Raw genomic sequence first — 72089 nt, 5'->3', positions numbered from 1 at the left:
ACCCTTGTGTTGGTGCTGCTGTTTGGGGATGTATTTCAGCCATCTCCTCATCATCTTCATCATGTGACAAAGAGTTTTTAACATTCACTGTTTTCTCTATGCTTCCATCCCAAGCTTCCTCCTCAATGAACTGTGATTTTGTTGTCTTCACTTTCTCCATGCCTTGATAGGCTATCTTGAGAGTTTGCCATGCTTCTTTGGATGTCTTGGATAATGCTATCCTTTCAAACACACTCTCATCCACTGCTCGATACAAGAAGTGGAGGGATTTACAATCCTTCTTCTTATTGCTCTTCAACAGTTCTTTCTCTGCATGAGTCAAGTTATTAAACTCATCTTCATCTGTTGGTTCTTCAAAACCATACTCAACAAATTCCCATAAGTCTTGTGAGGCAAGCAAAGCTCTCATAGCTATTGCCCAATAGTCATAGTTTTTCCCATTAAATTGTGGGAACTAAATATTAAAAATACCCATGCTAGTGCTGGCTCCAGCTATTCTTGCACTCTTAACTATGCTTCAAAATAATTGACTGTGTATTTAAACTGACTGTCCTCAACAGTAACACAAAAAACTAGCTTGAGAAATACCTTGGATTCTTTCTTGACTGAGTCTTCACTCTGCTGGAGAAGCTGCTGCAGCAAGAAATCCTTCCTTCAGCTTCTTTGACACCTTCAAAGAGCCTGGACAAGCATTGATACCACTGTTGGGAATTTTCTGCTAAATTCCAAAACAAAATAATGAACAGAGAATGATACTCTATTTTTAACACACATGATCTTAGCACAGGGAAGCTAAAAAAAATTGTTTTGCTGAGGACAGAGTTTCAGCAACTGAGTTTCAGCAACGATGTTTCTGCAATGCTGAAACTGGTGTTTCAACAACACTCTGTTTTGACGCCGAGAAACTATTTTCTGAATACGGTGTTTCAACAACACAAAAAAAACTTGTATTCATTAACATGACTGCTGTTACAAAATGAGACTTCCTCTCACAGAGGGATTACAACATGCCTGCTTCAGAGGCAGCTCCAAAAATATTACTCTGTCTCTGCTTGTAAATTGACAGTGTTGTGTCTGCACTTCTGCGCATTACAAAAAGCAAAATACTCTGTCTCTATTTTGAAATTTTATACTGCTGTGTGTAAAAAATCTCTTTATTCACGCTGCTCTTCACAATGGCGCTCAGGCTGTAATATCTCTGCACTGCTGTGCATTACAGACTCTGTCTTCTTCTGAAAAACATTACACTGTTGTGTGTAAAACTTTCAATACATGTGCGTTGTTACGTCTCACATCACCTCTCTATCACTGCACTTCTGTGCATAAAATAGCTTCTTACATTACTCTCGCGCTACTGCGTATTACATTTCATGTTCTCTCAAAAAAACAAAATTACCCTTGCGCTGCTGCGCATTACTTTCACATTCAACAACAAAAAACGAACTTCACGCTGCTGCGTGCTTTCCTTACATATGCAATTCTACATTGTTGCGTGCTTTCCTTACATATGCAATTCTACGCTGTTGTGTATTCTTTGCATTACATCCACACTGCTATGTGTATTACATTCAACCTGCTGGAAGAATTCTCCTTACATTTGTTGCGGCGAGTTTCTCTTTTCATTACATTCACGAAAACTAGACATTCACGCTCTACTGCATTTTGCCCTCTTTTTCATTTGTGCTGAGGTGCGCTTCACTTACATTTCTCAACGAACAACAACAAACATTATATTCAATAACACAACAGAAAAGTACTTAAAATTTTTATGACAAGACTAGCAATTAAAACAAGGTATGGAGGAGCAGACAGATAAGTTTAATTCCTGAAATTTCTAGATGTTGCAGTACATTCCCCATGTCCGCAATAAAACTTGGTGTTTACTATTTTTACCAACATTTACCAATCACATTAAATTCATTAATGTTTCATTGACAAAACCAGCGGTCAAAATCAAAACTTTCACTTCACATCAAGTTCATTTGCTGCAGGCCTGTACACAACCGTTGATCTTATCAGACGGTTGACAAACCATATCGCACGGTTCTATCTGCTGAAGTTACGCTCTGGGAAAAAAAACTGCTTTGGCAAAATTGTTGTCTACGTGTCTGCTGCTGGATGTTATCGCTGTTATTTGAGGAAAAAACCATCTTTCAGCAAAAGCGTTGCGGGGAGGGTGTATTGGCGGTTTTGCAGCTACACGGCAGTTGAAATTAATATTCCAACAATAGTGTGAGCAACCGCCACGAGCACAAGTGAAATCCGAACGTAACCACTTTGCCATCTATCATCAACTAGTGTTGTCTATCACTAATGTTATTCTTTAGTCCATACATACAATTTTCCACCTCCTCCTAATATGGGTGGGCAACAGTGTGAGCAACCGCCACTAGCACAAGTGAAACCCAAACATAACCACTCTGCCATCTATCATCAACCAGCTTTGTCCATCACTAATGTTATTCTTTGGTCCATACATATAATTTTCCACCTCCTCCTAATATGGGTGGGCAACAGTGTGAGCAACCGCCACATACCAGCAGTGATTTCTGATGCTGGCACAAGAGTAATGGCGAAATCACCCTTAATCACCTGTCGTCAGTGAGCATCAACTAATAACCAACTAATAAACGGCTAGTTTTGGACAATTCGTTGTAGTCAGTGCTTCAGATGGACTCCGCGGATACCATCTATTTTTCAACAGCAACAATCGTCACACACTTGCAACCGCTGTGATACACACTGTGTCAAGCCCAGGAGAATTTCTTTTCGAATAACTTGCTAATTTTCCGGTAATTCTATGGGTAGGGACTACCGATACCTACAGATCTTGTTCCTGTAGAGTTACAATAAAGGATTTAAAATTGTTCCCTGGTTGTTGGTGCCAACCGACTAGACCAAGGGGACTATTCTGGTCAATAGTGTCTTAGAAACTATAACAGATTAGCAATATCTTAGTTTAAAACCGGAGCTGACACTTTCCTCCACGTGGAAATTCATATAGGCCATTGTTCTTACGCTTAATATAGAAGAAGAAGAAATTATTTTAACGTCCACAAGGCTAAAGATAGCATATGGGATAGATTGCTTCTTCATCTGCTTTATGTATTCAGCGTTTTTTCTGTGAAGCTTCAAAATAAATGTCCACAAGGCTAAAGATAGCATATGGGATAGATTGCTTCTTCATCTGCTTTAGGTATTCAGCGTTTTTTATGTGAAGCTTCAAAATAAATGCTCCCAACTTCTCGGCAAACTCCTAGCTAAATAGATTATCCTAGCCCTTTTTCTGTGAAGCTTCAAAATAAATATTCTCAACTTCTCAACAAACTACTAGCTAAATAGATTATCCCAAAAGCTAACTACGAATTTAGAGCATATTAAATATGTATGTATCTTAAACATAACTGTTCTAGATAACCTACTTTAGTTTTCTAAATAAAACTAACTTGTGTTCACCACAATCTCGTACCAAATATACTTTACTAATTAAATTATTCACAATGCAGTATTATATAGTATTATATGTATTTACTACTTAAATTATTCACAAGGTAGTATTATATAATATTATATGTATTTCATTTACATCTACAATCGCTCTGACCAGCTGTGGTTTTTCTTTACCTAAAATTACTCCACTTCATTCAACGTTCCAAATAATAACACATACCAATCTTTACAGAAAGTAGTTATGCTTCTATAATTACAGGAAAATAATTAGCAGTCCATTCATTAACTCACATCATTATATTTACAGAATATACTCATCCCATAGTCAATAGAGAAGCAGTTAACTCACATTATATATTTACGGAATATAGTCATCCATAGTGAATACAGAAGCAATAAAAGTTCTGAAAAAATACAAAGAATCACAAAGGAGAATGACCAGCACTCCTGACCAACGAGAATGGTAGCCATTACCATTTCTCCTTTATGTCTGTTTCCACTTTTATAAATTTTACCCGGTTTTTCTTTAGACTCCAAGTAGATAAAGGATTCCACTGACTAACCAGCCTAAAAATACGTTATTGGCAGCTTCCTACCTTCCTCAACAACATTTTGTTTGAAGAAATAAAAATATTCTTTTATTCTCTTTTTCTGAAATGCTTTAGGTTTTTCCTCATACCCTCTTGGCCTTTTTTGCCCAACTGCTCACAATTTACTGAGTTACCATAACCAAATTTTAAATAAAACTTTAAACATTACATTTTCCTCACAATTTACTGAGTTACTATAACCAAATTTTAAATAAAGCTTTAAAAATTACAATTTACTGAGTTACTAGTAAAAGTAAAATATTTACAATGGGCGTTACATTATTAATTTTATGCTTTCTATTTTATTTTTATTTTTATGTAATTTCATAATGTTTTATTGATAATTAGAATTATAAATATGTTTATTAATTTTATGTTTATTATATTATATTATCTTTTTATGGTTATGTAATTTGAATGAGTCAAAATGTTTAACAAGACATTATCTTACAACATCTCTATTATAATTACAGCATCTCTATTATAATAAGGTGCAAAAAAACATAAAAACGTAACCAAATTATAATTTTATTTTAAATTATTATTAGTATTATTATTTATTATAAAAAGAACTAATACATGTTTTCATCATATATACATTTAAAAAAATATGTAACAAGATTCTTAACCATGGAGATTCACCTCCATTTTATCCTGGGTATATTGTAAACAGACTTTGTTACAATACCATGTCTTATCAACACAACATTCCCAAAAAAATATATTTATAAACAACCATTGTTATGATAGCATGGGCCAGTGCCATGACTTATTAATACTACATGCCAAAAAAAAACATAACTCATTTCATATGAACAAAAAAAATAACTCATTTCATATGACACTTGTTCATATGACATTTTCTTTAATTAATTAAAAGGCATAACTACTTTGGAGATAAATATCAAAATTTGTTTCTTACTATAAAAAAATATTCTAGAATATTCTATGAAGGTTAAATCTTACCATCCACCTAATAATCATTGATAATTAAACTAAAAATATAGAAGTCATATTTCAAAATAGACATGCTTAATACTTGCATTAAAAAATATTAGTAAAAAAAAATAAAATTAATGTGGTTCTTAACTAAAATATTTCAATACGGAGGGTTAATAATCATGTGTATTTAAAAACATATAATATATTTTAATTCCCAAAGAAAATTTCTCAATTTAACTAATAGAAGGAATAGCTCTTTTCTAGGCACTTTTTCTTGTCAATTTTTCCTAAAATTTAGTAGAGATTTTTAAGATTCATAAGTTATAGAAGGAATAGCTCTTTTCTAGGCACTTTTTCCTTGTCAATTTTTCCCAAAATCTAATAGAGATTTTTAAGATTCATAAGTTTAATTTGTTTAATTAGTAAAGAGGGTTTTTAGGTTGTTGAACTCATTTATGCATTTAAAAAAACAAGGAATCACAACCTTAATATGAATTGCAGGATTTCTGGACAAAAAAAAAAAAAAAAGAAAAGAAAAGAGTAATTGAAAATGAAAAATTTAACTACTGCTTGATAATAGTAATAAGAGAAAGATATGTAATTCATTTAATTCTTAGAATAAAATTAGTATGCGACTTCTCTTTTCTCTGAATAATAGTATGCGATTTTTCCAAAAGAAAAAAAAATAGTATGGAGCATTTAAAAAATATGACAATAACAAAAAAAAATCAATGTAGGTAATAAATAAATATTTCAATACGCAAGGTTAATTGATGATGTGTATTTAAAAAGATATTAATAACCAAAAAAGGGTGGGCAATGTTATCTATAAAAAAAAATGAGGTAAAATATTTCAATATCAACTTTGTATATCCTATATAAAGCACTTGCAAAAAAATATAGTTATAGTTAAAATATTTCAATTAGTCTTACTATTTTACAGTTTGGTTTGTTAGAATTGCAAATTGTGTTTGACCATTTTCAAGGCATTGAATTCATTTATGTACTTATAAATGCAATTGAAACAATGAAAAAAAGACAGATCTATCAAGCATCAAGAAAAATCATGTTTTTCTAGATGCAAATGTTTTTTTTCAAATTTTACATTCTACTTTATGAGATTTGATCCCTATAAAAACAAATTTATATATTACAATATCATTAAAACTATTCACAATTCATTATATCACGAGAGCTCATATAATGTCCATTGATAAGAAATGTTTTTAACCATTTTGAAATATTTTTAATACTTAAATGTGTTAGGCCAATTTTCTAATCTATTAGGGAAGTTTTACACGCCTATCATATTTCCTAGTGTTGTTAGCTATGACTAGAATTGTCCAATAACATGTTAGAAACGACAATTGAAGAATATTATTGCACACATAAGTTTTATGAACTTCAATCCCTTTCTTTCTCAAAAATGGATGCTACTTAAAAGCACTAGTTTGTTGTCCCAAATTTACGACCACTGAAGGATATTATTTCACACATAACTCTTATGAACTTCAACCCCTTTGTTGTACTAAGATTATGACCATTGAAAGATATTATTACACACAACTCGAGTTATGAACTTCAACCCCTTTTTTTCTTAAAAAAAAAAACGAAAAATGGATGTACTTAGAGGCACTAGTTTGTTGTCCCAAGATTAAGACATTATTTTATCTAAAATGAAGGCATTATTTTATCCATGGACTTCTTGTATTAAGAGAACTTAATTGTTAATTAGTTCATATTTATCTATCTATGTATAAGATATTTTTCTTTTTATTTATGTTAACTTTCATACTAGTGCATCTCTTTGGACGTGCATCTCTTTGGACATTTTCTTTGGCATGCAAAAATTGATATATACAACAATATGGAAAATCTCAATTTAAGCATGACATACACAACAATATGGAAAATCTCCATTTAAGCACGAGGATGCTTGAGGTCTACCTCTCCACTACTTGGTAATTAATTTTGACATACATAACAATATGGAAAATCTCCATTTAAGCACGAGGATGCTTGAGGTCTACCTCTCCACTACTTGGTAATTAATTTTGTCCTCATCCCTTTAATTCTCTCTAGTAAAATTATCATTAACACCTAATTATTTCCATGAACTAAATTAATTAATTTTGTTTTCATCCTGTGTATCTCTGGGCAAGAGCTAACGAGCCTGCCATAGGGCATTAAATGTCCGCTTAGCTGCAAGCTTGATAGCCATATAACTTTCGGTGGAGACCGAGTGTTCGGAAAATCACCGCGAGTGTGTGTAAGCTTGATAGCCATATAACTTTCGGTGGAGACCGAGTGTTCGGAAAATCACCGCGAGTGTGTGTTATATGGCTAACGAGCTTGCAACTAAGCCGGCATTTAATGCCCATGGCACGTTGGTTAGCTCTTGCCCTACCTCTCAACTACTTGGTAATTAATTTTATCCTCATCCCCTTAATTCCCGCTCGTAAAATTATCATTAATACCTAATTATTTTCATGAACTAAATTAATTAATTTTGTCTTCACCCCTTAATTCCCCTTAATAAAATTATCATTAATACTTAGTGATTTCCATAAACTATCATGTCCAAAAGAGATGATAGTCCAAAAGAGTAAGCATCTCACAGATCCCTCTAGTTCATCATTAGAGAATGATAAGCATCTCACAGATCCCTCTAGTTCATCATTAGAGAATGATAATTCTAGTTCATCATTAGAGAATGATAATCCAAAAGAGTGAACATCTCACAAATCCCTCCAATAAAAAAATCCACGGTAGTACATGACCTTTTCTAGCATATAGTTTTTGTTTTTTTTTTAAGTTACTTTATCTATCTACAATTATGTTAATTCACATGCATATTTAATTGTGGGAATATTTTAATATTTTATTTAATACTGAAATGTAAGAATATTTTATGTTTTTATTTAATATTTAATTGTGAGAATATTTTAATAATATTTTATGTTTTTATTTAATATTTAATTGTGAGAATATTTTATGTTTATTTTAAAAAGGTCAAACTCAACTAGATTCATCACTTAAGAAATTACACATTTACACATCTGTTTATTTATTATTTGTACATCTCCTTCATCACTTAAGAAATTATATTTTATGTTTTTATTTAATATTTAATTGTGAGAATATTTTAATAATATTTTATGTTTTTATTTAATATTTAATTGTGAGAATATTTTAATATTTTATTTTGTATTGAAATGTAAGAACATTTTATGTTTTTATTTAATATTTAATTGTGAGAATATTTAATATTTAATTGTGAGAATATTTTATGTTTATTTTAAAAAGGTCAAACTCAACTAGATTCATCACTTAAGAAATTACACATTTACACATCTGTTTATTTATTATTTGCACATCTCCTTCATCACTTAAGAAATTACACATTTACACATTTACACATCTGTTTATTTATTATTTGCACATCTCCTTATTTATTATTTATTATTTGCACATCTCTTTATTTATTATTTATTATTTATTATTTGTACATCTCTTTATTTATTATTTATTATTTATTATTTACATATTTGTTTATTTATTATTTACACGTCTACTTATTTATTATTTACACATCTACTTATTTATTATTTACACATTTGTTTATTTATTATTTACACACCTTCTTAATACTATGTTGTACTAATATATATTTATTATTTACACATTTGTTTATTTATTATTTACACACCTTCTTAATACTATGTTGTACTAATATATTATTTACACATCTTTTGAATACTATGTTGTACTATGTTGTAGAATGAGCTTCTCCTCACAATATTATATTATTTACACATTTTCATCTTCATTCCTAATACTATGTTGTACTATTATATTATTTACACATTATCATCTTGCTAATACTATGTTGTACTATTATATTATTTACACATTTTCTTGATACTATGTTGTAAAATGAGCTTCTCCCAACAATAAAATGCATTTACACTATACATAATATGAACGTTATTCTTCTTCTTTCAAATACTATAACTAGAATGAGCTTCTCCTCATAATGCACTTACACTATACAATAATAAAATATACAATAATAAAATGCACTTACAATATATATAATATGAATGTCAATGCACTTGTAATAAATATAATATGAATGTCAATATTCTTTGAATATTGGAAAAAGGTCTCCCTCCCTAATACAATACAATATTTTCCTCCCTAATACAATACAATATTTTTTAGTAGTGAAAAAAAATCTCCTCCCTAATACAATATTGTAGAATGAGCTTCTCCTGAGAATAAAATGTACTTACACTATAGAATGAGCTTCTCCTAAGAATAAAATGTACTTACACTATACATAATCTAAACCTGAATCTTTCAATATAATCCTCATATTAAAGAAAATATCTAAACTTTAATCTTTAGTATAATCCCCACATTAAATAAAATATCTAAACATGAATCTTTGAGGTATAATCCCCATATTAAATAGAATATAATCCACATTCATTAAATAAAATATAATCCACATTAAATAAAATTATAATCCACATTCATTAAATAGAATATAATCCACATTAAATAAAACAGTAAGATATCTTTCATAGAGATGAAAGACCAAAAAGGGGGAGAATCCAATACTCGACCAAATCTACACCATAACCCTAGAGAAAAAAATGATAATATAAATATTAATGTAATCCCACATTAAAGAAAAAAATAGTTAAATATAACTATTAAGTGTATAATACCACATTAAAGAAAAAAAAAAACAAATAACATATATAGTTAAATATAACTATTAAGTGTATAATAGCACATTAAAGAAAAAAAAATAACAAATAACATATAACTATTGATACTATTAAGTTTATAGAGATAAAAAAACCAAAAAAATGAGAATCCCCAAAAATAAGATATAACTATTAAGTATTAAGTTTATAGAGATAAAAAAACCAAAAAAATGAGAATCCCCAAAAATAAGATATAACTATTAAGTATTAAGTTTATAGAGATGAAAAACCATAACTTCACATTAAAGAAAAGAAAATGGTAAAATATAACTATTATTAAATTTATAGAGATGAAAGACCATAAACCCATAAAGATAAGAAAATGGTAAAATATAACTATTAAACTTCACATTAAAGAAAAGAAAATGGTAAAATATAACTATTAAATTTATAGAGATGAAAGACCATAAACCCCCATAAAGATAAGAAAATATTTTACTATTAAATTTATAGAGATGAAAGACCATAAACCCCATAAAAATAAAAAAATGGTAAAATATAACTATTAAATTTATAGAGATGAAAAACCATAAACCCCCATAAAAATAGTCGATGAAAGACTATTACCCCAATAACCCATTAAAGACCCCATTTAAAGATATTCGATGAAAGACTATAACCCATTACCCCAATAGTCAATGAAACCCTGTAAGACTATAACCCGAGTAGTCTATTACCCCAATAACCCATTAAAGACCCCATTTAAAGATATTCGATGAAAGACTATAACCCATTACCCCAATAGTCAATGAAACCCTGTAAGACTATAACCCGAGTAGTCGATGAAAGAAAGACTGATAAGATAAGACTATAACCCCTACCCCCAATAGGGGAACCCTGTAAGACTATAACCAGAGTAGTCGATGAAACCCCTACCCCCAATAGGGGAACCCTGTAAGACTATAACCAGAGTAGTCGATGAAAGAAAGACTGATAAGATATAACTATTAATCGACTATAACGCCCATAACCCCATTAAAGATAGTCGATGAAAGACTATAACCCCTACCCCAATAGTCAATGAAATAAGACTAAGAGTAAAGAAAGACGGATAAGATATAACTATTAAAACTAAGAGTGAAGAAAGACTGATAAGATATAACTATTAAATTTATAGAGATGAAAGACCATAAAGATACTCGATGAAAGACTCTAACCTCAATCACCCCAATAAAAAATAAAAGATAGTCGATGAAATACTATAACCCCTACCCCAATAGTCGATGAAAAAAGACTATAACCCCAATAACTCCAATTAAAGATAGTCGATGAAAGACTATAACCCCTACCCCAATAGTCCACTGGAGAGCGGGCCCATCGGGAGGAGGGAATTGCCCAACGAATCCTATTTTTACGACCCAGGCCCCCGACCAATTCATGAATAACAAGCAGCAGGGGAGGGGTCGACATTTTAAGGTACCCGCCTGGAGTAGGTTTAACCCCTTGTGCATTCTAGTATACCTGATGTAATCACTTTATTTTCAATTACCCCAATAGTCGATGAAAGAAAGACTATAAGATAACCCCAATAGTCGATGAAAGAAAGACTATAAGGCAAGAAAATAGTAAGATATAACTATTAAGTTGTTTATATAGATAAAAAGACCAAAAAAGAGAATCCCCACATTAAAGAACATTAAAGAACTTTATAAAGATGAGACACAAAAACATTAAAGAATTTATCAAAATAAGAGAAAAAAATAATAATAATAATAATAAAATATAACTATTAAGTTGTTTATATAGATAAAAAGACCAAAAAAGAGAATCCCCTCTATAAAGATGAGAGAAAAAAGAAAAAAGGAAAAAGAATCCAATCGTGCACCAAATCTACATCAGCTTACTAGTAATCAGGGTAAGCCCAAAATAACCTAGTTATGTAATTATAAAAAAATGATATATAAAAGGTTACATAGAATCTCAAAAGCATTCAGTAATAAAATACCCTCAGAATACTTTCACAAATAAGGAATAACCAACAATACCATACTACATTCTTTCCTAGTACCATACTACATTCTTTCCTAGTTGAATGATGGAGAAAAATATCTAAATATAACATTTAATACAATAAAAACTAACAAAAGAAAAGGTTTCTAACCATGCTCACAGATTTCAAAACAGAAAATATCTAAAAATAACATTCAATACAATAATAAAGAACACAAATATCTAAACATAGCATTCAATACAATAAAAACGAACGAAAGAAACGGTTTCTAACCATGCTCACATATTTCAAAACAAAAACCAAAGACAACATATCTGTAATGAATGCGCAAGCAATCTAACCATAATATTTTTCAAAAATCTATTTTTAACCTAATCTGTGTAACGACCGTGCATAATTACAGAGAGATTTGTATGTTCTTTTATTCAATGCACAGCTTGGCTTATTTTCCAACTATATTATGAGATTAACATTTGCCTGTTTTGAGATAGCTAACGCAAACAATCTTTAAAAGAAATAAATAAATAATTGTTAACCTCTAAAGCTTGAACATTGAAATTAATCCTGGTTCAAGTCTCTTATATTTAAGAAATGGACAAATCCATGATCATAATTATGGATATATATACCTGGTTTTAGTTTCAAAAATGTCACGTCATAGAGTTCATACAATCAATCTTGAAACGTCTCTTTCTTTCATTCAGGAACAGAAAAATACCTTAACCTCGCCATGCATGACAATCAAAGAGGTGGTGTTCTCCCATGAGTGGCCTCACGGAATGAAGGGAATGAACGACTACTAGGGCACGCTATATTGCCGTTGCCTTCTTCCCCATTGCCAGAAATGGGGCGAACTCTGTGAAAAGATGGATCAACGCATGACCCAACAACAATGGTAACGGGACCAGCTGCTCGAAGAACCCCGTCAACTAACCCTGCGATCACGCTTCCTTCAGAGTCAAGAACGGAAAGAGAGAGAGAGTTGCAATGTGGGAGAAACGTGCCACACAGTGAAAGTATCTGACACATGCCACGCAAGAATCTCACTTGCCCAGCCATGCAGATGGCCACATCCACCACCCTCCCTAGAGCGCTCATCACATAGAGACCCCCTACTTGAAGCCTTCGGTAAAATCCACGTAGGCACTGAACTATATCAGCTCCAGGTTGAAGTTGTACAACATGAGGCATGATTGCATCAACGCTGTCTTCGTATAGCACAGAACTTTCTTTCTGTTTGTTTCTGGAAGCAGACGGACGGCCCCTTCTGACTAACTGCTGGGTACTGTTGTTAATATTCTGTTCACCATCTGTGTTCTCTTCTTTGACTGTTGGAAAGTTGCAATGCTGTTGGAATGGATCCAGCGACCCAATAGCAGCTGAAAAAAGCTTTGATTCCATCTCTAACAACAGATTCGCTGAAGCAACAAAAATAATGAAAACAAAAGCCAAAGGATATCCACAGGAAAATTATGGCAGAGCTAAACAAAATCAAAGATATATACTATGCTAGGACCTTTATCATAAGGAAAAAACAAATGCCCTTTGCCTATTATCTGCCGGCCCCAAGTTATTTTCACTGCAACATAACAATTGTGCCAACCCCTATTCCTGTAAATTGAAAAATTGAATGGAGTTTCCCACAGAAGAATTTTGACAAACAAATATATCAACAGGAAAAACGGTTGAAGAAACCTACATCTGCAGACAATTAGCTATCCGAATAAAACCAAGAGCAGAAAATGCGTTTCTTCGATCTATTAGTGATCCTCTCTCCTTCAAGATCACCGATTATAGAGTAAATTAAGGCACAATCTTCCGTAAATAGTCTCCACGTTTCAAGCAATTTATCATGGTAACTCCACGTAGCTTTTAAAAAAATATGCTAACTCGTATAATGCGAACTCCATGAATCCTTTAAAAATGACAAAATAATTCTACGAGAACCTTAAAAAATAATAAGTTATGTAAATGGGCGACTCCATCCGACCTTTGGAAATAATAAATAAATACAAGAAGCAATTATTAAATTGTTATGGAGAGATTTATAAAAATAATAAATAAAGGCGTGGGTAAAATTATTACACTTAAGGTTCATGAGGGTGATAGTGTGTTCTGTCGACACATTTTGTGAATGTTATAAATTCGAAATTTAGTGGTGAAATTTTTATTCATGTTAAAAGTTAGTGTAGGACTTAATGTGGTTTAAGTTGGCTGAGATTTTATGGTGTGGTTTAGGTTGGGTTAGGTTGGGTGAGAATTTTAGTTGATTTGACATCTAAGTCTCTGCTACTCAAGTCTAGGTATGCTAATCATATGAGGATTTCATGAATAAGATGCCCTTAGGTCTTTACTACGCAAGTTACAGGTTAGGCATGCCTGTGATATGAGGACTCACATAAGCTAGCAAACAAAAAAAATATTACATTTAAATTAAAAAAAGTTTCAATTTTGCTAGCAACCAAAAAAAATATTACATTTAAATTAAAAAATAATTAAGTTTCAATTTTGATTTGATATTTGAGTGTCCTCATGCAACCAAAAAAAATATTACATTTAAATTAAAAAATAATTAAGTTTCAATTTTGATTTGATATTTGAGTAATTTTGATTTGATATTTGAGTGTCCTCATGATGAGTCACACTTGCTCACTAGAAACTTCTAAAATTCTAATGTCATGGATCAAGAAATATCAAATCAAAATTGTTCTTCTCACATAAACCTTAACTCTATAATTTCAATTTGTTATATATTACCATAGGGTCATATTACTTCTTGATTTATCAAACTCAGATTTTTTATTTACCAAGTGCAAAAAGCATCAAATCTCTCATAATGCAATCTTCTTTTTAGTGCAAAATTAAAAAAAATAAAGTTAACACCAAGACAAATTTGATTCCCCTAGACTCTTGATAGATCTAGAATTAATATCCATGATAACCCCAATTCTATCAAGCACTAGAACATGTAACATCAAATATATATATATATATATAATTTCCAATAGAGAGTGGAATTTTAAAATTTTCAATTTATATTATTTTATTTTTCTATATATAAAGTTAATAATTAATAATAAATATTTTTTTTTGTTATTAATATATTTTTGTTTTAAATGTTACATGTCAACTAAACATAACATTACACATAATGTAGTATTAATAATATTATTTTTTATGTCATTTGTTAATTCCATATGTCAACTAAGCATAACATATATTACAGATGGATTACACATAATGTAGTATTATATGTCAACTAAGCATAACATATATTACAAATGGATTACACATAATGTAATATTAGATGGACTACACATAATGTAGTATCGATAATATTATTTTTTATGTCATTTGTCAACTCCATTAGATGGATTACACATAATGTAGTATCGATAATATTATTTTTTATGTCATTTGTCAACTCCATATTAAATAATGAAGTACTCCATATTAAGTAGTGAAGGAATTACATATCTCCCTTATAATCCCTTATAATCCATATTAAGTAGTGAAGTACTCCATATTACTGAAAAAATTATATATCTCCCTTACACTCCATATTAAGTAGTGAAGTACTCCATATTAAATAGTGAAGAAATTACATATCTCCCTTATACTCCACAATATTAAATAGTGAAGGAATTACATATCTCCCTTATACTCCATAATATTAAATAGTGAAGGAATTACATATCTCCCTTATACTCCATAATATTAAATAGTGAAGGAATTTCATATCTCCCTTATACTCCATATCTTACTACTTTCTTTATGAAAATGAAAAAATTACATATCTCCCTTACACTCCATATTAAGTAGTGAAGTACTCCATATTAAGTAGTGAAGAAATTACATATCTCCCTTATACTCCATAATATTAAATAGTGAAGGAATTACATATCTCCCTTATACTCCATAATATTAAATAGTGAAGGAATTACATATCTCCCTTATACTCTATATCTATTACTCTATATCTATTAAATAGTGAAGGAATTACATATCTCCCTTATATTCCATATCTTACTACTTTCTTTATGAAAATGCCTTATACTCCATATCTTACTACTTTCTTTATGAAAATGAAAATTACTTGAAAATTGAAGTAATGGAGTTTACATTGAAGTTTACTTTTACAATTAAAATTGAAGTTTAAGATGAAAATTGAAATTGAAGTTTAATTGTAAAATTGAAATTGAAGTTTACTTTTACAATTAAAGAAGTTTACTTTTACAATTAAAATTGAAGTTTAAGATGAAAATTGAAATTGAAGTTTAATTGTAAAATTGAAATTGAAGTTTACTTTTACAATTAAAGATACTTTCTTTAAGATGAAAACTGAAGGGTTTTTTTACTTTTAATGTGCACAATTGATTTTTTCTTTTCCTTTTGATTTTTTGGTTATAAGATAAGTATTATTTTTTCTTTTCCTTTTGATTTTTTCTTTTCCTTTTGATTTTTTGGTTATAAGATAAGTATTATTTTTTTTATTTTTTGGTTATAAGATAAGTATTATTTTTTTAATTTTATAATTGGTTAAGATAAGTATTATTTTATTATTCTTAAATATTAATTAATATTTAGTGATAACATCTCCTTGTCCTCCTCCTCAACTGTAGATCGCCTTTTCACACAAAGAAAAGCAAATTGTAAATCGCCCCTTGACACAAAGAAACTAACAAAAGTAAAGATTTCGCTCACAGATTTCAAAACACAAAATATCGAAATATAGCATTCAATACAATAAAAAAGAACGCAAATATCTAAACATAGCATTCAATACAATAAAAACGAACGAAAGAAACGGTTTAACCAAACAAGACAACATATCACATATTTCAAAACAAACACCAGACGAGACAACATATCTATAATGAATGCCCAAGCAATCGAACCATAATCTTTATCAAAAAATCTATTTTTAGGAGAACCTAATCTGTGTAATGACCGTGCATAATTACAAAGACAGCTTATTTTCTGAGCTATATGATGAGTTTAACATTTATCTGTTTTGAGATAGCTAAAGCCAACAATCTTTAAAAGAAATAAATAAATAATGGTTAACCTCTAAAGGTTGAAAATTGAAATTAATCCTGGTTCAAGTCTTTTATATTTAAGAAATGGACAAATCCATGATCATAATTATGGATATATACCTGGTTTTAGTTTCAAAAATGTCACGTCATAGAGTTCAGACAATCAATCTTGAAACGTCTCTTTCTCTCATTCAAGAACAGAAAAATACCTTAACCGCGCCATGCATGACAATCAAAGAGGTGGTGTTCTCCCATGAGTGGCCTCACGGAATGAAGGGAATGCTCACGGAATGAAGGGAATGAACGACTACTAGGGCACGCTGTATTTCCATTGCCTTCTTCCCCATTGCCAGAAATGGGGCGAACTCTGTGAAAAGATGGATCAACGCATGACCCAACAACAATGGTAACGGGACCAGCTGCTCGAAGAACGCCGTCAACTAACCCTGCGATCACGCTTCCTTCAGAGTCAAGAACGGAAAGAGACAGAGAGTTGCAATGTGGGAGAAATGTGCCACACAGTGAAAGTATCTGACACGTGCCACGCAAGAATCTCACTTGCCCAGCCATGCAGATGGCCACATCCACCACCCTCCCTAGAGCGCTCATCACATAGAGACCCCCTACTTGAAGCCTTCGGTGAAATCCACGTAGGCACTGAACTATATCAGCTCCAGGTTGAAGTTGTACAACATGAGGCATGATTGCATCAACGCTGTCTTCGTATAGCACAGAACTTTCTTTCTGTTTGTTTCTGGAACCAGACGGACGGCCCCTTCTGACTAACTGCTGGGTACTGTTGTTAATATTCTGTTCACCATCTGTGATCTCTTCTTTGACTGTTGGAAAGTTGCAATGCTGTTGGAATGGATCCAGCGACCCATTAGCAGCTGAAAAAAGCTTTGATTCCATCTCTGACAACAGATTCGCTGAAGCAACAAAAATAATGAAAACGAAAGCCAAAGGATATCCACAGGAAAATTATGGCAGAGCTAAACAAAATCGAAGATATATACATGCTAGGACCTTTATCATAAGGAAAAAACAAATGCCCTTTGCCTATTATCTGCCGGCCCCAAGTTATTTTCACTGCAACATAACAATTGTGCCAACCCCTATTCCTGTAAATTGAAAAATTGAATGGAGTTTCCCACAGAAGAATTTTGACAAACAAATATATCAACAGGAAAAACGGTTAAAGAAACCTACATCTGCATACAATTAGCCATCCGAATAAAACCAAGAGCAGAAAATGCGTTTCTTCGATCGATTAGTGATCCTCTCTCCTTCAATAACACCGATTATAGAGTAAATTAAGGCACAATCTTCCGTAAATAGTCTCCACGTTTCAAGCAATTTATCATGGTAACTCCACGTAGCTTTTAAAAAAATATGCTAACTCGTATAATGCGAACTCCATGAATCCTTTAAAAATGACAAAATAATTCTACGAGAACCTTAAAAAATAATAAGTTATGTAAATGGGCGACTCCATCCGACCTTTGGAAATAATAAATAAATACAAGAAGCAATTATTAAATTGTTATAGAGAGATTTATAAAAATAATAAATAAAGGCGTGGGTTAAATTATTACACTTAAGGTTCATGAGGGTGATAGTGTGTTTTGTCGACACATTTTGTGAATGTTATAAATTCGAAATTTAGTGGTGAAATTTTTATTCATGTTAAAAGTTAGTGTAGGAGTTAATGTGGTTTAAGTTGGCTGAGATTTTATGGTGTGGTTTAGGTTGGGTGAGAATTTTAGTTGATTTGACATCTAAGTCTCTGCTACTCAAGTCTAGGTATGCTAATCATATGAGGATTTCATGAATAAGATGCCCCTAGGTTTTTACTACGCAAGTTACAGGTTAGGCATGCCTGTGATATGAGGACTCACATAAGCTAGCAAACAAAAAAAATATTACATTTAAATTAAAAAAAGTTTCAATTTTGCTAGCAACCAAAAAAAATATTACATTTAAATTAAAAAATAATTAAGTTTCAATTTTGATTTGATATTTGAGTGTCCTCATGCAACCAAAAAAAATATTACATTTAAATTAAAAAATAATTAAGTTTCAATTTTGATTTGATATTTGAGTGTCCTCATGATGAGTCACACTTGCTCACTAGAAACTTCTAAAAATTCTAATGTGATGGATCGAGAAATATCAAATCAAAATTGTTCTTCTCACATAAACCTTAACTCTATAATTTCAATTTGTTATATATTAACATAGGGTCATATTACTTCTTGATTTATCAAACTCAGATTTTTTATTTACCAAGTGCAAAAAGGCATCAAATCTCTCATAATGCAATCTTCTTTTTAGTGCAAAATTAAAAAAAATAAAGTTAACACCAAGACAAATTTGATTCCCCTAGACTCTTGATAGATCTAGAATTAAGATCCATGATAACCCCAATTCTATCAAGCACTAGAACATGTAACATCAAAAATATATATATAATTTCCAATAGAGAGTGGAATTTTAAAATTTTCAATTTATATTATTTTATTTTTCTATATATAAAGTTAATAATTGATAATAAATATTTTTTTTTGTTATTAATATATTTTTGTTTTAAATGTTACATGTCAACTAAACATAACATATATTACACATGGATTACACATAATGTAGTATTAATAATATTATTTTTTATGTCATTTGTTAATTCCATATGTCAACTAAGCATAACATATATTACAGATGGATTACACATAATGTAGTATTATATGTCAACTAAGCATAACATATATTACAAATGGATTACACATAATGTAATATTAGATGGACTACACATAATGTAGTATCGATAATATTATTTTTTATGTCATTTGTCAACTCCATTAGATGGATTACACATAATGTAGTATCGATAATATTATTTTTTATGTCATTTGTCAACTCCATATTAAATAATGAAGTACTCCATATTAAGTAGTGAAGGAATTACATATCTCCCTTATAATCCCTTATAATCCATATTAAGTAGTGAAGTACTCCATATTACTGAAAAAAATTATATATCTCCCTTACACTCCATATTAAGTAGTGAAGTACTCCATATTAAATAGTGAAGAAATTACATATCTCCCTTATACTCCACAATATTAAATAGTGAAGGAATTACATATCTCCCTTATACTCCATAATATTAAATAGTGAAGGAATTACATATCTCCCTTATACTCCATAATATTAAATAGTGAAGGAATTTCATATCTCCCTTATACTCCATATCTTACTACTTTCTTTATGAAAATGAAAAAATTACATATCTCCCTTACACTCCATATTAAGTAGTGAAGTACTCCATATTAAGTAGTGAAGAAATTACATATCTCCCTTATACTCCATAATATTAAATAGTGAAGGAATTACATATCTCCCTTATACTCCATAATATTAAATAGTGAAGGAATTACATATCTCCCTTATACTCTATATCTATTACTCTATATCTATTAAATAGTGAAGGAATTACATATCTCCCTTATACTCCATATCTTACTACTTTCTTTATGAAAATGCCTTATACTCCATATCTTACTACTTTCTTTATGAAAATGAAAATTGAAGTAATGGAGTTTACATTGAAGTTTACTTTTACAATTAAAATTGAAGTTTACTTTTACAATGAAAATTGAAGTTTAAGATGAAAATTGAAATTGAAGTTTAATTGTAAAATTGAAATTGAAGTTTACTTTTACAATTAAAGAAGTTTACTTTTACAATTAAAATTGAAGTTTAAGATGAAAATTGAAATTGAAGTTTAATTTTAAAATTGAAATTGAAGTTTACTTTTACAATTAAAGATACTTTCTTTAAGATGAAAATTGAAGGGTTTTTTTACTTTTAATGTGCACACAATTGATTTTTTCTTTTCCTTTTGATTTTTTGGTTATAAGATAAGTATTATTTTTTCTTTTCCTTTTGATTTTTTGGTTATAAGATAAGTATTATTTTTTTTTATTTTTTGGTTATAAGTTAAGTATTATTTTTTTGATTTCTTGGTTATAAGATAAGTATTATTTTTTTAATTTTATAATTGGTTAAGATAAGTATTATTTTATTATTCTTAATTAATATTTAGTGATAACATCTCCTCGTCCTCCTCAACTGTAGATCGCCTTTTCACACAAAGAAACGCAAATTGTAATCGCCTCTTGACACAAAGAAACTAACAAAAGTAAAGATTTCGCTCACAGATTTCAAAACACAAAATATCGAAATATAGCATTCAATACAATAAAAAAGAACGCAAATATCTAAACATAGCATTCAATACAATAAAAACGAACGAAAGAAACGGTTTAACCAAACAAGACAACATATCACATATTTCAAAACAAAAACCAGACGAGACAACATATCTATAATGAATGCCCAAGCAATCGAACCATAATCTCTATCAAAAAATCTATTTTTAGGAGAACCTAATCTGTGTAAAGACCGTTTATTTTTAGGAGAACCTAATCTGTGTAATGACCGTGCATAATTACAGAGAGATTTGTCTCTCCTTTTATTCAAAGGACAGCTTATTTTCTGAGCTATATGATGAGTTTAACATTTGTCTGTTTTGAGATAGCTAAAGCCAACAATCTTTAAAAGAAATAAATAAATAATGGTTAACCTCTAAAGGTTGAAAATTGAAATTAATCCTGGTACAAGTCTTTTATATTTAAGAAAGGGACAAATCCATGATCATAATTATGAATATATATATCTGGTTTTAGTTTCAAAAATGTCACGTCATAGGGTTCAGACCATCAATCTTGAAACGTCTCTTTCTCTCATTCAAGAACAGAAAAATATTTTAACCTTGCCATGCATGGCAATCAAAGAGGTGGTGTTCTCCCATGAGTGGCCTCACGGAATGAAGGGAATGAACGACTACTAGGGCACGCTGTATTTCCATTGCCTTCTTCCCCATTGCCAGAAATGGGGCGAACTCTGTGAAAAGATGGATCAACGCATGACCCAACAACAATGGTAACGGAACCAGCTGCTCGAAGAATCCCGTCAACTAACCCTGCGATCACACTTCCTTCAGAGTCAAGAACGGAAATCGAGAGAGAGTTGCAATGTGGGAGAAAAGTGCCACACAGTGAAAGTATCTGACACGTGCCACGTAAGAATCTCACTTGCCAAGCCATGCAGATGGTCACATCCACCACCCTCCCTAGAGCGCTCATCACATAAAGACCCCCTACCTGAAGCCTTCGGTAAAATCCACGTAGGCACTGAACTATATCAGCTCCAGGTTGAAGTTGTACAACATGAGGCATGATTGCATCATCGCTGTCTTCGTATAGCACAGAACTTTCTTTCTGTTTGCTTCTGGAACCAGACTGACGGCCCCTTCTGACTAACTGCTGGGTACTGTTGTTAATATTCTGTTCACCATCTGTGCTCTCTTCTTTGACTGTTGGAAAGTTGCAATGCTGTTGGAATGGACCCAGCGACCCAATCACAGCTTCATTATTCTGGGGCATAGCAGCTGAAAAAAGCTTTGATTCCATCTCTGACAACAGATTCGCTGAAGCAACAAAAATAATGAAAACAAAAGCCAAAGGATATCCACAGGAAAATTATGGCAGAGCTAAACAAAATCGAAGATATATACTATGCTAGGACCTTTATCATAAGGAAAAAACAAATGCCCTTTGCCTATTATCGGCCGGCCCCAAGTTATTTTCACTGCAACATAACAATTGTGCCAACCCTTATTCCTGTAAATTGAAAAATTGAATGGAGTTTTCCACAGTAGAATTTTCACAAACAAATATATCAACAGGAAAAACGGTTAAAGAAACCTACATCTGCAGACAGTCAGCTATCCGAATAAAACCAAGAGCAGAAAATGCGTTTCTTCGATTTATTAGTGATCCCCTCTCCTTCAATATCACCGATTATAGAGTAAATTAAGGCACAATCTTCCATAAATAGTCCCACGTTTCTAGCAATTTATGATGGTAACTACACGTAGCGTTTAAAAAAAATATGCTAACTCCATGTATTATGGTAACTCCATGTATCCCTTTAAATAATAAAATAACTCCATGAGAACATGAGAAAATAATAAGTTATGTAAATGGTGACTCCATCCAAACTTTGGAAATAATAAATAAATAAAAGTAATTAATAAATCAATAAATAAAAGTGATTATTAAATGGTTATAATGAAATTCAAAAAAAAAGTTTTGTATTAAATTATTACATTTAAATTGCTCGTGTTTTGTTAAGGCATTCCCGGGAAGGTTATAGATTAGAAATTTAGTGGTCAAAATTTTATCTATGTTAAGGGTTAGTATGGTCAAGATTGAGTGAAATTTTTGGGTAATGGTGTGGTTCAGGTTGAGTGAAATTTTTGGGTAATGGTGTGGTCCAGGTCGGGTGAGATGGCTCGCTACTTGATTTTGACGACTTAGATGCCCCTAGGTCTCTACTACTCAAGCCTACCTGATTTTGACGACTTAGATGCCCCTAGGTCTCTACTACTCAAGTCATAGGTTAGGCATGCCAATCATATGAGGATTTCATGAGTAAGATGCCCCTAGGTCTCTACCACTCAAGCCATAGGTTAGGCATGTCACTCATATAAGGACACAAATTTCAGGGTGATGGTTGATTTTTAAGTTTTCGTTACAATGTGTCAAGTTGTCTTAAGCTAAATTGGAAAAGAACTATATTTTGAACATTTGATATAAAGACTTTTTTATTTATGTATTTATTTTTAAGGTTTAATTTAGTCATGAGATTTGATCTCAAAATATGTTGAAAATCTAAGGTTTGTTATAGCCATGATATTTGTTTTTTATTCCATGGTTAAAAAATGTTGACATTTTAAGGTTTTTTTTGAGTCGTTATCTTCAATGTATTGTTGAAAACTATTGGAATTTTAATGATTTTTGGAAGCATGGTATTTTATTTTTAATGCCATTACTAAAAAAGTGTTCGACAAAAAGAAAAAAAACAAACAAACAAACACAACAACACTTTTTGTTTTTTTCATGGTTTTCGCACAAAAAAAATTGGTTTTTACTTTCATTTTTAAAAAATGTTGAAAATTTACCCCCTAAAAAAACATCTTTAAGAAATACACGCTTTTCATTTCTGGACTGATTTTTCATGATTTTTGGGGTTTTTTTTTTGCTAGAATTCTCATTTTGAAGACACAGTTCCCGTTTGATTACTAACTTTACTTGGAGTTTAATATCTTCTCATTTCTGTACAATATTTTCATGTCATACACTATACTATAATTTCATGTCATGTACTATACTGAATATATTCTACTCACCTAGATTCACTATATAGTTTGGTGCCAAAGGAACCAAAATATAGATAAAACATAAAAAGAACACCAGAGAGCATACTAGTTGTGCGACGTGATGGAGGCAAGGTTGTCTGTGGTTGTTCCTCGAGGAGGTGGAGGAAGAAATTCACACTGAACATGCCCTTCGAAGTGTGCCAGCCAAGTCTCCTGCTTTTCTACTTTCTCGGTAAGTTGATTTTGGTCTCGTCAAACCACCGCTAGTCTCTCTCGGACTTGGCACTGAAAATAGTGAAATTGGTCTAACATTTTCATCTTCTCTGCATGCTCCTTGCGACAGACTCTCTCAGTTGTGTCCACTCTTTCTATCAGGCTATTGATAAGTGCTCGACAATTCTCCAATCATTAATGTTGGATACTTTGCCCTTTATTCGCTTTGGCTCGACCAGACCCACGATTCCCCTTGCCACCCCTAGTTCCTCCACCTCGACGACTCGGCTTCTGAACCTGCGTACCACCATCCCTACTGGAACCTCGTTTACCTCCTCCAAAACCTCCAAACGCTCCCACACTAGCCAGTCGCGTGCATCCAACGGTCTTGCCACCCCGGCGAGGAGCCCTAATGGCAATTGTCGAGTCCACCTCACCCGCAGGGCCAAGGGTGGCTGGGGAGGGGGAACGCCCATGTCACGCAGGGGGTTTCATAATTCGCAGAGATGGCAAACCACCGTGTTCAAAATCCACAAGCTAGACCCCCCACCAAAGAAACCAAACACCACCTTCAGAGGAACCAAATGCTACCACCCACCACACGGGAGAAACACAATACCACCGCCCACTACCTGAAAAAGACCACCACCACCAGAGAAACCAAATATTGTCGCCCACCACACCAGCACAGACAATTGAAAGAAAGACGAAGAAAAAGTAGTCGACGCCTGAGCATAGCTTCCCCACGGTGGTGACCAGCCTTCGAATTCGCCTCACAAAGACCACCCACCAATCCTCCAAACATCATCGCGCCCACGATGGAGGTCACAAAATTGGAAGTTGAAACTAGTTTTCGCCACCACCCACAGAGTTTCTTATACTACTAGTTCCAACTTCCACTTCTAGCCCGAGCAAACATGTTTACCATAAGCCAAGAGGAAATGGAATGGAAGAGGTCTAGTCCCGCCGGCTTCCCATCCTTACACACAGAAAATAACAAAGAGACTTTGTAACAGGGCCCAACTTGACACACTGCTCCAGCAAATGCCCAGGACGAGTACACACAGACCACTCCTACAAAGTAACCTCCTGCGACACTTTCGTTTTCTCCCCGAAGGTCACTGCAAGGTCCAGCACCAGACTAGAGCATGGATACGAATGTCGAGCTCCCTCATCTTCTCACGCCTTAACCATTCGTCGCCCCCAAACTCCAACGCGGTGTTAATACTCGCACGAGTTGCCAACCTACTGATATTACTCCTCGCATTGCATGCATTCTCGTGAAAGGACCAGAAAAACCATCTCTCACCCCACTCCACCTATATTCACACATGAGGTTCCTCCTCCCTATGTTGCATAAACCTCACCCCATCAAAGAAAATAATCTAAATAATTTTTAATTTAACAATATATTCCACATATCAATAAATAAAAATTAGTGTATTGAACAATGCACACCAAATATCAATAAATGAATATTAGTGTAGGCTGATGTTGCTTGATTTACCAAAGTTCTACTTTAAATCCATGATATTTTTATTGAGAGTTTCCATCTCACAATGTGGTTAAGTCATGACGATTATGGAAAACAATGATATAATTGACGTTAATATCTTTCAATTTATTTTTTAGGTTCAACCCTATGTCAAAAATATTTTGATAAATAATAAGGTCAATAAAATCTCTTATATGAAAATTATATTTTTCATGACAAGATTAATTAATTATTTTATACAATAAAGAAATATAATTTACAAAAATTAAAACATGTATAATGTATTCTCAAATAATCCTTCACCAAATATACTAAATAAAGCTTAAAAATGTCAACAATAAACATATTAAATGTTCTTATATATTTAGAATATGCAGAATTAATTATCATCATTTTTATTTGAAAACAACTAATTAAGTATTCATGAATGTTAATATCAAACAAATTACATGAAGATAAATCGTAATAAACAAAATCAATCTACCTAAACAACACAAGTGAAGTCAAAGTCAATTAAATAAAAACAACAACATAGTTTCAAAGATGATTGGTCTAACAAATTACATGAAGATAAATCGTAATAAACAAAATCAATCTACCTAAACAACACAAGTGAAGTCAAAGTCAATTAAATAAAAACAACAACATAGGAAGTTTCTAAGACCAATAAGTGAAGTCAAAGTCAATTAAATAAAAACAACATAGTTTCAAAGATGATTGGTCTAACAAATTACATGAAGATAAATCGTAATAAACAAAATCAATCTACCTAAACAACACAAGTGAAGTCAAAGTCAATTAAATAAAAACAACAACATAGGAAGTTTCAAAGATGATTGGTCTTAGAGGGGTATAATAACCTAAAATAATTATATTTTCAATCTTAATTAAAAAATTTGAAATTGGAAAATCAATATGGATTTTTTTTAGTGTTATTAACTTTATATATATATATATATATATATAGATATATATATTAGTTATCAACATGAACAAATCTTCGTTGTATCACAATGAGTCAAATATGGATACTGTTCAATGGATAGCTGCACTGATCGGCATCAACCCGGTTTCGATCAAGGAAGGGTTCAAATATTTGGGTTTCAACCTGAAGGCAAAAGGTAATTCCAAACAGGATTGGCAATGGTTAATTGACCGCTTCTACAAAAAAAATTCTGGATGGGAGTCAAGATTTCTTTCTTTAGCTGGCAGATTTATTTTAGTGCAGGCAGTTCTATCTCAATTGGCGGTTTACTGGGCCCACCTCTATTTCCTTCCCGCTTCTATTATTAACAAAATGAGCTCATTGGCTGCCAATTTTCTATGGGGAGGTAAAGCTTTTCAGAATAAGATTCATTTAGTTAAGATGGATTCTATTTCTAAGTCGAAGAAGGCGGGGGGCTGGGGTCTTTTAGATATGAGGACTTTCGGGAAAGCCCTTCTTTGTAAGTCCCTTCATAGAGGTATCTTTGGTAAGGGTCCGTGGAGCAAAGTTATTAATATGAAATATTTAAAAGGCAGGAGTTTGGAGTCCTGGTACAGAAGGAAATCTTTGGGCATTAAAAAAGGGTCTGCTATCTGGTTAAGCTTCAGGAAAATTCAGCCTTTTTTCATGGAAAATTTACGATGGAAAATATTCTCGGGCTCAAGCATTCTCATTGGTTTCGACTCCATAGTTAATGGTTTGGATTCCTCTTTCTCTCCTCGCTTGGTTTCCTTCCTTCATTCAAAGGGTATTTTCACGTGGGACAAGCTGATTAAAACTTGGTCTCACTCATCTCTTGTATGGAAGGAAGGGGAGGACTTACTTTTGCCTCTCTCCATGCGTCCCCTTTGGCACTCTGTTTTACAGAGCCTAAACGGCTTGGGGATTCATCGTTCGGGCTCCAGGGATGCTCTGGTCTGGGCTCTTCCGCGATCTTCTCAGCCTATTCGAGTAAAGGATTTATATGCTTCAATGTCTTCAGGCCTCTCGTGTAATTCCGACCTGCTCTTTCCTCCTCAACTATGGAAGGCGGCATGCCCACTTAAAATGATTTTATTCTCGTGGCTGGTCTTCAGGAACAGGAACCTTACTTGGGAGGTCCTTCAAAAGAAAGGTTGGCATGGTCCGGGCAGATGCGCCATGTGCCAGAATGCGGCTGAGACAAATTTTCATATGTTCTTCCAATGTGCTTCATCTCTCCATATCTGGTATGAACTTTCTTTGTCTTTTGGTTTTCCTTACCTGGTCTTTTCCTCTGTTCAGGATGGCTTTAAATGGTGGAGCGAGCAGAGTTTATCCCGGCGAACTTTGTTTATCCTTGTCTGCTGGTTCTTGTGGAAATGGAGGAATGCTAATATTTTTCAAGATTCAAGGGCGCCTCTGAACTCTATTATGTTGCGAATTTTGGCAAGTCACGACCTAAATGGCTAATTCTGGACCTTGATTCTCAATTATGTGTCTCTTATCAGGGTTTGTTGATATGTTTTGTTTTTGAAAGCATTTCAATCTTGTAAATCTTTTCAGTTTGGCCTGTTAATATGTGCTGATCAGTCTAAGACAATTCTAAAAGTTTTTGGACTGATATTATATTATATTTTGGTATCTAGTAATTAGTTATTTGGAATACCTGATACTCTTCAGTATATTTGGAAAATATGTTTCCAACATATCTATGTATTCAGATCATTATATTCTCTTAATATAAGCTATGATGGTTTTTTCTCTCTGAATTTTTTTTTTTTAAAGATTAGTGTATTTTTTATATTTATAGTAATTAAAATTTATAACTAAATATTATTTAATTTTTCTCATAAAATTATTAATAATTAATTAAAATATTAATTAAAATTAATTATTTCAGTTTTTAATTGAATCATTATTTATCTTTATAATGATTGGATTTAGAGGATTTCATTTAGGAAGTCTCCCAATATTTGAAAGTAAGGGTAGTTAGGAAGCGGTACCGAAAAAATAGTCCACCTAGGTTAATCATTAGCGTGGGGCACTTTGTTATGTCTCGATGATTTTACCATATGTTAAGGAAACCTTAAACCAAAAGGAAAAAATGTTTCTCATCAAACCGTAGTCTTTTTAAATATAATTATATTTGTAAATGTATATACTTTCTCTTACATGTTGTTATCAATATATTGACTTTATAAGGTTTATTTTCTAATTTAAATTTTATTCAAGTATATTGTCAAATGAAAGAAAAAATAGTATTATTATTATTGGAGCATGGGCTTCATGCTCAAGGTATTTTATTTTAGAGGTCAAGCACCCATTGAGTGCTTCTAGGATTTGTCCTAGGTCAAGAAGTCAAAAGATTCATTTTCATAAGTTTAAGACCTCATCAGGCACATTGTAACATGTAAAGAAATTTTTTTTGTCTTTAAAAGTGTTAAAATACGCTTCAATACCAAGTCATCCTGGAAGCTGGGAAGTTGACCTATTTTGAGGAGCCACATCCACCTTTAGAAGCCTATATAAAGGAGGGAACCTGACCTCCTTGGAAAACATTCATTCACTCTCTTTTACAAGTGAAGAACAAGAGAAAAAAGGTAGCAAAGAAGGAAGATGACAAAGAAGACTTTTTTCTAGGCTATTCTTTCTCACACGTGCAAAGGAAGGTTAGGGTTTTTGCTGCTAGACTAGGGTTTTTCTTCTACAGGTTCAATCGTGAAGAAAGAAGAGAAAGAAGGTCAAAGAAAGTCACATTAGGAAATCCTCAAGCACTAGAAGAAGGAGAAATCCAAGTGAAGGTATGAAGAAGCCTTGAGAGTCCAAAATAAGTTCACATGTGTGGCAACAACAACTACTAGAAGGGCCAAAAATTTCAAATCTGCAGTGGAGGTCAAAATTATGAAATTGGGGGTTGAGGTTGTGCTACTGGAAGAAATTTGACTGGGTTTGACTTGGAAAAAGGAAGCACATCATCCAGAAGGGTTGGATTTGGTCTTGGAGGGTATTTCTCTTGGTCTAAAGGTCTTGGAATTCATCAATTGAAGAATCTATAAGAAGAGAAGATATTTGTGGGTTTTCCTCTCAAGTGGAGAGGTTTGGCCCTGGTTAGCAACCTACATTTTGTGTTCTTATGCACCATTGATCTTCTTGTTTTGGTAGAAAATTGATGATATACAAGCACAATAATAAGTGGAGAATCTAATAAGTAAGAAAAAGTAAAAGGATATCACAAGCAATTATCAATATAAGAGAAATCATTCTAACTATTTCCTTATAGATTTATCAACACTACAAGGATCTTCTTGGTTTTGATCTTGGAATTATAAAAAATGTTATACCTATTAAAAAAGATGTAAAGCCTATCAAAGAAAGGCAAAGACCTATTATTCCTGCACTTGAAGCTACCATTCAAACATAAATTGAAAAGATGCTAAATGCTCACATTATTTTTCTTGTGAAGTATTCTGAGTGGGTAGAAAATATGGTCCCTTCTAGAAAGAATGGGGATATTCACTTATGTGTCAATTTATCGATCTTGAATAAGGAAAGTGTTAAATACAATTTCCCCTTGCCTAATATGGATCAAATTTTGCAGTAGGTTCTAGGATCATAGATGATGTCACTTCTAGATGGCTTTTCTAGTTACAACCAAATTCACTTGAAGAAGGATGACAAATACAAAATCACATTCAATACTTGCTTGGGCACCTTTACTTATCAGAGAATTCATTTTGGCCTAATTAATGCAGGTGTTACCTTTAAAAGAGCCATGCAGTTGGATTTCAACGATCTGATAGAGAAAAAAAACCCAAATTTATCTTGATGATTTGACTATTTATTCTAAATCTCGTGCAAATCACTTTGACCACCTTAGATGAGTCCTTAGATGCAAGTGATTAGACATCTCCCTCAACCCAAAAATAATATTTTTGGTGTAACAACAGGTAAGTTGTTGAGTCATATTGTTTCAGAAACAAGAATTAGTATTGACCCTGATAGAGTTGCTGCAATCAAGAATGTGCCACCACCTACCTCCAAAAATGAAATCCAATCTCTTATGGGTAAGATCAATTTTGTTCAAAATTTCATAAGTGATTTTGCTCATATTGTGAATCCAATTCATAGTCTAACAAAACACAATTATGAATTTTAGTGGAACGATTATGCCCATCAGGATTTTACTTCTATAAAGTAGGCAATTTCCACTGCACATGTTTTAGAAAATCTATATTTCACCAAGGATTTCGTCATCTACATTAATGAAACTAATGAGGTTGTTTCAACTATTCTTATACAAAAGGATATTCAAGGGAAAGAGCACCCAATCTCTTTCATTAGCCAAAGCTTATCAAATGAAGAATTTAAATATTCTTTAAGTAAGAAAACATGCCTTCGCTCTAGTTAAAGCAATCGAAAAATTTATACATTATATTCTTGGTAAGCACACTCAAGTGAATTCCCTTTCCCCACTATTATGTTTCTATTGTATCACAAGTGTTTGAAAGAATATATGTCATTATATGTTATGATGTCATAAGGGATTCAAAGCATAAGTTTTCCATTGTCCAATGTTTAAATTTGTTTTATATATATGTGATTAGTTATGTTTGGGCGCGACCCTAGCAATCACGTTGCATGCACTTTGGTTATTTGGTTATCAATGGATATATTACATTTGGTTTGTGATACCTTTAGGAAACCTTGGTCGAAGCATATATGTGTGATATATATTATGAAATTGATGTTTGATTACGTGTCACCGGAATTTTTAATGACCAAATTTTAGAGTTGAATTATAGTTGGAGATCTCGCCGAAAAAGTTAAGGTGAAATGATTTGTAATCAACGGTGATATGGTTATATTATGGACATTGAATGAATGTTGGTACTCATGCAAGATTTGATCCACCTCAGCAAATGTGTGTTGTGATTTGTCATGTTTTTAGGGTTATATCACCCACTGGGCTTTTTCCTCCATCGTTTTGATTGGTTTTACCCACAGTTAAGAGCTCCAAATCATCCTTCAGGCCTTATGTGTATTTTGCATGAGCTTTCCTCATCAGTTCTTACTTGTTTGATTGCAATTTTTTCCATGGCATTGGGTTTCGGTCCCATCAACTTTCCAACCAACTCTTTACTCTTGCATTAACTTCCATTTTCTCAAGCCACACACTTCAATTTTTCTCTTGCAAAAACCCTATGCTGGTATCATTTCCTTTTATTTTCAATTGAACCTCCTCTATTAGTATTCCTGTTGAAATTTGTTTTTGTTTGGCATCTGAGAATGAGGAAATTGGCATACTAATTATAGATTTGGTCACCATTGGTTCTCTATTACTTTCCAGGTATGCTTGCACGAGACTATTTCATTGACAATTAAGAAGTTTTCCGGGTAAAATTAAGAGTTTTCTTCAACAAGTTTGTCAAAAGAAACCCTTTTTATTTCTTGAATTAGAATACCCAGGTCATTATACTTTGCTAGAACCAGCTGCCCTGCGCACCTGAGTCATGCAACCCTTAAGGATTTGTCCTTGGGAAAATAGTGCCTCGCACCGAATTATGCTTTTTGTGTGCAACTCTCATTAGTCCACCATTTTGACATTTTGGAATTCTATTTATCATAAGAATTATTTTAGGTTGAATTAAAAATAGTCATATGAATGTCATCCATTTAACTCTTTTAATGGTGGTTATTGTTAATTTTTTATTACCATTCATTAATAAACCCTAAAGGGAGTGTAACCACCTGTGTCACATTCCCAATTTGGTTCTTGATTAATACATACTCCCCCTGTTGCACCCCAACCATTTGTCCCTGTTACTCACCATGCTCCCTCTGCTCGTAAACTATCCAAGCAACGTACGATATTTCCTGCTCCAATTGGTCAATAATTAAAGGATCCATTTATTCCTCCACTTGCTACCAATGAATAGAGACAAAATACCCAAACAATCTCTTCTGGCTCCTTCAATGGTTCATCACACTTCGTGTCCTCACATCTGCGATAGGAGGAGAGGGAAGCAAAGTCAACTTTGTCTCATGGGAAGAAAGGTTAATTTTAAGCATTGGTAGTTCATCGCATTTTTGTACAGGTTGTTTGGCAGGTTTTCTCAGTGTTTTTATATAGTCACGATGCTTCCTTTTGCTACTTTGGATCAACTCACTAATGCTATATTTATATTTTTTATAACTTGATATGATGAAGAGAATATCATGGTTATACATTTATATGCATGGAACATTATATGTTTGGTGGCATCACATTGGTTATGAATAATTTATGGAGTAACAAGGAGTATAGTAGATACAAGGAGGCCACGTGATGATGTTTTGATTTGAAAATGAGAATGCATCTGATGTTTGTTTGCTGCATATGGGCTTTATATTAAGATCTTGATGATGTGATGTTTATTATGAGCATTGGAAAAAATACATGAGACAAATGAAAATTATGGTTTATACTAATGATTTTCTTGTATATTAAATAAAAGGGGTCTAAACGAATGGATCAAGAGACAGTTTCCCACCTGTTATAGTCTATGCCTTAATTAAATTATTTTCTAATCAGCGTTGATAAATTTCTCCTCCTTCTACCTAATCATTTTGATTATAAATATAACTAATTACATATTTTAATAACAAACTTCCAAAACTTCTTGGAACCCCTTTAAAAAGAGGAGATACCTATGAAGGCTGGAGGAGGAACTATTAAGAGAGAGGTATGATCTAAGTTTATGGTTGTTATCTTTCTGTTGATTTTCAATTTCTAAGAAGGCTGGAGGAGGAACTATTAAGAGAGAGGTATGATCTAAGTTTATGGTTGTTATCTTTCTGTTGATTTTCAATTTCTAAAATATTTTGAGGTTGAACCTGAAGGTGACAACAACTTTGTATCACTAAGGGGCGACATACTGGTTGACTCTCCGAAATTATTTTATAATTCTACAGGTATCTTGCATTATTTCTTATTTATATATTATTGTTAGAAGAACTTGCTATTTTTTTTTGTGCTAACAACTGTTCTTTTACAAAAAAGCAAGTTGCTCGCATCCTACTTGTACCAACGACTTCATGAAATAGTCTTTCTTTCTTGTCCCTGGATTGTTGTATATGATCATTTTGCAGTAATTTGTGATTAGAGTTGGTCAAAGGCTTTCCCAGAGTCTCTCCCTCTTCGAAATCTGGTTGAACTTTTTGTATTTTAATAAAATCAACCCTTTATTTCCATATTATTTGTTTCAACTATCTCTATGTCTCTTTATTAAGATTTGTTTCTACAGTTCTTATTCCTCTAAAAACTTATGCTCTACAGGACTTAAGGCAACAACCTGAGCCCTGATTAGCTCGTTGACTTTTTGAAATTTGATTTTCATTTTCTTTATTTTATCTAGAGTTGCAAATTGTGTATTTGATGTATATATGTTCATTTTATTTCGTTGATAAAAATACCATTTCATTTTACTTTTTATCTCGTTATTCAAAATATATATATATATAACACAAAAATCTAAATTTCAAGTCACTAACTGAGCGCGCCATCTCACGCCATCTCACTTTCTCGTTGTGTTAATGCGATTCAAAGAATTGATCTCTTTAAGATTTGTTAACCTTAAAAGAATCATCAATATATTTTGGCAACCATATAAAGGAAAACTTTGTTTCTTCAGTGTATCTAAAATTCTGATTATTTCATGGCTCCACTCATTTGAACAACCTAATCTTGGTTTTTGGATTTTTCATCAAACTGATAATGTTGATTCTTTATTTGAATTTATCTATTTGAACAACCTAATCTTGGTTTTTGGATTTTTCATCAAACTGATGATGTTGATTCTTTATTTGAATTTATCTTTCAAAAATCATCCTCTAACAAGGAGTGTGCCAGAAATTATTGGGGCGAGGAGCGCAAGGTCTTTGAAATGGATCTCGGGGGCGAGGGGAGGCTCTCAAGATTTGAAAAATTGAAATGCTAAAAATTTGAAATGGATCTCGGGGGCGAGCGGAGGCTCTCAAGATTTGAAAAATTGAAATGCTAAAAATTTGAAATGGATCTTGGGGGCGAGGGGAGGCCCTCGAGATTTGAAAATTTGAAATGCTAAAAGAAAAGTGGAGAATATACTAGTAAAAAAACCACATTTTTTTTATTAAAAAAAAAAACTGTAAAAGCTATACTGTAGTGGACAATCTATCAAAACTACATTTAAACTACATTTAAAGAAAAGAAAAAAAACTGTAAAAGATACATTGTAGTGGACAATCTATCAAAACCACATTAAAAAAAAAATGTAAAAGCTACATTGTAGTGGACAATCTATCCATTTAGACAATATGACTTGTTACTTATAGTCTTTTTTTAATCATAATACCACATGTAAATTCCACGGGTAGATACCATAAGTCAGATTGAATACCATGGGTAGATCTCAATTACAATAGGATGAGTAAATACCATGGGTGGATGCCACATTACCATGGGTAACTTCGATGGGTGGGTGGGATGCCATGAAAAAGGAAAAGGAAAAAAAAAATCCAATTCCATGGATGGATAAAAAAGGAAAAAAAAAAAATGCAATCCAATCCAATCCTGGACCAAATCTACATCAGCTAACTAGCAATCAGTATAGGCCCAACAGCTAACTAGCAATCAATATAACTAGCAATCATCATAGGCCCAGAATAACCTAGTTATGTAATTATAAAAAAATGATATATAAAAGGTTACTAGTCTCAAAAGCAAGCATTCAGTAATAAAATACCCTAAGAATACTTTTACAAATAAGGAATAACCAACAATACCGTACTACATTCTTTCCTATTCGAATAATGGAGAAAAATATCTAAATATAACATTTAATAGAGTAGAAACTAACAAACGAAAAGGTTTCGCTCACAGATTTCAAAACACAAAATATCTAAATATGGCATTCAATACAATAAAAAAGAACACAAATATCTAAACATAGCATTTAATACAATAAAAACGAACGAAAGAAATGGTTTCTAACCATGCTCACATATTTCAAAACAAAAACCAAACAAAACATATCTCTAATGAATGCGCAAGCAATCTAACCATAATCTTTAACAAAAATCTATTTTTAGGAGAACCTGATCTGTGTAATGACCGTGCATAATTACAGAGAGATTTGTCTGTTCTTTTATTCAATAGACAGCTTGGCTTATTTTCCTACTATATTATGAGATTAACATTTGCCTTAGCTTATTTTCCTTATTTTCCTACTATATTATGAGATTAACAAATTTTGCCTGTTTTGAGATAGCTAACGCAAACAATCTTTAAGAGAAATAAATAAATAATTGTCAACCTCTAATTGTTGAAAATTGAAATATTATATCCTGGTTCATAGTCTGTTATATTTAAGAAATGGACAAATCCATGATCATAATTATGGATATATACCTGGTTTTAGTTTCAAAAATGTCACGTCATAGAGTTCAGACAATCAATCTTGAGACGTCTCTTTCTAACAGAAAAATACCTTAACCTCGCCATAGACAATCAAAGAGGTGGTGTTCTCCCATGAGTGGCCTCACGGAATGAAGGGATTGAACGACTACTAGGGCACGCTATAATGCCGTTGCCTTCTTCCCCATTGCCAGAAATGGGGCGAACTCTGTGAAAAGATGGATCAACGCATGACCCAACAACAATGGTAACGGGACCAGCTGCTCGAAGAACCCCGTCAACTAACCCTGCGATCACGCTTCCTTCAGAGTCAAGAACGGAAAGAGAACGGAAAGAGAGGGCTGGAACTAACCAGCCATATATTGGTTATTTAATGTTATTGGTTATTTAATGTTTTTAGAGCAGCAAGCAACTTAGCCCGATAACACGGGAGCGGGAAAATATTATTTAATGCCAAATTTGCACGCTCCCATGTTATCGCGTTAAGTCCCGTGCTGCTCTGAGGCCATTAAATGTGCTGCTCTGAGGCCATTAAATACCCAATATATGGCTGGTTAGCTCTTTAATGTGGGAGAAATGTGCCACACAGTGAAAGTACTTTCTGACACGTGCCACGCAAGAATCTCACTTGCCCAGCCATGCAGATGGCCACATCCACCACCCTCCCTAGAGCGCTCATCACATAGAGACCCCCTACTTGAAGCCTTCGGTAAAATCCACGTAGGCACTGAACTATATCAGCTCCAGGTTGAAGTTGTACAACATGAGGCATGATTGCATCAACGCTGTCTTCGTATAGCACAGAACTTTCTTTCTGTTTGTTTCTGGAACCAGACGGACGGCCCCTTCTGACTAACTGCTGGGTACTGTTGTTAATATTCTGTTCACCATCTGTGATCTCTTCTTTGACTTTTGGAAAGTTGCAATGCTGTTGGAATGGATCCAGCGACCCAATAGCAGCTGAAAAAAGCTTTGATTCCATCTCTGACAACAGATTCGCTGAAGCAACAAAAATAATGAAAACAAAAGCCAAAGGATATCCACCGGAAAATTATGGCAGAGCTAAACAAAATCGAAGATATATACTATGCTAGGACCTTTATCATAAGGAAAAAAGAAATGCCCTTTGCCTATTATCTGCCGGCCCCAAGTTATTTTCACTGCAACATAACAATTGTGCCAACCCCTATTCCTGTAAATTGAAAAATTGAATGGAGTTTTCCACAGAAGAATTTTGACAAACAAATATATCAACAGGAAAAACGGTTAAAGAAACCTACATCTGCAGACAGTCAGCTATCCGAATAAAACCAAGAGCAGAAAATGCGTTTCTTCGATCTATTAGTGATCCTCTCCTTCAATATCGCCGATTATAGAGTAAATTAAGGCACAATCTTCCGTAAATAGTCTCCACGTTTCAAGCAATTTATCATGGTAACTCCACGTAGCTTTTAAAAAAATATGCTAACTCGTATAATGCGAACTCCGTGTATCCTTTAAAAATAATAAAATAATTCTACCATAACCTTAAAATATAATAAGTTATGTAAATGGGCGACTCCATCCGACCTTTGGAAATAATAAATAAATACAAGCAAGCAATTATTAAATTGTTATACAGAGATTTAAAAAAAATAATAAATAAAGGCGTGGGTTAAATTATTACACTTAAGGTTCATGAGGCTGATAGCGGTTGGAATATTAATTCTTATTTGTGTGAGTTGCGATTTTTTCTATATAAAGAGTCTGTTTTTATTTTATAGGAGTGGTTTTCTTAGTTTGGTGTATGGTTGAGATATTCTCTCAATCACCAGATTATATGTGCAAGATAGTTTTCCTATCTTGAAACAATACTCCTGTATATATGTAATTGCATATTTGATTAATGAAATATAAATTCCTTTGTCAAATTTTAACATGATATCAGATCGGTATCAAATCCCCTACAGACCTGGCCTCTTTTGGGCTTTGGTCCGTCCGCAGAGGAAAATGTACCGAGAATATATTTTATTTTAGTTTTTTAAGTTTATCCATCCTCCTTTTTCGAAGACGCTACAGCGATGCTCAACAGGGCGTAGAGAGCAGATGTGATCTGTGATTTGTTGACAACGGTGATGTTGGAGCAATCGGTGGTTTCTTTTGAGGGATCTGTGGTTTTTTAGGCAAGAGCTATGTGGGAGTCTGATCCCCAAATTGCATTTGATCTCGGGTACAGATCTGTGTATCCAGTCGTGGAGATTGTCGTGCTCTGTTGTGTGAGTTTCACCTTAGTGGAGAGCCGAGACAATGAATCTTGGTGTGGTTGTCGATTTGAGAGCCTGTGACTGATTCTGTGAATTAAATCAATGGACGGTGGAGAGCCAATTGTGGCACGCTGAGTGTTGCTTGTACGTTGGAGAACCCCCTACGTGGAGCCGGCCAACCAGTTAAATCCCCATGTCTTTACTATCAGAATCTCAGCGACGGTCTAGGCTATAACAGTTAACTCGAGAAGCATGGTACGCAGTCAATTGGTTGCGCTAATTGGTGACGGAGGAGCCACCAGTTTCCTTCTGCGTGAGAGAGAAGGCCTGAGCTCATTAATTCTGTGCGATGGTTTTAGAGCCTGAGAGGAGTCGATAAAGCGACGGTAGCGCGTCAGAGGCATTTTCTAAACAGACATCCGATCTAGCTTGCTACACAGAATATCAAATCTTCAAACTTTGGTTCGCCGCTGATACAGAGATGGGGAAATGCAGCCATAGCATTCAGCTCAATGGGAGCTGGTAATGATGTGATTGGTATTGATTTGGGAACAACAAATTCATGTGTTTCTCTCATGGAAGGCAAGAACCCCAAAGTCATTGAAAACTCAGAAGGTGCACGGATGACCCCATCTATTGTAGCTTTTAATCAAAAGGGAGAGCTTCTTGTAGGCACTCCTGCTAAGCGACAAGCTATGACAAATCCAACAAACATAGTGTTTGGAACAAAGCGTTTGATAGGAAGGCGATTTGATGACCCGCAGACGCAGAAAGAGATGAAGATGGTCCCATACAAAATTGTTAAGGCAACCAATGGTGATGCCTGGGTTGAAGTAAATGGGAACCAGTATTCGCCGAGTCAGATTGGAGCATTCATCTTGACAAAGATGAAAGAAACAGCTGAAGCTTATCTAGGGAGGTCTGTATCAAATGCAGTCATTACAGTGCCGGCCTATTTCAATGATGCTCAGCGTCAAGCAACTAAAGATGCTGGAAAAATTGCTGGTTTAGATGTGAAAAGAATTATCAATGAACCAACAGCAGCTGCCCTTTCATATGGTATTTTTTTTTAATATGGGCAAAGGTGAATTAGTCTTGGAAATTTGTATACATATTGAGATTCGTGACCTCAATATGAATTCATTTTGTTAGAATTCACGACTCTAACAGATGACATGTAAAATATGGAGATCCAAGATCAATATGCCAAAGTTAAAAATGAGGGTGTCAAAGACTCAAAAGTACAAAGCCGATGATATTCATGTGGGAAAGCAGTGGTGTGTTCGAGCATATAAATGGTATGGTGTATCCAAGATGAGTGGCAAATGATTCAAATGGGCTTGAAAGTTTGTTTGTGTTTGTAGAATAGACTCAATATTATGTTGTATTATGAGTCACACATTTTATTAGTAAGCAAGTTTAGAATGTTTTGTAATGGTCTTTGTAATGTATGTACCTGGTAACTCCAAAAGTTGGAGTTGTAAGCCTTGTAAGGCATTTGTACCCCCATACAGTTCGTGGTAATCTAAAAAGCACTTTGCATTTGCAATGTCAGTTTGTGGTAAGCCAGAAACCACATCTAAGAGTGAAGCGGGACAGAAATACGTGTTGGCATGGTTTAGGGTTAGCCAAGAAAACCCTCCGTGAACCTTAATGGCTGGAGTTCCCTAGTGGCAGGTTTGTAGCTCAAAGTGGCTAGAGTACCCTAGTGGTAGGTTTGTGGCCCATAGTCTCTGGAGTGCCTTCCTGACTGAGTTGAGCCTTCGTGGCTGTGTTGAGCCTTCATGGTTGAGTTGAGCCTTTGTGGTTGTGTTTAGCCTTGGTGGCTGAGAGCCCTTGGTGGCATGGTTGAGGGTAATCCGATAAAACCCAGAGCATGGCTACAGATAATCCGATAAAACCCATGATGATATTGGAGGGGGATTTATAGGTACAAGTGTGCAGTTATAATGGTTGAAAAAACCATGTATGCGAAGGACATCCTACAAGACTGGCGGTTGCAGCGGTTAGTACCCATGCATTCCGATGGATGGTTGCTCCTTTATATGGACATCAACATATTCTTTTTATGTTTGACCACAACTAGACTTTGCAGATTGATATCGAGACAAGTACTCATTAAGGGGGTGTGTTGGAATATTAATTCCTACTTGTCTCAGTTGTGACTTTCTATGTAAAGAGTCTGTTCCTATTCTATAGGAGTGGTTTCCCTAGTTTGGTGTGTGGTTGAGATATTCTCTCAACCAACAGATTGTATGTCCAAGATAGTTTTCCTATCTTGAGACAATACTCCTGTATATATGTAATTGCATATCTGATTAATGAGATATAGATTCCTTTGTGGAATTTTAACAAGTGTGTTTTGTCGAGACATTTTGTGAATGTTATAGATTTGAAATTCAGTGGTAAAATTTTTATTCATGTTAAAAGTTAGTGTGGTTAAAGTTGGGTGAGATCCCATGGTGTGGTTTAGGTTGGGTGAGATCCCTAGTTGATTTGACCGTGTAGATGCTCTTAGGTCTCTGCTACTCAAGCCTAGGCATGCTAGTCATATGAGGATTTCATGAGTAAAATGCCCGTAGGTCTCTACTACTCAAGCCATAAGCTAGGCATGCCTGTGATATGAGGACTCACATAACCTAGCAAACAAAAAAAATATTACATTTAAATTAAAAAATAATTAAGTTTCAATTTTGATTTGATATTTGAGTGTCGTCATGATGAGCCACACTTGCTCACTAAAAACTTCTACTAAAAAATGTGATGGATCCAAAAATATCAAATCAAAATAGTTCTTCTCACATAAACCTTGACTCTAAAGTTTCAATTTGTTATATATTAACATAGGGTCATATTACTTCTTGATTTATCAAACTCAGATTTTTTCAGATTTTTTATTTACCAAGTGCAAAATGGCATCAAATCTCTCAAAATACAACCTTATTTTTTAGTGCAAAAATTAAAAAAAGTTAGCACCAAGAAAAATTTGATTCCCCTTCTTGATTTATCAAACTCAGATTTTTTCAGATTTTTTATTTACCAAGTGCAAAATGGCATCAAACCTCTCAAAATACAACCTTATTTTTTAGTGCAAAATTTAAAAAAAGTTAGCACCAAGAAAAATTTGATTCCCCTACTTGATAGATCTAGAATTAAGATCCATGATAACCCCAATTCTATCAAGCACTAGAACATGTTAACATCAATAAATATATATAATTTTTCCAATGGAGAGTGGAATTTTAAAATTTTCAATTTATATTATTTTATTTTTCTATATATAAAGTTGATATAAAATTGTTTTTTTCATAATCAATAGTAAAATATTTTTTTGTTATTAATATATTTTTGTTTTAAATGTTACATGTCAATTAAACATAACATATATTACACAAAATGTAGTATCCATAATATTATTTTTTATGTCATTTGTGACTCCATATTAAGTAGTCAACTCCATATTAAGTAGGGAAGGAATTACATATCTCTCTTATACTAAAAAGCAAATTATTTTTTAAGTTGCAATTACTTTATTTAAGAAGAAAATTGAAGTTTTTTTTTTTTTTTTAAATCTCCGAACACAATTGATTTTTTTTTTCTTTTAATTTTATAATTGGTTAAAATTTTAACTCCATATTAAGTAATAAAAGAATTACATATCTCTCTTATACTAAAAAGAGAATTATTTTTTAAGTTGCAATTACTTTATTTAAGAAAAAAATTGAAGTTTTTCGAGAATGTTTTTTTTAATCTATGAACACAATTTGATTTTTTTAATGTTTTTTTGTTTTTTTAATTTTATAATTGCTTAAGATAAATATTATTTTATTATTTTTATATGTCACATTTAGCGATGACAATTCCCTTGTACTACATCTCCCTCTTAACTGCTCTTGAGACAAAGAAACTAACAAAAGAAAATGTTTCGCTCACAGATTTCAAAACAGAAAATATCTAAACATCTCCCTCGTACAGGTTTCGCTCGCAGATTTCAAAATAGAAAATATCTAAACATCTCCCTCGTACACAACTGCTCTTGACGCAAAGAAACTAACAAAAGAAAAAGTTTCGCTCACAGATTTCAAAACACAAAATATCGAAATATAGCCTTCGATACAATAAAAAAGAACACAAATATCTAAACATAGCATTCAATACTATAAAAACGAACGAAAGAAACGGTTTCTAACCATGCTCACATATTACAAAACAAAAACCAAACAAGACAACATATCACATATTTCAAAACAAAAACCAGACGAGACAACATATCTATAATGAATGCCCAAGCAATCGAACCATAATCTTTATCAAAAAATCTATTTTTAGGAGAACCTAATCAGTGTAATGACCGTTTATTTTTAGGAGAACCTAATCTGTGTAATGACCGTGCATAATTACAGAGAGATTTGTCTCTCCTTTTATTCAAAGGACAGCTTATTTTCTGAGCTATACGATGAGTTTAACATTTGTCTGTTTTGAGATAGCTAAAGCCAACAATCTTTAAAAGAAATAAATAAATAATCGTTAACCTCTAAAGGTTGAAAATTGAAATTAATCCTGGTTCAAGTCTTTTATATTTAAGAAATGGACAAATCCATGATCATAATTATGGATATATATACCTGGTTTTAGTTTCAAAAATGTCACGTCATAGAGTTCAGACAATCAATCTTGAAACGTCTCTTTCTCTCATTCAAGAACAGAAAAATACCTTAACCTTGCCATGCATGGCAACCAAAGAGGTGGTGTTCTCCCATGAGTGGCCTCACGGAATGAAGGGAATGAACGACTACTAGGGCACGCTATATTACCATTGCCTTCTTCCCCATTGCCAGAAATGGGGCGAACTCTGTGAAAAGATGGATCAACGCATGACCCAACAACAATGGTAACGGGACCAGCTGCTCGAAGAATCCCGTCAACTAACCCTGCGATCACGCTTCCTTCATAGTCAAGAACGGAAAGAGAGAGAGAGTTGCAATGTGGGAGAAATGTGCCACACAGTGAAAGTATCTGACACGTGCCACGTAAGAATCTCACTTGCCCACCCATGCAGATGGTCACATCCACCACCCTCCCTACAGAGCTCATCACATAGAGACCCCCTACCTGAAGCCTTCGGTAAAATCCACGTAGGCACTGAACTATATCAGCTCCAGGTTGAAGTTGTACAACATGAGGCATGATTGCATCATCGCTGTCTTCGTATAGCACAGAACTTTCTTTCTGTTTGCTTCTGGAACCAGACGGACGGCCCCTTCTGACTAACTGCTGCGTACTGTTGTTGTTAATATTCTGTTCACCATCTGTGCTCTCTTCTTTGACTGTTGGAAAGTTGCAATGCTGTTGGAATGGACCCAGCGACCCAATCACAGCTTCATTATTCTGGGGCATAGCAGCTGAAAAAAGCTTTGATTCCATCTCTGACAACAGATTCGCTGAAGCAACAAAAATAATGAAAACAAAAGCCAAAGGATATCCACAGGAAAATTATGGCAGAGCTAAACAAAATCGAAGATATATACTATGTTAGGACATTTATCTTAAGGAAAAAACAAATTCCCTTTGCCTATTATCTGCCGGCCACAAGTTATTTTCACTATAACATAACAATTGTGCCAACCCCTATTCCTGTAAACTGAAAAATTGAATGGAGTTTTCCACAGAAGAATTTTCACAAACAATTATATCAACAGGAAAACGGTTAAAGAAACCTACATCTGCAGACAGTCAGCTATCCGAATAAAACCAAGAGCAGAAAATGCGTTTCTTCGATTTATTAGTGATCCCCTCTCCCTCAATATCACCGATTATAGAGTAAATTAAGGCACAATCTTCCATAAATAGTCTTCACGTTTCAAGCAATTTATGATGATAACTACACGTAGCTTTTAGTACAGTGATGTGTGGTTTGGCGGTAAGTCACTTGGGCTATGTCCAGGCAGACCGAAGTTCAAATCTCCCCTTTCCCATCAGTCTGCTCTTGCTAAAATCATAGAGACTTAGTATACCCGACTTGCAGGTGGTTGGTTATGCTCTTGGTGTTATAGTGACAGCGTTCCTGGGTCTCCCTTAAATTAGGCCAGGGAATTACGGATTCACCATGTTGTAAAAAAACTACACATAGCTTTTAAAAAAAATATACTAACTCTATGTATTATGGTAACTCCATGTATCCCTTCAAATAATAAAATAACTCCATGAGAACATTAGAAAATAATAAGTTATGTAAATGGTGACTCCATCCAAACTTTGGAAATAATAAATAAATAAAATTAATTAATAAATCAATAAATAAAAGTAATTATTAAATGTTATAATAAAATTTAAAATAATAATAAATAAAGTTTTGTATTAAATTATTACATTTAAATTGCTCGTGTTTTGTTAAGGCATTCGCGGGAAGGTTATAGATTAGAAATTTAGTGGTCAAAATTTTATCTATGTTAAGAGTTAGTATGGTCAAGATTGAGCGAAATTTCTGGGTAATGGTGTGGTTCAGGTTGATTGAAATTTTTGGGTAATGGTGTGATCCAGGTTGGGTGAGATGGTTGGCTATCTGATTTTGACGACTTAGATGCCCCTAGGTCTCTACTACTCAAGCCATAGGTTAGGCATGCCAATCATATGAGGATTTCATGATTAAGATGCCCCTAGGTCTCTACTACTCAAGCCTACTTGATTTTGACGACTTAGATGCCCCTAGGTCTCTACTACTCAAGTCATAGGTTAGGCATGCTAATCATATGAGGATTTCATGAGTAAGATTTCCCTAGGTCTCTACTACTCAAGCCATAGGTTAGGCATGTCACTCATATAAGGACACAAATTTCAGGTTGATGGTTGATTTTTAAGTTTTCGTTACAATGTGTCAAGTTGTCCTACGCTAAATTTGAAAAGAACTATATTTTGAACATTTGATATAAAGACTTTTTGATTTATGTATTTATTTTTAAGGTTTAATTTAGTCATGAGATTTGATCTCAAATATGTTGAAAATCTAAGGTTTGTTATAGCCATGATATTTGTTTTTTATTCCATGGTTAAAAAATCATTTTAAGGTTTTTTTTTTTTTAGTCGTGATATTTTATCTTCAATGTATTGTTGAAAACTATTGAAATTTTAATGATTTTTGGAAACATGGTATTTTATTTCCTAATGCCAATATTAAAAAAGTGTTCGAATTTTAGATTAAAAAAAAAAAAAACAAAAACAAAAACAAAAACAAAAACAAAAAAAACAAAAACAAAAACAAAAACAAACAAACAACAACAACAACAACAACACTTTTTGTTTTTTTCATGGTTTTTGCACAAAAAAATTGGTTTTACTTTCATTTTTAAAAAATGTTGAAAATTTACCCCCCTAAAAAACATCTTGTAGAAATACATGCTTTTCATTTCTAGACTGATTTTTCATGATTTTTGGGGTTTTTTTGGCTAGAATTCTCATTTTGAGGACACAGTCCCGTTTGATTACTAACTTTACTTAGAGTTTAATATCTTCTCATTTCTGTACAATATTTTCATGTCATACACTATACTATAATTTTATGTCATGTACTATATTGAATATATTCTACTCACCTAGATTCACTATATATTTTGGTGCCAGAGGAAGCAAAATACAGATAAAACATAAAAAGAACACCAGCGAGCATACTAGTTGTCCGACATGATGGAGGCAGGGTTGTCCGGGGTTGTTCCTCGAGGAGGTGGAGGACGAAATCCACACTGAATGTGCCCTTCAAAGTGCGACAGCCAAGTCTCCTACTTTTCTACTTTCTTGATAAGTTGATTTTGGCCTTGCCAAACCACCGCCAGTCTCTCTCGGACTTAGCACTAAAAATAGTGCATTTGGTCTAACATTTCCATCTTCTCTGCATGCTCCTTGCAACAGACTCTCTCAGTTGTGTCCACTCTTTCTATCAAGCTATTAATAAGTGCTCGACAATTCTCCAATCATTAATGTTGGATACTTTGTCCTTTATTCGCTTCGGCTCAACCAGACCCACGATTCCCCTTACCACCCCCGGTTCCTCCACCTCGATGACTCGGCTTCTGAACCCGCGTACCACCACCCCTACTGGAACCTCGTTTACCTCCTCCAAAACCTCCACACGCTCCCACACTAGCCAATCGCGTGCGTCCAACGGTCTTGCCACCCCGATGGGGAGCCCTAGTGGCAATTGCCGAGTCCACCACACCCGCAGGACCAAGGGTGGTTGGGGAGGGGGAATGCCCATGTCGCGCAGGGGGTTTCATAATTCGCAGAGATGGCAAACCACCGTGTTCAAAATCCACAGGCCAAACCCCCCACCAAAGAAACCAAACACCACCGTCAGAGGAACCAAATGCCACCACCCACCACACAAGAGAAACACAATACCACTGCCCACTACCTGAAAAAGACCACCACCACCAGAGAAACCAAATATTTTCACCCACCACACCAGCACAGACAATTGAAAGAAAGACAAAGAAAAAGTAGTCGACACCTGAGCATAGCTTCCCCAGGGCAGCGACCGGCCTTCAAATTCGCCTCGCAAAGACCACTCGCCAATCTGCCAAACATCGTCGTGCCCACGATGGAGGTCACTAAATTGGAAGTTGAAACTAGTTTTCGTCACCACCCACAGGTCACTAAATTGGAAGTTGAAACTAGTTTTCGTCACCACCCACAGAGTTTCTTATACTACTAGTTCCAACTTCCACTGCTAACCCGAGCAAACAGGTTTACCATAAGCCGAGAGGAAATGGAATTGAAGAGGTCTCGTCCCGCCGGCTTCCCATCCTTACACACACACACAATAACAAAGAGGCTTTGTAACAGGGCCCAACTTGACACACTGCTCTAGCAAATGCCTAGGACGAGTACACGCAGACCACTCCTACAAAGTAACCTCCTGCGACGCTTTCATTTTCTCCCTGAAGGTCACCGCAAGGTCCAGCACTAGACTAGAGCATGGATACGAATGTCGGGCTCCCTCATCTTCTCACGCCTTAACCATTCGTCGCCCCCAAACTCCAACGCGATGTTAATACTTGCACGAGTTGCCAACCTACTGATATTACTCCTCGCATTACATGCGCTCTGGTGAAAGGACCAGAAAAACCGTCCCTCACCCCACTCCACTTGTGTTCACACATGAAGCTCCTCTTCCCTATGTTGCAAAAACCTCACCCAGCAAAGAAAATAATCTAAATAATTTTTAATTTAACAATACATTCCAAATAACAATAAATAAAGATTAGTGTATTGAACAATACATACCAAATATCAATAAATGAATATTAGTGTACGCTGATGTTGCTTGATTTACCAAAGTTCTACTTTAAATCCATGATATTTTATTGAGAGTTCCCATCTCACAATGTGGTTAAGTCATGACAATTATAGAAAACAATGATATAATTGACGTTCACTACTTACGATAATATCTTTCAATTTATTTTTTAGGTTCAACCCTATGTAAAAAAATATCTTGATAAATAATAAGAAGATCAATAAAGTCTTTTATATGAAGATTATATTTTTCATGACAAGATTAATTAATTATTTTATACATTGATGAAATATAATTTACAAAAATTAAAACATGTATAAGGTATTCTCAAATAATCCTTCACCAAATATACTAAATAAAACTTAAAAATGTTAACAATAAACCTATTAAATGTTCTTATATATTTAGAATATGCAGAATTAATTATCATCATTTTTATTTGAAAACAACTAATTAAGTATTCATGAATGTTAATATCAAACAAATTACATGAAGATAATCGTAATAAACAAAATCAATCTACCTCAACAACACAAGTGAAGTCAAAGTCAATTAAATAAAAACAACATAGGAAGCTTCAAAGATGATTGGTCTTAGAGGGGTATAATAACCTAAAATAATTATATTTTCAATCTTAATTAAAAAATTTGAAATTGGAAAATCAATATGGATTTTGTTAGTGTTATTAACTTTATATATATAGATTGATATATATATTTTTAAAGATTAGTGTATTTTTTATATTTATAGCAATTAAAATTTATAACTAAATATTGCCCACAGGGCTTTGGATTGATGGTGAATGGGTGCACTGTTAAGGCACTCCTTGCGATAAGTCACCGGTTCAATTCCCTGTGGGTACTTAGTTTAGTCTTAACCTAAAAAAAAATATAACTAAATATTATTTAATTTTTCTCATAAAATTATTAATAATTAATTTAAATTAATTATTTCAGTTTTTTTTATTGAATCATTATTTCTCTTTATAATGTTTGGATTTAGAGGATTTCATTTAGTAAGTCTCCCAATATTTGAAAGGGTAGTTAGGAAGCGGTACCGAAAAAATAGTCCACTTAGGTTAATCATTAGCGTGGGGCACTTTGTTATGTCTCGATGATTTTACCATATGTTAAGGATTACCCTATGTTAAGGAAACCTTAAACCAAAAGAAAAAATGTTTCTCATCAAACCATAGTCTTTTTAAATATAATTATATTTGTAGATGTATATACTTTCTCTTACATGTTGTTATCAATATATTGACTTTATAAGGTTTATTTTCTAATTTAAATTTTGTTTGCAAGTACATTACTCATTTTTGGCATATGCCTAAGCTAACAAATTATAATTATTCCATTCGTTTTTAATTTATTTCTAGCTAAAGGACAAATGAAAATGATTATTTAAGACTGTCTTAATTATTCTCCAAAAATATATAAAATATTATTATCATAATTATAATAATATTTTAATTAATTTAATTAACTTTTCAATACAAACTTAATTAATAATTATAATAATTTATTTATATACCATTATACTAAGCAATAATTTCAACTTCAATCATTAGTTAATAAGCAACCTGGAACCTAAAAGGTTGATAAGTTAATTGTATATAATATTATTAAAAATTAAAATTTCACAATTTCTATCATTTTTAAATTTAGGCTTCTGTGATCCATATTATATTAAGAAGAGTTTCGAATTAGCTAGTGTGGTTCATCATGAGGACCAGATGAAGATGCAGATCATGGCACAACCTAGTATGGTTCATCGTGAGAACCAGATGAAGATGCAAATCATGGCACAGGATTAAATAGAGGGTGATGTAGAGACCAAAGGATCATATAATAACGAGTTTATGAAAATTAATATTTTAATAATGATTATTAAGATCAAATAATATTCCTATAACCACTAGTTTCATAATAATATATATGTAAAGAAAGATCGAAAAACGTACACATTAATAAGAAACAACAAACAATCTGAGTCAACCAAAGAGGAACAGAGTCAAAAAAAAAAAAAAATAAGAGAGGGGAGGGGGGGGGGGTGTGGGGAAATCAAGACCTAATTAATGATTGCTTTGTTTTAATTTTGGTCTCATTTAATTATTATTTTTGTTATAGGATCTTGACTCATTAATCAGATCTTGACTCCTATTTATTTATTTATTTATTTTTATTTTTATTATTTTATTATTTTTACTTTGTTCCCTGAGTTTAGTTGACTTGGATTGTTTGTTTCTTATTAATGTTTATAATTTTCCATATTTCTTAATTAATATTAATATTATTTTATCTTAATTATTATTATAAATTATAATATTATTATTCTTAAACTATTCGTTATTGGAATATTATTTGATCTTAATAATCATTATTAAAATACCCAGATGCGGGTGAACTCTGAGACAATTAATGGTGACCCGACGGACCGACGGCGTTCGGACCTGCCAGACGGTGGATAGCGCACCATTCCAAGCTCACTTGAAGCGAACGCAGGCCCGCCTGCATGCAGCATTAAATGGCCACTCAGGCCGAGATTTGGACGCAGTTGGACATAACATGGAGCCTTTCAACCCCTCTGTCTATCCTCCTTCCCTTAGCATCTGCCCGCCCCAAGCTGGAAATCCCTGCAGCAGAACTGTTACTGGAAGCCGTTGCTGGCTTCTTTGTTGTATTGACCTTGGAAATGGGCATCATTACTCCCATTCCAGGCACTTCCCTTTGAATCCTGCCCAATCGCCCTCTGTTCACAACCTGTTCTCCTTCCCGGCCTTCTATCCCGCTGAATTCCACTCTAACCACATTGATATGGTCCGTCACTGAATGAGGAGCCGCAGAGGAGGTACCCGCGGTGGCAGCGCTCACCCACAAGCAGCGCAGAGCTCTGTACCTGCCTCACCACCTCCCCCCCATGAGAATTCTCCCCCTCCCAGCTCACCTCATAGACACTATCCTCAAACGCGCAGTGGTCGGGGTCATATGCAGGCTTCAATGGCAGAGCACAGAGATTTCAGGCTCCATACAACAATTTCTCCTCTGCATCCTAGTTCAGTCCCTCACTCGACTCAATTCAGGTTCCAGAGCAGCCTGAACAGGCCCATCATAACTGCCAATGTCACCATTGTATTCTCTGAAGAAAGTGAGCAGCACAGTGCTCAGGCGAGAAACTCTAAAGCGCAACTTCAGGAGGAGCGAAGTCATGGTGTTGGTCGTGGTTTTGAGAAGCTCCCGAAGGAAGAAGGCAGGGGAATTAGGTGTGGCAGACTGCATGCAGAAGGAGAACACGCTGGCGACATTCAGCAACCAGGTGGCAGCTCAGTCAGAGCTTCTATTACGATGGCTATAGCTGGAAGTTCGAGCGGCACCCTGCCTGCGAGGGAGCCTCCAGGTGGTGCTGCGGAAGGCGACGTGGCGGAGGAGGACGAAGATTGGACTCGGTTCACCTGCCCCATTGTCGAGGAGACACCTGACCAAGATGATCCCAAATGAAGCCACGTGGCATCTGTTGCCACCCACGCGCCAACTCAGATTTATGCCGCTGACGGGTTTGGTCCAGTTACTGGTTGTTTTTGTTGTTTGTCTAAACGATAGGCGGGTTTGTCATATTACCAGTTGCATCAGGTGGTGCTGTGTCAAAACTTCTTCTGGTTTTTGCTTTAAAAGTTTGGATCCAGGTCATATGTATGGTTTTCCTTTGGTGTTGGGTTCAGGATATATGTGTGGTTTTTTGCTATGTCAAACTGGTTTCCCCAAATATGGGGCAGTTTAGATACTCACGATGAACCTCGGTGACAACGGTTGAGGCTCGGGCCTCTTTGTAATTTTATTTTTGTTTCTTTTAATAGAATTAGCCTTACACACACAAAAAAAAAAAAAATAATCATTATTAAAATATTAATTTTCATAAACTAGTTGTTATATGATCCTTTGGTCCCTACATCGCCCTCTATTTAAGCATGTGCCATGATTTGCATCTTCATCCCCCTATATTAAGCCTATGTCGTGATCTGAATCTTCATTTGGTCTTGATGATGAACCACACTAGCTGGTTCGAAACGGGTGGGCAAAATTTTCTCCCTATGTGATTTCTACAAAAAAGACTTCTTAATTTTTATAATGAAATTAATTATAATCAATTATGTAGTTTTAGTTAGTTGTTTCTGTTTTTTTTAAGTAATAATTATTAGAAAATATATAATTAGAAATGGTTTACTCTAATTAATATAAGAAATGATTTTTTTCTCAATATTTCTTTTAGTTAATTTTGTTCAAAATTGTGGACAGATTTTTAAAAATTATAAGTTTAAAATGTTTAATTTGCAAATATAGTACAGAAGTTTTTTAGGGCGTTGAATCTATTTATGGTTTCAAATGTGTATTTTAAACAACAAAAAATCACAATCTCCCTAAAAATTGTGTCAACTAAAAAGTCATTTCTTCTATTATTTAGACAAAACCATTAAAAATCAATAAAATTAATTCATCATTTAAAATTTTGGTAAAGTCATTACAAAGATTTATAAATACATCAATTTTTCGATTACGTATTATTTATTTATTTTTTTAAAAAATTTATTTATAATATACCAAATCAAACATTAAATTACACATATCCTTGAGACAATTAAGTAAGTCACCTTTATCATATTATGCCTAGAGTGAATAACAAATGGATATAATATAATGAATATGAGAATTTAGAGAGTCCAATGGATGTGCCACTAGTGTTAAGTCTTATTGTTAGGGTTTGGTATTTGTGTTACTTTCTATGGCTAGGTTGATATGAGCTCAAGTTGAAGCTATCATTGACTTCATTATCAATTTGGGCATTTTAGTGAACAACTTCAACATTTGTTTTTTTATTATAACTTAATTTTTTTAATCATAAAATATATTTTGGGAATACCTAATCTCTTTAACCACCTTACATAATTAAAAAGAGATTCATCTATCCTTTTATTTGATAGACAACCTATTTTCTAATTATATTGTGAGTTTCACATTTGTCTATTTCGACATAGCTGGCGCAAACAATCTTTAAAAAAAATAAAAAATAAAATTCAACCTCCTATTGTTGAAATAAATCCTGGTTCAAATCTTTTAAATTTAATAAATGGACAAATTCATAATCAAAATTATTCATAGGTCATTGTAGTTTCAAAAATGTCACGTCATAGAGTTCCCAGCACAAACACGATGGGGGAGGTCCTAATTTTATGGGGCTTACTTTGGTTTGCACATCAACTCTCCATTAACACATTACATGCTTTCAAGGACTCGCAGGTACTTATACATCATATAACCAGGGGCTCATATTTCTCCTCCTCATCTTTAGGCCTAGATGGCTCAGATCTCTCTACTCAGAAGGTCTTTTCACTTTATCAACTTCACTCACATCTTCAGAGAAAGAAAAAGGGTTTTTGATTGACTGTAAAAGATCGGCATAAATGATGCATATGGCAACATACACTACACACTATTGGCTAATGGACAAATACAAGCGAAGGGCTCTATCCCTATTCCATGATTTTTATTGCTTTTTCCTCCCAATATTTATGCTTCTTTTATGTTTTTTCCCAACCTCTGATAGCACTATTTGGACATATATGAGGTTGTTGTTTCTTTGTAGGCTGAACCATACTACATTTTTGGTTGTTGAGATAGACAAACTGCCCATATATTATGTTGGAAATAATGGAGAATATTTTATTATTGGAGAGAGTTTGTTTATTTGTTGCACGAATGTCCCTAGATTAGGATTAGTTCCTATTTTCTAGGAGTCATTTCTAATCTCCCTAAATTGATGTAACTTATATATTTCTGATTTTATGATTAATGAGATAGAGTGTTCTCTGCTTTGGGCAGTCTCCAGGTGCAGCTTGCTCACCTGTGAGCTACTAGTTTCAGATTATAAGTTTAAGCTCTCATATTTTAACATGGTATCAGAGTTGGTGTGCCTTAGTGGTTGATTTGAGTGCCTTTGTGGCTAGTGTGCCTTAGTGGCAGATTTGAGAGCCTTTGTGACTGGAGTGCCTTAGTGGCAGATTTTAGAGCCTTTGTGGCTGGAGTACCTTTGTGGCTAGAGTGCCTTAGTGGAAAATTCGAGGGCCTTAGTGGCAACAATGAAGTCTTGGTGGCTGGATAGCCTTAGTGGCAACAGTGGAGCCTTATTGGATGGTTAATTCGAGATCCCTAGTGGCTAGGTGCAGTGGAGCCTTAGTGGCTAGAGAGAATTTTTTTTTTCTTTTTTTATTGTAAAGTTGTTGCAGTGCGAGTTTTGACCCTATTTTCCGCGTTGGTCAAAGAAGGGAGCAGTGCAGGTTTTTGGGGTGAAAAACACATTGATCACCTTTCCTTAGAGTGATCTTTCACAACGCACGGTAAAAGCGCAAGTGTGATACCTAAAAAACACGTTGACAACAAAGTAACAGTGATCGACTTGGTCGATCAAGGTGGATCAGGGCCTAGATCAGTCGTGGGATCGTGGATCATGTGGGTCGACTCAGATCTGGGTCTTTCTACATCGTAGATGTCAAGATCATGTAGATCGGTTGGGAGATCATTGTTTAGATCCTGTTGAGGATCGGATTAGATCCGAGTCTTGGAGATTGCCTCAGATATTGCCCCTGTTGGTACGTTTTTTTCTTGTTTTTTTAAGATCGCCTATGTATTTTTTACTATTGGCCAGATCGACTGTTGGATATTGATGATCTAGAGGTAGATGCATAGATTGATCCAGTCACAATGAATAATCATATGGAAGAAGCGTACCTGAATGAGAGCAACAAGCTCGACGAGACGAATTACTCAAGTTGGAAATTCAAATTGCAAACATTACTTGAGGGGCAGAGTGCATGGGGGATTGCAAATGGGGATGAAATGAAACCAACTCCAGTAGGAGGTGGAACAATGGCAATGATTTAGGATTGGGAGAAGAGGGAGAACAAAGCAAAAGTGTTGTTGAAATTATCAGTGAAAGATTGTATTATCCCTCACATCAGAGAGTGAAAATCCGCAAATGATATATGGGTAACTCTCAAGGATTTGTATGAGATAAAGAATACAAATCACTTATTGTTCCTGAAGAGCAAGATCCTCTCCATCAGAATGGAGGAGAATGAATCAATCGCTACATTCATCTCTCATATCAAAGAGCTTAGAGATAAGTTAGGCGATATAGGGGAGAAAATGACAAACATTGATCTTGTCGTGATTACCATGAATGGTATGACTAATGATTATCAGATGTTTATTACAAACTTGAAGGCCAGGGAGAAAGCCCCCACTTTTGAAGAATTGACAGGGATCTTGATGCAAGAGGAAGAGAGGCGGATGACTCTGAAACCCCAGAATTCAGATCTCGCATTGATGGTGAAGAAAAAGCCTTTCAGAGGGAAACCCAACATAGGATAGAAAGGCGGTGGTACACCCTAGAGAAATCCACCTCAAGGTATGTCTTCGACCATAATAGATTCAGGAATCAAGTGTTTTTATTATGGTAAATATGGTCACATAGCTAAGCATTGTTATAAAAAGAGGGCTGATGAAGCCAACCACAGACATAAGAAACACACAAGGCACTTTGCTAACGAAGACCAGAATCATCAACTCATGAGCATCCACTCACATGACAGGTAACAGGCACTGGTTTGAAAGTTTTAAAGAAACCAATAGTGGTGCTAATATCTACCTTAGTGATGAAAGAGACTACCAGATCAAAGGACATGGAGACATTCCTGTGATTTTTCCTGATGGAAATATCAGACAAATCCAGAATGTGATGTATGTACCAATAATTAAAAAGAATTTAATATCTGTTATCAGAACCTGAAGGTAGAGTTTTTTAAAACCTATTGTGTCATTAAGGATTTGTTGGATAAACATAAATCGATTGCATATGGAATTCGAGTTAGAGGCCTATACAAGTTGAATGTCACAAGCGTGCCACACCAAGCTTTGACTTCAACAACAATGACAGCAGAGAATCTTTGGCACCAAATATTCAGACATATCAATCTTCCTGATTTAGTGCTGCTACAAAAGCAAGGTATGGTGAATGGACTCCCTATTTTAAAAAATGCACATGTTGATTGTGATGGATGTGCACTTGGAAAAATGCACAGGGATGATTTTCCCTCAAGTTTAAATAGAAGAAAGAGAGATATCCTAGAACTTGTGCACACTGATATATGTGAACCAATGCAAAAAATATCATTAGGAGGAGCACATTATTTTTTATTATTTGTTGATGATCGCAAAAGATATACATGGGTATATTTTCTCAGCTAGAAAAGTCATACATTTGAATATTTTAAAGAGTTTAGAAGTATGATTGAAAAGAAAACAGGGAAGGTCATCAAAATTCTCCGCTTAGATCAAGGGGGAGAATACAAGCTGGGTAACTTCATCAAATATTGCAGGGACCATGGAATAATTCAACAGTTTACAATACCCCACACTCCACAGAAGAACAAGGTTGCAGAGAGGAAGAACAAAACTCTGGTGGAGTGTGCACACAGCATGTTGAAAGGTAAGAACATATCTAATGGTTTTTGGGTAGAAGCCATTAATACTACATCCTATTTAAAGAATAGGAGTCCAACAAAGAGCCTTGACCTTAAGACTCCATTCGAAGCTTTATATGGTTTTAAGCCTATAGTTAGTCATTTAAGAGTTTTTGGTTCAAAATATTTTTCTCATGTTCCTAAAGAGGATAGGAAGAAACTGGATGCGAAGGCCATCAAATGCATATTTGCAAGGTATTGTTCTGAGTTTAAAGCATACAAACTGTTTAATCCATCTACTCACAAGGTGTTTTTGAGTAGATATGTTATATTTCATGAGCAGGTTGATGAAGCAAATAGAGACAAAGGCTATGAGGAGTGGCACATTCCTTTGCTGATTGAGGACAACAATGAGGAAATTAAAGACAACCATGTGTAGCTGCAGAAACAAAAGGAAGAAACTAGTGATGCAGGTACAGTGAGAAAGCCAAGTCTGCTAAGGAGTGAGCAAGACAAATTTGAGGCAAGTCCGACACTGAGGAGATCAGGTAGATAGACTCAATTACCAGCAAGGTATAGAGACCATGATCTTATAACTAGTACTTTAAATTTTATTGAGCCCTTGAATTATAAAGAATCAAGTCAATATGATGAATGGAGGGAAGCCATGGAAGAGGAATATGAGTCAATACTTAAGAACAAAACCTGGGATTTAGTTGAATTGTCAGAAGGGAAAGAACCTATAGATTGCAAGGGGTTATATAAACCTAAATTTAAATCAGATGGTAGTGTAGACAAATACAAAGCTAGGTTGGTAGCTAAAGGTTACTCACAAAGAGAAGAAATTGATTATGAGGAAACCTTTTCTTCGGTAGCTAAGATAAACACTATTAGAATGTTGATAGCTTTAGCTACAAAGCATCATTGGAGTCTACACCAACTAGATGTGAAGTTTGTATTTTTAAATGGAGAATTAAAAGAAGAGGTTTATTTAAAACAACCTAAAGGGTTTATGAAACAAGGGCAGGAACATTTAGTCTGAAAATTAAAGAAAGCATTATATGGATTAAAACATGCACCCAGGTCATGGTATGAAAAAATTGATTCATTTTTCCTGCAACATAGTTATAAGAGGAGAAAAAACGACCCAAATTTGTATATTGTGTTTGATGAAAAGGGGCAAATTGTTTTGATTTAATTATATGTAGATGATTTAATTATCACTAGAAATGCTGATGAATTGATTAAAGAAATAAAAGTGCATATGTCGCAAGTATTTGAAATGAAATACCTCAGAGAATTACACTATTATTTGGGTCTCGAAGTTTGGAGGGACTTTGGGCAAACTTTTCTCACTCAAGGAAAGTATGTCAGAGGGTTATTGAAAAAGTTTAGAATGGAGCAGTGCAAAGTTGTCTCAGTGCCTTTACAACAGAATATTAAACTTCGAATGGAGGATGATTCCAAAGAGGTGGATTCCACATTGTATAGACAACTAGTTAGGAGTCTGATTTATTTGACTACAACTAGAGTAGACTTAGCATTTTCAGTCAGTATGCTAAGTCAATCCATGCCAAAACCTCTTGAGAACCATTGGGTAATAGAAAAAGGTGTATCGAGATACCTTCAAGGAACCATTGATTTTGGTATTAGGTACACTGATTCTTATGATATTAATTTGACAGGTTTTTTAGATTCAGATTGGGCAGGAAAACTAGATGACAGAAGATCCATAACAAGTTATGTTTTCAACATTGGGTTCAAGGTAATTTCTTGGAGCAGCAAGAAACAAAGTATTATTTCCTTATCTTCTGTAGAAGCGAAGTATCAGGCAATGTGTGCAGCCACGTGTGAGGCTATTTGGTTGAGGAGACTTCTCCATGATGTTGGAGAAGAACAAAAACATGCAACAATAATCAGATGTGACAACCAAATCTCCATCAAGCCGGCGAACCATCCTGTGTTTCACAAAAACACAAAGCATATTGATACTCAGTTTCACTTTGTTAGAGAGAAGATTCAGTCTAATGAAATTCTTGTTGAATATTGTAATACTTGTGATAATGTAGCAGATATTTTTACCAAACCCCTTGGGAGGATTAAATTTGAAATGTTTAGGGAGATGTTAGGAGTACAATTGAACCCTTTCTCCATTAAGGGGGAGTGTTGGAAATAATGGAGAATATTGTATTATTGGAGAGAGTTTGTTTATTTGTTGTACGAGTGTCCCTAGATTAGGATTAGTTCCTATTTTCTAAGAGTATGGTCTAATCTCCCTAAATTGATGTAACTTATATATTTATGATTTTATGATTAATGAGATAGAGCATTCTCTGCTTTGGGCAGTCTCCCCATGTAGCTTGCTCACCTGTGAGCTGTTAGTTTTAGATTATAAGTTTAAGATCTCATATGTTAACATATTGTGCACATGTGCATCATAATATATCTCCATATTAATAGACTGTATTACATATGAACATTTCTATATGCATTGGCACATTATATGTACCAGGTTTTTTCATCTAAATTGTAAAAGAGTTCAGACAATATTTGAAATGTCTATAAAAAAAACTCTTATATAAGGTGAAGCTCTATCTCTTTCTTTCATTCAAAAACACAAAAATAAGTTAAGCTCGCTCAATACAATCAAAGAGGTGTAGTTCTCATGTCTATAAAAAGAAATCTCTTATATAAGGTCAAGCCCTATCTCTTTCTTTCATTCAGGAATAAAAAAATACATTAAGCTCGCTCTATACAATCAAAGAGGTGATGTTCTCCCAGTGGCCTCACAGAATCAACAACTAGGGTGTGTTGTATTTCCATTACCTTCTTCCCTGTTGCTAGAAATCAGTCGAAATTTGTGTAAATATGGATCAATGGATGATCCAATAACAATAGTAACGGGGCCAGTTGCTCAAAGAATCACATCAACCATCCCTGCGACGAAATAATAATGAGATTCGAAATAAAAAATAATAATAAAGGAAGGTTTGTGTAAATTATTATGATTAATTAAACTAACAATTACATGAAAAGGTGAAAAGAGACGTAAATAGGATTTTGAAATTGAAAAATTTATATTTTAGTCAACGTCTTTGTAAAAATTGATTCTCTTTTACTGTTGATTTCACTCTTCAATCACTTTACCTTGTTTTCACCTCATTCATTGCAGGTAAATTCTAGCATATAAAATCTTTAAATTAGAAAAAGAAAACAAATAATCCAATAAATACTTATTAACTAAATGACACTACAAAGTAGAACTTGAAAAGAAAGATTTCGTAAAACTCTACATCTCAATGTTAAAATTATAAAACCTAAAGTATAAATCAATCAATACATTTTGCATGGGACTTCTATTTCAATTTCTTGGAACTTTGTTGCAACTCACAAAGAATGAAACCTAAAACAATAACACAATAAACACTATCATCAGTCAAATCAATTAGCTTTGCATTTTTAGCTAACCTAAGAAATGCAACAACATGTTTTAGACCTTGGCAGAGTATTGATAACAGTCTAGCATCGAACCCTGACATGTTCCATTGCAACATAGATTCATATACTAGTCTAGCATCGAACCCTGACATGTCCCAATGCAACATAGATTCACATTAATTCTCCAGCTAACACATTTTCACAAAAAAAACCCTTATTAGATTGAACTTACCAAACTTTAAAACTAATTATAAATTAGAGCCCATATCCCTAACTCAATCCTGAGATGTTTGAGAGACGCCAATTTACAAAGAAGTTTGAAGACATATGTTTATCAAAGATTCCATTTTTCACAAGGTACAAACAAAGTCATAGTTGCGAGAACCCTAAAACACAAAGGGGAAACCAAATTCCTAAATATTTTAGTTAAAGAAGTTCAACATGTAATATAAAGGATGATCAAAGTAGCCTTTTGTTGTAGATTTTAGTTGATAAGATTACAATTTCATAAATTAATTTGCATGATCTACAGAGAAGTATTTACATAAACTTTAAAATTATTGGCCATAGTGTATTCAAATTCATTTAAAACTTGAACATACATATTCTATAGCATTTACTAACATTGGCACTTGTTATCTGGTGTATGATTTACATATAGGTATTTATATAAGTATTCTATGGCATTATACTAGCATTGACACTTCTTATTTGGTCAAACATCTAACATATCCATTAAAAGGTTAGAAATAACTAACTATTCTCTATAAACCAATTGAGTAGTTCAATGAATTGGATGGTACATGTCCTCACATAATGTTATTGAGAATTTCAATTGGTTTACCTATATTGTTGTACTAGAATTCATATTATAATTGAGAGTCTATCGTGAAACAAAATTTTATGCATTTTTCTCATGTTGATCCTAATTAGGTCAAGGCTTTGCATCTATATAAGGCAGGGAATCATATATATGCATAATATCAATGGGATAATTCCACTTGTCTAGTACTCGTTCAAGCATCAACATGCATAATAAGGTGATTTGCAGAAAATGTGGGAAATATGAGGAGAGCCCCTTGAGGATAAGAATACTTGTTAATACTTAGAAATAGACACACCAAATGTTGTCACCTAACTATGAAAATTATCATTGGGTTATGTCTCTTTGTAAATTCCAATATTTTTCAAACTTATGATGAACCTGAGATCTAGCTTTCATGATGCTGACTGTTTCAAAATATTGTCAAGTGCATTGTGGGCATATTTATGTTGCTACATTTGGCATACATGTCTACAAATGTGTTCCTCATCGGAGCATTTCTAATAGAGGACCTTTTTATCTTGCAAAGAGAGTATGATACTCTGTAATTCTTTAACATTGATAATAAAACACTACATATTAATTTAATGAGAAACTCTTATACACACCAGTCAATTAATGACCATTGTCAACAACAAGCGGATTGTTTACACAAAGCATGACAACATATTCATTTCTTTTGACTGGTGTTCAATTCTACCTTTTTTTTTCTCACTCCTCTGCTCATGGTGGAGTAACATCACACTCATATCATCCACAAAATGTGGGGAGGCACCTAAGGTTTTTCGTTCAAGGTTTTTAGTGGAGCTAGGGAATTGTGAGCAATATATTTTTAAATAGGAGTACTGTGTTTTCAAAGCATAGGTCAAACAATGTAAAATAGGCCTGGAAGGTAGAACAACTATTTTAGTTTGTTATGGAAATTTTCTATAGGAGGAGTATAGTACAATATATCGAGGTAAAAATGATGATCATAAGCAGAATCTGGAAAATTAGCGACCTAAAGATCATCATCAGCCTCAAAAGAATATTTTGTAAAACGGCCCTATAGGTATCTCCTCTATATCAATGGTTTCCCAAAAAGTGTAGATGCATGCTGGAAGAAAATAAAGTAACCCACAGTATTTGCAGAGACAAAAAATGGGAGGGGATAAACAAAACGAATAACAATATTGAGAAATTCCAATCTACGAGGAAAATCAATCTCAAAGCAGAGAATATTATAATGTTGCACTTTGCAAGAGTACATAATAAGAGGTAATCAAGGCCTAAGAATCACTATTATCAACGCCTAATCCATATAACATCTTGTAGCTTCCAAAAATACATGAAGTAAGTAGGCTATCAGAACCAACTTGATGACTTGGCCCAATCCTCTATACATCCATTATTTCAGCCAACTTGTTTAAATACTTGATATCGTACACTTTGGGGAAATAGACCCTCAACAGATTGAAGAAATCTGATTCCTCGGGGGGCAGGTTCTGACATCTCAACAATTTCAACAAGTACCCAAAGTCATATCCACTGTGGAAGGTAATCCAATGCACATTTTCATTCAACACAACGCTCGACGACATGAGAAGCTCGCCGAAACGATGTGAATCATTACCCTTCTCCTCTTTCTTCTCAAAATCAATCCCACTATGTTTCAAAAACTCAATGGAATCATGTGCATAAACATCAACATTGATGTTGAATTCCATGAAATTGAATTTCCAAACACAATGCTCATTCGTCCCACATGTGGGAAAATTTCTATCTTCATCCTAGAATGTGATACCCAATTGAATCAATTTCAAGAGATTCACATTGGCTCTGAGTGTTTGGTAATGGAACTCTGCATTGTTTCTAAAAACCCCCACAGGCTTGACTACAACACTAGGGAACTCCATGTCCATGGCTATATAAGGGAAATCATCAACTATTTCATGAATTAAATCAAATTTCTATTCAAGGTTATCTGCCCAAACCTCACGTATGCAAAGAAAGCCCTATCGAGTTGTTGACATGTAGGCAAAAAACCTAGTCTTCTCATATCCAAACTTTGAATCCCCACCATAGAGAACAAATTGTTATGAATGTAAGTAGTGGGACTTTTCCCTATGACCTCTAAAATTAAGAAAATAAACTGATGTGTGTTAAGTAAAGGAAGACACAGTGGTCTTTGAAAAGGGTTGGTACTTTCTCCTAGATAAAGGAATGATGAAAATTTGTCACAACTTTCAATAATAAGTCCACTATGGAATTTTGCTAGTGCAGATCAAATGGCATTGAAGAAATTAGTATTAACATTGAATCAATCTGGCATGGGAAACATTCTGGACATTCGAGAAATGATTTGACTTTATTTGCTAAAATATATTGTTGTGTCCATAAACAAATGACAACTTTCTATAGAGGTAGTGTCCATCTTCTCTCTTGAGACACACAATAATCTATCAGAGATCCACAACAATCCATTCTCCTTTTCAGTGATAAAGAGTTGATTGTCGGAGTCAAACCTGACTCTGGAGTTTACTAACAAACCCTGGAAAAGTTGCCAGAGGGGACTAGTGGAGCATAAATAATGTAGTGGGAGAAACTTTCGAGAGCTGAAGAAAGTAGAAAGAGCAATAAGCCTAGCACATAGACATGGTTATGCTTTTCCAACTTTGAAACAACCTACAAAAAGTTCAAACGGACCACGCAGTTGACAATGCATATGCCTAAAACCACATACCTATTCCAAGTTGAGGCCTCTTCCAGCAGAGAGGGAATAAACCCCCTATGAGCACCCACATAAACATAGATGGAAATTACATAACACTATGCTCTTCAGAACTAGAAAGAGGCCATGGGGAGAGGCTTACTAGGGTTCCATGAAAACATTAAAATCAATTGCACTAGGTATACCACAAGAATAAAGCAAGCTTCACAGTGGCATAAAGCATGAGAACCAACATCTCCATTGATGAACTCTGGTTCAAGGAACCACTCATATTTGAGGAGTTCTACCTATAATTTTCAAGTAGATTGAGTTATCCTCTCATTTTCAACATTTTATGACTCATATTAAGATTTCCTTATTCACAACTGACATTAAATATAACACAAAAGTTATGTACATAAATATCATGGCTGTTATCCAGGAAAGTTAGCGGGAATAATGGTTACTTGACAACATGTTCAACAAATAGTATGAAATGTACAGGACAATTACAGGTAGCGCAGAGGATGAAAACAATAACAATTACATAATTTAACAGCTCAGAAGCAAGGGCTGCAAATTTATTTCAATGGCATTATATTCAAAAAATCGAAATGCAGACTACCCCCTTGAGTATGTCCTTGCAGTGGGTTGTAAATTTGAAAAAAAAAAAAAGGAAACATAGAATTGTTGTGCCGATGAGGGTCGATCCAATGTCATTTTCGAGAAAAAAATGAAATTCATGGAACCCAATGTTCACTTGATCGTGCATCATGAAGTGAATGCACAGAGAAAAATTAAACAGATAGATACCCATGGAGGAAGGAAATGAAACATGAGGGAATAAAGGGTGATGAGATCTTCTTAAATGACAAATGACATTCTCAGACAACAATACATATGTCAACCTAATAGAAAAAGGTAGACAAAGGTTGGCCTGACTATTTTCAAGAAGAAAAGTTATTCGCCTAAAAATAAAAGTAATTATTGAATTCTTATAATAATATTGAAAATAATAAATAATAATAATAAAAGGTTTGTGTAAATTATTATATTTCATTAAAAATTAATTAAATTTCAATATTGTATATTAGTATATATGGTTTTATTTCTTAGTTTAGGATATATCAAGTGTTAAGAGAAAAATCTCAAAATGTAAATTTCTTTTTGAGTACAAACCTTAGGAAAGATTTGCAAAAGAGATTTCTCAAGATGCAATTTTTTTAGTGAAAACTTTGAGGAAAGATTTGCACTTGAGATTTTTGATTTCTCTAAGCTCTTCTTAGATTTAGAGTTATGATCCATGTTAACCTCCTTTTTACAATGGAGGTTAACATAGATATAACTTCATAAGGAATTACATATATCTTAAGCAACAAACAAACAAAAATGTTTCAACCATAAAATAAAATAAGAATAATAATAAAATAAAACAAATAGTAGTTAATATGGTTGTGGAACAACACATTAGTAAAATGTTTTTAACTATAAGGAATTTTTAATTTTCACTTGTTTTTTACTATAACGAATTTTTAATTTTTAACTATAAGGATTTTTCTAACTCTCAATAGATCTAAAATTATAATCCATGTTAACCTCCTTGTTATAATGGAGGTTAACATGGATATAACTCCATAAGGAATTACACATATCTTAACCAGCAAAGTAATAATAATAATAATAATAGTTAGATGGCTCTTTTTTTTGTTATTAATACTTTATAATTTGTTAAGATATGTATTATTTTATTATTTTTAAATGTAACTCCATATTCCCTTATAATGAGTTGTAAAAGCTTCTGAGTGCAAAAAGGTTTTAAATGATTGGTATATTGAGGGGAATAAATAGGGAGAAAGTGGACAATCTTTAAAAGGAAAGTTCAAATTAATTATGACATAGCTACATGGTCAACATAACTTTTTAAACCCATGTTTAAATGTGTTTAAAAAGTAAATTCATATTTTCAAAGTAAATTCATTTGTTTTTTTTTCAATTACTTTATTTCTCGATATAAAGTTTAGTGGAAATTGAACAACTTTATTTACCAGCCTAGTTCCATCTTAACTCTGGATCTACCAAGGGATGCTAGAGATCAAATCTCTTCAAGTGAAATATTTATAAATATTATATTATTTTATTAATTTTAGTTTTTGGTGTTTTATTTTTATATTTTATTCAGTTTTTAATTGTATTTTAATTTTACTTTTATTGTTATGTAATTTGACCAAGTAAAAATGTTTACATAATATCACATCAGATAACATAACATAATCTTATACTAGCCTAGATCCATCTTAACTTCGGATCTATCAAGCATCGAGAGGGATCAAATCTTTAGAGGTGCAAACCTCTTTTTTGAGTGCAAAACTTGAGGAAAGGTTTGCACCTCAAGAGATTTGATCCCTCTCAGTGCTTATAGATTTGGAGTTAAGATGGATTTAGGTTGGTTTCTCATGTGTGTCTAAGGAAAATCTATCGAACATATGATTAATTATATCAATAATATGTAAATACATCTAATATTAATACAATCATTTTAAATATGCTAAATATGTCTTAGATGTCATTTTAATTTTAAATTTTCTTAGTTACCTTAGTTTGTTGAGATGATAAATATTGTTAATAACTTTAATGATGAAAAATAATGAAATAAAAAATTTGAATGCAAAGTGACAATGTAATAGTGTTTAATGATAGAAAATGTGAATAATAAGAATGTAGTCAATTACAAATAGTCTTCATTGTGATCAATCTCAAACTATTTTCTTGTACTATTCTTATTGTCACCCTTGTTAGTTTTGTCATATTTTCATATCGATTATATGAAAAGGACAGTTGAAATTGTAAACCATTTAAATCTTTAGCCCAAGATGTTGTAGCAAACAACATACCTTGTCTCTCTTGCTCTCCAATATTAATAAGTTGAATTACTATAACACAAAAATCAATGTAAATTGTCAATAATTTTTTGTGGTTACACTGAAATCAATGCACATTGTTAATCAAATCACTTTAAAATTAATGTACCATCATACATCCAATTACATCAAATCATAAATCAACATATACACTAAAATCAATGCATCTAATGCAAGCAATCAAATAAGATTAGAAAACAACATCTACACTGAAATCAATGCATCTAATGCAAGTAATCAAATAGGATTAGAAATCAACATCTACACTCAAATCAATGCATCCAGTGCAAGTAAGAAAATATGATTAGAAACCAAAATCTACACTGAGATCAATGCATCTAGTGCAAACAATCAAATAGAATTAGAAATCACTATCTACACTGAAATCAATGCACTTAGAGCAAGAAACCAAATAATATTAGAAATCATATACATTGAAATCAATACATCTAGTGCAAGCAATCAAATATAATTAGAAATCAACATCTACATTGAAATTAATGCATCTAGTGCAAGTAATCAAATAGGATTAGAAATCACCATCTACACTGAAATAAATGCTTTTAGTGAAATCAATCAAATAGGATTAGAAATCATCTACATTGAAATCAATGCATCTAGTGCAAGTAATCAAATGTCATTAGAAATCAACATCTACACTAAAACCAATGCATGTAGTGCAAGCAATCAAATATGATTAGAAATCACCATCTACATTGAAATCAATGAATCTAGTGCAAGAAATCTTCTTCCCTATATCCCCCATCCATATATATCTATATCCCCCTCAATCTCTCCTTCTTTGTCTCTCTATATCACCCCCCCAAACTCACACACTCTCTCACTCCATATATACCAATCTCTATGTCCCTCCCTCCCTGTCTCCATCTCTCTCTTCTTCCCTCTCTTCAACTTCCATCTATATCTCTATCTCCCTCCATCTCTCTATATCACCCCCAAAACATACACTCTATTTCTCCAATCTATCTATCTATCACTCTCGCCTCCTCTCTCTCTCTCTCTCTTCCCCTTCTCTCTCTCTCTCTCTTCCCCTCTCTCTCTCTCTCTCTCTCTCCCCTGCTTATATCTCTTCCCTCCTACTGTCATCTCTCCCTCTCTCTCTCCATCTTCCTTATCACTCCCTCTCTCTCTCCACCTTTCTCTCTCTATTTATTTATTCTTACCTCCCTCTCTCTCCCCCTCCATCTCTATCTCTCTTTCCCTACCTCTCTCCACTCTCTCACATCCTCCCTCTCTTCCGTCCTCTCTCTCTCTCTCTCTCTCTCTCTCTCTCTCTTCACCCTTCAAATCTATTACTATATGCCTCTCTCTCTCCTTCTCTCCCCCCTTCTCTCCATCTCTCCTTCTTTGTCTCATTATCTCACCCCCAAACATACACACTCTCTCTCCATCTCTCCCTTGTCACTCCCTCTCTCTCTCTCTACTTCTCACTCTCCGTGTCTTTCTTCTTCCCTCCCTCTCTCCCCCTCGAACTCCATCTCTTTATCCCTCCCTCTCCTCCTCTCTCTTAATTCCTCTCTCTCCCTTTCTCTCCTACCTCCCTCTCTCTTCCCCCATCACTCTCTCTCTCTCTCTCTCTCTCTCTCTCTCTCTCCCCAATTGTGTTACTTATATCCCTCCCTTTCTCCTTCTCTCTCCTTCTTTGTCTCTTTATCTCACCCCTAAACATACACACTCTTTCTCAATCTCTCCCTTGTCACTCCCTCTCTCTCTCCACTTCTCACTCTCTATGTATTTATTCTTCCCTCCCTCTCTCCCCCTCCAACTCCATCTCTCTATCCCTCCCTCTCTCCTCCTCTCTCTCAAGTCCTCTCTCTCGTCCTTCCTCTCTCTCCCTTTCTCTCCTACCTCCCTCTCTCTTCCCCCATCTCTCTCTCTCTGCCCTCCAATCCTCTCACCTCCATCCTTATGTCTCCCTCTCCCTCTCTTACCCTTCTCTATCTCTCTCACTCTTATCCCCCTCTCTCTCTTCATTCGTCTTCTCCTCTTTCCTTCTCTCTCTCTCACCTCCATCCTTATGTCTCCCTCTCCCTCTCTTACCCTTCTCTATCTCTCTCACTCTTATCCCTCTCTCTCTCTTCATTCGTCTTCTCCCCTTTCCTTCAGTTTATCTCCATCTCTCCCTTGTGACTCCCCCTCTCTCCACCTCTATCACTCTGTGTATTTGTTCTTCCCTCCCATATATATTTAGAGTTAATATATATATCATGATCTATTAATATATATTATAATATAACAAAATTAATATTGTATTAATCTAAAGTTATTAAATTTAATAATATTAATATTATAATATATTAATATCAATGTTACATTTAATAATAATAATAATAATAATCTTTTAATATTAATATTAGGGTTAATAACGTCTTTTTGCATGGTATTTATAATAATTTGGTTCCTGGTATTTGGCCCATAGGCTTGGTATATAATTAGATGTTGATTCCTAATCCTATTTGATATATTTTTATTTATTTATTATACCTCTTGGTACCTCTTTTATATTTATTTATTTACCATACATCTTTTATAAACATGGTATTTGGCCCATGGTATTAAAAATAGTTTGTAGCATGGTATATGGCCCATAAGCTTCACCTAAATAAAACATTTTTTCAGTTTGGTTTTATTTATTTACCACACCTCTAGTTTATTTATATTTTTATTTATTTAACATACCTCTGGAGTAAGTATAAAAAGACGTTTTATTTATTTACCATACCTCTCATTTATTTATATTTTTATTTATTTACCATACCTCATTTTTTAGTGTTTGTAAACCTCTTCATATTTTAATTTATAATTTCAACATGTCTTGAACGTCTTCATATTTTAATTTATAATTTCAACGTGCTTGAACGTCAGGACAACCATGTCTTCCATATTGGACTATAAAGCTTGTGCAATTACCAACATTCATTTTTATTATTATTAGTAATTTATAATTTATTAAGATAAAATTATTTTATTAGTTTTAAATATAATTTCAAGTGAGAACATATCCCTTATACTAATTTGTAAAGTTCTTCTAGCACAAATAGGTTTTAAATGTTTGGTATATTGAAGGGAACAAATAGAGGGTAAGTTGATGATCTTTGAAAAGAGAGTTCAAATTAATTACGGCATACCTGTACGGTCAACATAGAATTTATGTTGACCGTACAGGTATGCCGTAATTAATTTGAACTCTCTTTTCAAAGATCATCTATGTTGACCGTACAGGTATGCCGTAATTAATTTGAACTCTCTTTTCAAAGATCATCAACTTACCCTCTATTTGTTCCCTTCAATATACCAAACATTTAAAACCTCTTTGTCTAGAGGCACTTCCGTGACCCAATATGGGGGGAGACATTATTTTATGGAATATTTTTCATGTTTCAAGGTTGACCTACCAACTAAATGACAATTAATTTTAAGGATCCATTCAAGAGTCATCCACTCTTTCTCCCTATTCATTTTTTCTGGGTGTACTCTTTTTTATTATTATGTTTTATTGAATTTTTTATTATGTTTTATTGAATTATGATGATGGGTGTAGGGTTCATCTAAAAATTTGAGCACTTTCAATAGGAATACACAATATAAACCAATCTAGATTCCTCTTAACTACGAAAACCTCTTTTAGTGTGAAAAGAGACTTGATCCCTCTCAAGGCTTGGTAGATTTGGAATTAAAGATGAATTTAGGATGGTTTAATTTCTCCTTTAAATAGGCTATATTCCACATGAATACCATGAATCAATACTATGGATTCTCATACCATGGTTCAATACAATGAAGTTATTTTTATTTTAAGGTTATTTTTTTATTAATTTTATTTTATTTCACTGAGTAGGGTTATTTTTATTTTTATTTTATTTTCACCCAATTAAAAAATAATAATCTTATTAAAAAATAAAAATATTATATTAAAGAATATTATATTATTTTTAAAATAAAAAGATTACATTTTAAAATACTATATTCAAAATCTAGAGTCCAAAAAATTTCCATGATAAAATGTCTATTTTACTTTAATCCCATATGGGCTTAATACCATATCAGATGTACATAACTTTCCTTTAGGGAATACACTCCATTGGCCATAGTGGCCCAAATAAAATCATCTCCCCTCTCAATAAGCCAGATGTGCCCAAATAAAATTGTCTTCCCTCTCAATAAGCCAGATGTGTCCAACTCTAAATGCGACAACATAATTATTCCATTTTTCCAAAAATTGGTCCTCCAATTCTAGCTCCATAGTCGTGAGCTAACCTTGGTTCCAAATAATAGTGATGCTAGGATTGGAAATGTGTGCAAGCTTTGTTATTCCCCTCACTCATAGTGAAATAATGAAGGAATGAGGTAGAAGATGACCCCTTCCACTTCCAAGCCAGATATCTTGTCCTACCCCCACCTTGGTCCCATTCCCCACTCTCCAGGCCAACTTGGAGCCAATTAGGTCAAAAGAGTTTAAAATCACCCTCCAAATTATAAAATATTAGACTTTCACTTCACTTCACTTCCCTCCTGATCCAATCCTCTAAAGGACAAGGGGCTCTATATTTTTGGTATACCACATTGGTCCAACTATTTTGGTTTGTTAGTAGTTTCCAACCACATTTAGCTCCCAAGGATGTTGAGAACATGACGATATCTTTCAATCCCCATCCTCCTTAGGTCTTTGGACTTATTATTTTATCCCACCTAACCCAAGGAAGAACAACCTGGTCGCCTTGACCAGCCCAAAGAAAACCTGAAGTACATGAGCCTAGCTTTCTCTAATATGCACTTCAATGATTAAGCAAGAGACATCTAGTATACTAGTATACCCTCAAGCATAGATTTTACCAGCAACAGTGTTCTTGCCTTTGACAACCACTTGTGGTTCCATATATTCATTTTTTTTTCTAGCTGAGTTAATAACCACATCTAGTCTTCTTTCTGATATTGGTTTGTTTTGAGTTGAAAACCAAGATATTTTAGTCCCTCATCCATATGTCCCAACCCAAATGCAAACATCTCCCTCAACCAACAAATCTCATTTTCTTCCAAATTTTGAACTAAAATAGAGGACTTATGTTCATTTACCAACATTTGTGTCATTGTTCCAAACAAATTGAGGATTTGGTCTAGCTTTTCAACGTCCCTTCTCTACCCATTACAGAAAATCAGAATGTTATCCACAAATAGAAGATGGAATATTTCTTGCCTATGAGTGATGAAAATGGCAGAGTATTATCCTCTTCTTGTGGCATCACAAAAGTGTGTTGAGGCCCTCAACCACTAAGAGGAAGAGTAATGGTGCCAAAGGACAACCTTTTCCGAGCCCTCACTGAGCATGGAAGAAACCTGAGTTTAAACAATTAATTAAGACTGCAAAGGAGACCATTTGTAAGCATCCCATGATCCAAAATATTGTCTCTAGATTGAAAACCACTTGAGTAAGTAGCAATCAGATATAGTTCCAACTAGCTATACAATAGTATTTTAGATAGATTGATCTTGATAATGACCCCCTTCAATTTATGAACTTTTAGACTATGTATTCCTTCCTGGGCCAACCCAATGGCCTCATGTATCTGATGACCATCCAAGAAACCGCATTGTTCACTTAAAATCTCTTAGGATAGAATGGGTTTGATCCTGAGGGAGATTTTCCTTTATCATCCTTGCCTTTATCCTCCTTCCTCTAATCCTCTCGCCAAGCATTCTCTCACTCATATATTGCACCCGAGACATTTTAACCTCCCTTCCTAAGACCGAGTTCAGTTGAAACTTATCGCAATTTTCTTGCAAATTATTTTTCTAGGTGGATTTGTATCTTGAGTGTTTGTATCTATTGGAATGTCTCCTGTATGCAAATTAGAGCTCTGTTGAAAATGCAACAAGATGATGGAGCTTAGTGGAAAGGAGCCGCCTTCACTAAGTGGGCCCGCAGGCTATTTTTGGCGCAAAGTCTATTTTTTGACTATGTCTATTTTTAGACATATGGATCATGGTCTATGAGTTGCAGGATGCTTTTTATGGATGATTGGTCATGTTGGGAAAAATAGAT

General features: G+C 33.8%; 5 protein-coding genes and 2 pseudogenes across 5 annotated transcripts; 1 reads left to right on the top strand and 6 right to left on the bottom strand.

Annotated features, from left to right (window-relative positions):
* Positions 1-12452: 12452 nt before the first annotated feature.
* Positions 12453-13112, bottom strand: LOC149153236 (AT-hook motif nuclear-localized protein 21-like). The gene has a single exon (XM_089443746.1). It carries the CDS (start codon positions 13110-13112, stop codon positions 12453-12455), a length of 660 nt encoding a protein of 219 aa, XP_089299872.1.
* Positions 13113-16960: 3848 nt separating this feature from the next.
* On the bottom strand, positions 16961-17662 carry LOC149153235 (AT-hook motif nuclear-localized protein 21-like). The gene has a single exon (XM_089443745.1). The coding sequence runs from the start codon at positions 17660-17662 to the stop codon at positions 16961-16963; it is 702 nt and encodes a 233-aa protein (XP_089299871.1).
* A 3935-nt stretch (positions 17663-21597) lies between these two features.
* Positions 21598-22281, bottom strand: LOC149153234 (AT-hook motif nuclear-localized protein 21-like). The gene has a single exon (XM_089443744.1). It carries the CDS (start codon positions 22279-22281, stop codon positions 21598-21600), a length of 684 nt encoding a protein of 227 aa, XP_089299870.1.
* A 13928-nt stretch (positions 22282-36209) lies between these two features.
* Positions 36210-37098, bottom strand: LOC149153233 (AT-hook motif nuclear-localized protein 21-like). The gene is made up of 2 exons (XM_089443743.1): positions 36723-37098; positions 36210-36457 (listed from the first exon to the last, which is right to left on the bottom strand). Exons 1-2 carry the CDS (start codon positions 37096-37098, stop codon positions 36210-36212), a joined length of 624 nt encoding a protein of 207 aa, XP_089299869.1.
* A 1692-nt stretch (positions 37099-38790) lies between these two features.
* On the top strand, positions 38791-40006 carry LOC149153232 (heat shock 70 kDa protein, mitochondrial pseudogene; annotated as a pseudogene).
* Positions 40007-43051: 3045 nt separating this feature from the next.
* LOC149153231 (AT-hook motif nuclear-localized protein 21-like) lies at positions 43052-43783 on the bottom strand. The gene has a single exon (XM_089443742.1). The coding sequence runs from the start codon at positions 43781-43783 to the stop codon at positions 43052-43054; it is 732 nt and encodes a 243-aa protein (XP_089299868.1).
* Positions 43784-61689: 17906 nt separating this feature from the next.
* Positions 61690-62322, bottom strand: LOC149153230 (putative CCR4-associated factor 1 homolog 6 pseudogene; annotated as a pseudogene).
* Between the last annotated feature and the right edge of the window lie 9767 nt (positions 62323-72089).

This window comes from Pinus tabuliformis, chromosome 9 (genome assembly GCF_031772625.1).
Source record: "Pinus tabuliformis cultivar Carrire ecotype Pingquan chromosome 9, CPIR1, whole genome shotgun sequence".
NCBI classification, from domain to species: Eukaryota; Viridiplantae; Streptophyta; class Pinopsida; order Pinales; family Pinaceae; genus Pinus; species Pinus tabuliformis.
The sequence above is the reverse complement of the archived record's forward strand: the minus strand, read 5'-3'. Positions and strand labels throughout refer to the sequence as shown.

Coding starts and splice junctions, on each gene's coding strand:
- LOC149153236 (XM_089443746.1), bottom strand. CDS start 13,112: ATGGAATCAAAGCTTTTTTCAGCTGCTATTGGGTCGCTGGATCCATTC.
- LOC149153235 (XM_089443745.1), bottom strand. CDS start 17,662: ATGGAATCAAAGCTTTTTTCAGCTGCTAATGGGTCGCTGGATCCATTC.
- LOC149153234 (XM_089443744.1), bottom strand. CDS start 22,281: ATGGAATCAAAGCTTTTTTCAGCTGCTATGCCCCAGAATAATGAAGCT.
- LOC149153233 (XM_089443743.1), bottom strand. CDS start 37,098: ATGGAATCAAAGCTTTTTTCAGCTGCTATTGGGTCGCTGGATCCATTC. Junction 36,458..36,722: donor GAGATTCTTGCGTGGCACGT/GTCAGAAAGTAC, acceptor GGTTAGTTCCAG/CCCTCTCTTTCCGTTCTCTT.
- LOC149153231 (XM_089443742.1), bottom strand. CDS start 43,783: ATGGAATCAAAGCTTTTTTCAGCTGCTATGCCCCAGAATAATGAAGCT.